Source organism: Schistocerca americana, chromosome X, assembly GCF_021461395.2.
Source record: "Schistocerca americana isolate TAMUIC-IGC-003095 chromosome X, iqSchAmer2.1, whole genome shotgun sequence".
NCBI classification, from domain to species: Eukaryota; Metazoa; Arthropoda; class Insecta; order Orthoptera; family Acrididae; genus Schistocerca; species Schistocerca americana.
Genome location: NC_060130.1, coordinates 985,409,347 through 985,481,435, shown reverse-complemented (window position 1 = coordinate 985,481,435; position 72,089 = coordinate 985,409,347). Strand labels below are relative to the sequence as shown.

At 41.6% G+C, this 72,089-nt stretch overlaps 1 pseudogene; it reads left to right on the top strand.

The window, feature by feature from the left end:
* The first annotated feature begins 51,365 nt into the window (after positions 1-51,365).
* LOC124557558 lies at positions 51,366-51,483 on the top strand (annotated as a pseudogene).
* The last annotated feature ends 20,606 nt before the right edge of the window (positions 51,484-72,089 follow it).

Here is a 72,089-nt window from a genome sequence, read left to right as displayed (position 1 = left end):
GGAAACGTTGCCCAATGGGACAACGGCCAAACCTTCCACCACCGGAAACCAACGCAATCAAAAGCCAAAAACAAAAACAGGTCCTCTTCAGGGCCAACCCTGACGATCGTCAGCCTAAACGTCGAGGGAATCACCAAGAATAAGGAGGATGTAATATCGCAACTATGCCGATCAGACAAGTGGGACGTACTGTGCCTGCAGGAAACGCATAGAGATGAAACAGCAAACAGACCCAATATCAAAGGAATGCGCTTGGCAGTAGAAGCACCTCACAGAAGGTATGGGAGCGCAATATTTACCAGACCCGAGATGCTGCTCTCTTCCACGAGTAAGACAACCACCAACAACATTGATGTGTTAGCGATAGAGAGTGGATCATTTACAATATGCTCCGTATATAAACCCCCCGGCCAGAACTTACAGACTTCAACGCCAGAAAGCTTCAACAACCAAAGGACACACTTCGTTGTGGGCGACTTTAACAGCCACAGCACCACCTGGGGCTACGATGAGACAGACGCGAATGGTCAGCTGCTAGAACAATGGGCTGAGGCTAATAACCTCTCACTTCTCCACGACCCGAAGCTCCCCTGCACCTTCAGCAGCAAAATTTGGAAGCGAGGTTACAATCCCGATATTTGCTTCGTCAGCCGGAACATCTACGACACCTGCTGCAAAAGAGCATATGATGCAATCCCAAAGACACAACATCGACCTATTGGAATCCAAGTCTACTCAACAATCAAAACAACCAAAATACCTTTCCGTAGGAGATTCAACTTTAAAAAGGCTAGGTGGTCAGAATATTCCCAAGCGCTGGATGAGGAATTAGCCAGTCTGATCCCAACACCAAATAATTACCTTACCTTTGTTGAGACTCTGCGAAAGGTATCTAGACAATATATTCCTAGGGGTTGCAGACAACACTACATCCCAGGGCTCTCAAATGCCTCAAAGGACATCCTGGAGAAGTATCAAGTATTGTTCGCGGAAGACCCATTCAGCGACGAAACCACCGCCTGTGGCACAGCTTGAATGTCAGCCCTCAGCGAGGCACGCGAGAAGAAGTGGATAGCAACCCTAGGAAGAATGGATATGTCCCACAGTAGCAAAATAGCCTGGAACCTGATTAAGAAACTGGATGGTGACCCAAGGCTAAGCAAGGCCCCGGCCAACGTAACTCCAAACCAGGTGGCCAACCAACTCCTTCTAAACGGCAAGTTCAACTCCAAACGTCAGAAAACTAAAATCACACGCCTACTGCCAACGGAAAACACCAACTTCCAGAAACCATTTAGCATGAGAGAGTTGAACAATGGCATAAATACCATGAAGAATGGGAAAGCCGCTAGGTTTGATGATATTTGCGTGGAACAGATTAAAAACTTCGGCCTTGGCGCCAGGGACTGGATACTTGGACTTTTTAACGTGTGCCGTGAAACCTTTCAAATCCCGAAACTGTGGAGGAAGTCAAAAGTGGTGGCTCTGCTTAAACCTGGGAAGGACCCAGAGTCTCCGAACAGCTATCGACCCATAACCTTTCTCTGCCATCTGTTTAAGCTCTATGAAAGATTGATCCTCAACAGAATAGAGAAGATCGTTGACTCGCAGATAATTCCACACCAATCAGGCTTTAGACCTGGAAAGTCCTGTACCAGTCAAATTCTAGCATTGACGGAACATATCGAGGATGGGTTTGAGAATAAACTAATCACCGGGCTGGCACTAGTCGACCTAAGTTCCGCCTATGATACTGTACATCACCGGACACTACTGCATAAAATCTACGAGACCCTGAAAGACTACCACCTAGACAAGATAATCGAATCCCTGCTCCAAAATAGACAGTTCTTCGTAATGCTTGAGGGGAAAAAAAGTCGATGGCGGAATCAGAAAAATGGGCTCGCCCAAGGGAGCGTGTTGGCGCCAATCCCATTCAACATATATACAAATGACCAACCAACTCCAGACAAAACCAAAACTTTTGTATATGCAGACGACCTGGCAATAACAGTTCAGGGCAACAGGTTTGAAGCCATCGAGGAGAAACTAGAAACCGCCCTTTCTATAATGTCAACCTACTACAAAAAGAATTCTCTAAAACCCAACCCCTCCAAAACTCAAGTGAGTGCATTCCATCTGAACTCGAGGCAGGCAAAGTACATGCTCAATGTTACCTGGGATGGGACATTACTAGAACACACAGATACTCCCACCTACCTTGGTGTCGTGCTGGACAGAACATTGACATACAAATATCATTGCGAAAAAACACGCAAAAAAGTAGAAGCACGAAATTCCCTAATAAGAAAGCTGTCTAACAGCAAATGGGGTGCCAAACCTACCGTGGTCAGAACTTCAGCCCAAGCTTTGTGCTTCTCAACTGCCGAATATGCCTGCCCGGTATGGTGCAGATCCGCCCACGCAAAAAAGGTAGATATTAGCCTGAATGAAACATGCAGGATAGTGACAGGCTGCATGATACCTACCCCCATAGAAAATCTTTACAGGGCCGCAGGTTTCACAAACCCTGACTCACGTAGGAAAGCCCATGAGCATACCGAGAAGCTAAAACAAACCTTTGATGCTCGTCACTCAATATTTGGCCTAGAGTGTGGCCCCACCAGACTCAAATCCAGACGCCGTTTCATAAGTTGCGCCTTAGAAGAGCCCCCCATCTACTATCCACTAAGAGAGGACCCACCAAGCGGCGTTTCTGGTGACTGGAAAACCTGGAGAATGCTTAATCGCATCAGAACTGGGGTGGCTCCTGTGAAATCTAATCTGATCAAATGGGGTTTGTTGGACGAAAACGACGACAAATGCGACTGCGGCACTCGACAGGACATGGAACATCTCCTACAATGCCCAGCCTGCCCGCACAGATGCACCCTCGACGATCTATGGCTGGCTAAAGAAGAAGCATTGGACATTGCCCAATATTGGGCAAACAAATTGTAGTTTCCGGACACGAAAAAGTAAATTAAGGTGTACCTAATGTACTACCAAAATGACAACATGGAATATTACTATGACATTTCAGTGTCTTGGCTACACTGATTAATACTTCAGGGAAAAGAACTTCAGATTGTCTCACTTGGTGTTGTGCTTCTGTAGAAAGATATGGACTTTCAGCGCAGCTGCGCGCAACCTAATGTGCTACAACCATGATGCAATCCTTCCCTTTCCTATCCTAGTTCTTGTAAAATAGTGCGTGTGCACTTTATGTCATTTGTTAATATGATTTGTGCTCATTCCGTATACATTTTGTGATTTCATGATATGTTCTGTACTACAGTGCGTGTGCACTTTAGTCATTTGTTAACATGTTTTGTACTCATTGCGTATACATTTTGTCACTGCTTGATATGTTCTGTACTCAGTGCATGTGCACTATATTTTATTTCATGTTCTGCACTTATATGTGATTGTAAACTTAGTTAAGTAAGAAAAATTTGTGGCTCATGGCAAGTCCAATTGACTCACCATCGCTGCCAAATTTCTGGCCCCCCAGAGGAGGGTTATGTAAGAGGTATGCGCTGTCTGCAACAGGCAAGACTTAGGAGAGTCTCTGACCAGACAGCAGTATGTAGTTAGTTGTTGCTTGTCGCTAGTCGGCATTAGTCTTCAGTTGTAAGTAGTAGTCTTGAGTAGTCTGCGTGAGTCGGCAGTAGTCGGCAGTAGTCTGCGCTTGTCTGCGCGTGTCGGCAGTGTGCTCTGGTCGGGACTCTGGAGGATGAGTATTATTGTAGAAGGTACAGAAGCAGCCTTGCGCATATCTAGTAATGTATGTTAACTCTCATCCAATTTCTTTTAAAAAATGCCCCAATAATAATTTTTATAATATAAAGTAATTTTTTTTTTAAAAAAAGCATTCATTTCAATTTAAAGAAAATAGTCAATGCATGATCATTCCTTTCACGAATCACAAAGCATAGGCCAGCATTGCACGGAGCTGTGCCGAAAATTTTTTTAGGTAAGAGCAGATATATTTGCAGTTTTTATTGAGGTAAGAGTTTTTGCTTTTTTTTTATTCAGAATACAAGGCCGTGGCGCAGCGCTGCTGTCGTCATAAAATTTACCAGGATATTGAATTTTTTAATTATTTTTTGGTTTAGGAATTTTTCTGTTTCTGTTTCGAACTTAACATTAAATGAGAAAAGAATTTTGTGGGTACATTAAATGTGAGTGCATTTGTGCACGGAGATAATAAATGGGAACCAATTTTGTTCAGAGGTTACAATATTTAAAATTCATTTAATTATTATTTCCGCGGGAGGTTACATTTGGTTCATGGTTCAATTAATATTACTGTGGGGAGGTTACAAGCGTTACTTACTTTTCCGTACTAAACAAAGTAGCTTTTAAAAAAAATTGCTCTGAGCACTATGGGACTTAACTTTGGAGGTCATCAGTCCCCGGGAACTTAGAACTACTTAAATCTAACTAACCTAAGAACATCACCTACATCCATGCCCGAGGCAGGATTCGAACATGCGACCGTAGCGGTCGCGCGGTTCAAGACTGAAGCGCCTAGAACCGCTCGGCCTCTCCTAACTTTTAAAGCTGAACTATACTAGCAAAAGCGGTCCGAACGTAGTCTAATGCGATATTCGTTTTGTCGATATCTATTAACAGGGACAGTAAAACACATACAATAATGAGTACCACCACCTTTGTCTGTGGTGACTGATACCACTAGGCAGCAGCGCTGCTGAGTCGCTGCTGGTGTACTGGTGTTTGTTCAACACATGTCGATAAAACAAATACCAACTAGATTAATATTGGACCGCACTATCGACTGGACACATAAAATTCCGCTTGAAAAATCATTTCCTTTCTAATAGGAACAAACCGACAGTTTCCGAGTCGCCTCTTCGGAGTGACACTATATCTACTACATACATGAGCATGATAAATATCAGTAGAAAATCATCCAGGAGCATCTCTGAAGATTTTATGAAGGTTTTGCCTGAATACTAAAAAGAGCAAAATTTTAAACTCTTAAAAAATTTTTGTGGGTAATTCCCTATTGTTACTTTACATTTATTGTCCTTACTGCTCATTTCTTATGTTAAATGCTCAGAGCATTACACCATACCGTGATCGCTTATGCACGGTAGTGTAGTAAGCACATAGTACTGCTTAATTGTAGCAGTAGTTCCTAAGCATTATTAAGACATAATACTACTGATCCAACTGTTCGTTCAGCAGTTTCAGCTGAAATTATAATCTGAACGAACTTCTAAAGCTTTTCCGTAAGGTGTTTCTCACTGCTACACTCCTCTAATTCTAGGAATGAATTGCTGCTGGTTTTTGTTTTTGCGTCTCTGAAGCTCATCCACACGTCTTTCTTCTCCTTTAGCACCACGAAATAAAATGGCTAAACAGTGTAATGGCACCTCCTACATATCCGACTACTGGTGGAATTACAATTCAGGATAGCCAATGCATAATTGTTTCGGGACGTCCTCTCAGCCATCCAGCTGGCGGATTGTCATCTGTATGTTGTTCTTCAGTAGCAGTAACAGAGTAGCACGCCGGCGGATGCATCAGTCAAACACCACAACTAAAGGCCGTTTATAAATTTATTAACAAAACCGGAAGAAGTAACCTCTCTGCTAGGTTGTTACCAAAGGTTGGCCGCACTTCATCCCGGCAGCGTGGTCTGGGATCGAAGCAGTGGCCGTCGCAGGTGAGGCATCGGTAGCGAGACCTGACATTGTCATCCTCACTGGCTCGAGCTTGCCCATAGTGAAAGATATCGATACAGCGGGAACATCTATGTTTATCAGAAATAATTTTTATTACATTCACATTATACTGTCAATTTATCAGCAATATTTGTGCAGTTCCTATGAGCATCAGCGAATACAGAATTACGACATTGAAGGGATGTAATCAGTGTTTTCACACATCTTGTGAAATAAACTTAAGTAAAAGAAGACTCCTTAACTTTCTCTAGTTCAGCACTGCTACATGCAACTTCATAATGAAGTTTGCAGAAATTGCTAATTTCTAAAACTAGTTTTCAAAGCGTCGGTGATCATTCGCGGCAAGATAAAAACTAGAAGAATTCTTGAAAAAGGAACTTGAAAATTCGTACTAGAATTGATGCCATGCGGAATTTCATATTTTAAGTGACAGAATAGTTTCCTGTTGTCCAAACATTTTCAGCAGCATTTCTCCTTCTAAGCCTGTGTGAGTGCTGTGCTAAGTTATATATAGGTGGAGGTTGCTGAAAGAAGTCAAGAATGAAACACATGTAGAGGATTTCACAAGAGAATTATCTTAAGGAACCTATGGCAGAGCTGGTGTGTTCTTCAAAATTAAGCCCGGTCAGCAGATTGATAGATGGGCTTTTGACGTATTACGACAGGGGGTTTAAGGACAAACACCTGATACGTGTCCGTCCTCTGCCTGTGTAAAAGGAATCAAGTTTATTGAAACGATAGTGTCTTATTAGTATTCAAACTGGTAGTGGATTAAATGAAATTTGATGAATGACTCAGAATTATATTTTATTCATAAAGTGACACAATTTTTCAGTATGTAACGTTGTGGTTTTCTTGGCCACCAGTCCGATGACTGGTTGGATGCACCTTTATACGATACCCTACACTGTGCAAACCTGTTCATCTCGGAATAACTACTGCAGCCTACAACCTTTTGCTGCTGCTTATTGTGTTCATCTCCCTATTCCTGTCTACAAGTTTCAATCTCCCATATTTTCCTCCAGTACTAAGTTGGTAATCCCTTGATGTCTGAAAATGTGTCCTACCAGCAGATTCCTTCTTTTCGTCAAGTTATGGCACAAATTTCTTTTCTTCCCAATTCTATGAGGGCATAATGTAAAGTAATGCCTCGAAATCTTGTATGTGAAACCTCTTAAGGCTTTTTAAATAAAACAAAGATTCCACATCTTTATTATTCATGTCTACACGTTTATTTCTCAACGGGGTCTCCTTGGCGACTAACACATTTCTTCCAACGACAGATCAGTTTATTGATACGACAAATGTAGAATCTTTGCCTTTGTTGGCGGAGCCACTACCTCGTGTCTGCTTGTACCGCTTCATGACTATCAAATGGAATTCCTCCAAGGAGTTGTTTAAGTTTTGAAAACCGATGCATATCGGATAGGACCAAGTCGGGACTGTATAGAGGTGATATATGGCAATGACCCCGAGGCGTCAGGTTCTTGCAGACGTCGCAGCACTCGTGTGTGGTCTGGCATTATCATGCTGAAGGAGAGGGTGCTTCATATGGCACGAAATCTTCGAATTCGAAACTCGATTTCAGCACGTTGTGTCTCACCCACCGACATAGTTACGCTACACACCACCATGTTACACACAGCATATCGTTTCCCTCTAGTGGCAGAGGGCTTCAATATGTAGGCTTGAAGAATAAAGGTGTACAACATTAATAATATTTGCTTTATTTAAAAAGCTTTAAGAGTTTTCACATAAAAATTCGGAAGCATTACTTTGCAACATGTCCTCGCATTCAGTATCACCTCTTTGGTTAGACGATCTATCCATCTAATGCTCAACATTCATCTGTAGTACCACATTTCTAAGGATTTTATTCTCTTCTTTCCTGAACTCCTTGTTGTCTACGTTTCACTTCCATACGAGGCTAAAATACAAATACTTTCAGAAAAGACTTCGTGACGCTTAAATCTACAGTCGATGTTAATAAGTATCTCCTTTTCGGGAAGTCATTTCTTGCCATTGCCACTTTACATTTTACATGCTCTCTAAGTTGGCCATCATCAGTTGTTTTACTGCCCAAACAGAAAAACTCATGTACTATTTGTAGTGCCTTGTTTCATAATTTAATTCTTTCCGCATCGCCTGATTTAATTCGACTAAATTCCATTTCCCTTATTTTGCTATCGTTGATCTTCATCCTCCTTACAAGACACTTTCCGATCCTTTTCAACTACTCTGCCACGTCCTTTGCTCTCTCTGACGGAGTTACAATGTTACCGGCATACCTCCAAATTCTTATACTTTCTCCCGAACTTCAATTCATTGGCCAATATTTGTTTTGTTTCCTTTACCGCATGCTCAATGTACAGATTGAATAACATTGGGGATAGGCTACAACTTTGTCTCACTCCCTAATCAATCACTGCTTGCCTTGCATGCACCTCGACTCGTGTAACTGCCATCTGATTTCTGCACAAGTTTTATATAATCTTTGGCTACCAGCTGCTACCTTCAGCATTTCAAAGAGTGTGTTTACATACTTCTTCAAATCTGAGGATATTTCGCCAGTCTCATATTTCTTACACACCGCATCGAAGAGTTTTGTTATATGTGGCTCTCCTTTTAAACTTAAGACTTTTAGCGCTGTGTCAAATTGACGTCTTCAGACCGGGTTCAGATCCCGTGACCATTTCGTGTTTACAATCAAGCACTTTTGGAAGGGCATACCACAGAACTGCTTAAGGGCCTAAACAAGTCTGAATTAGCAGTGAGAATGATGTCAGATGTAGGGGATATAAGTATAAAAGAAACTTGCATACTTTCCTTACATTCATTCTATTATGTCATACGGTATCATATTCTGGGGTAACTCATCTAATTTAGCAGAAGTTCGTAGCGTGCAAAAGCGTGTAATAAGAATCTTTTGGTGTAAATTCTAGAACATCATGTAGAAACCTGTTCAAGGAACTTTGTATTCTAACCACTGCTTCTAAATATGTTTATTCCTTAATGAAATATGTTGCGTGTATCTCTTTTTCCTATCATAGCTCAATGCAATTAATACTGGGAATAAGAACAATCTACATGATGACATAAAATCACTTACCTTGGCCCAAAAAGGGGCCCAATATTCGGGAACACACGTTTTCAATAAATTGCCAGCAACCATTAAAAACTTGGTTTCAGATAAAACACAGTGTTTGAAAGACTTTTTGATAGGCAACTCTTTCTGCTCTATAGGTGAATATCTTAACAGGGACTGTTCGACCAGCTTAAGTAAAAATGTATGTTAGATTTCAGTTTCGATATCACTTGGTCACAGCAGTCAGGATTAGGTATTTTGTGTATGATAAATTTATTAAAAGTGCGTAACTATGTTTTATTCAGACAGAGTATTAATTCTGTAATAATTAGCAGTTCCAGTTTACTGTAATGTATTCCCCTATTTTGACACTCTTCTCATATATGATCAGGCTAGTAACTATTATATTCAAATGTTTTATCTTTTTTTATGTTATGCTTTGTGAGATGTTCCACACCCACGAGATTTATCTCATTTTTTGGCTCTATGGAACGAAAACTGAATCTAATCTACAATTTTTTAACTGCTATACAACCAGGCCTAACGCTCTTCGGTAATAATTTTAGAAACAGCTTCAAAATTGTTAATATTGATTAGTTCTGTAAATTATTTGTAGTTGAGAAATAGTATTCCTCTCTTACATATTTATTATGAAATGAGCTTAGCGTAGTGAAAACTTTTAAGCTTTTTTTTGTTTTAAGAGCGATGATATGTTAAAATCTGTACCTATAAAAAAGAAATAAATTTCTTTACCAAATTTGTTTATGGAGTAAAATGACAGACATTAGTGCAACAATAAAATTACAAGCAATTACTGTCTCACAAGTAACTACTTTTTAAAAATGACAGTAATGTTTTGATATGTATAAAATACGGTAAGTCAGAGATATCCATATGCCCATTTGCTGCCTCTAATATACCGTCACCATCGATATCACACGGATACCCATCGGAAAGGCGATACGTCGACACCTCTGAAAATTTCTACTTGGAGAGCACCGAGTTTACATGAACAGCGATAACAAAATGCCGACTAGTTGTTACGTTAGCGTAGCGACACGCAAGAGGTTACAGTGTAGCCTCTTTCACGCGTATTGGAATGCTGTTCCTCTCTAATGGGAGTCCACTACATGAACCAATAAGCCACCTCACACACCGCATGACATAATTTGTAACACCAATATCGATTGGAAGTAGATTTATACTATATAAATGTGTATCTATAATTATGAAATATTTGTTCTTTGTTAGTTAAGGGCATTGATTTGTGACAGGAAATTTTAAAGTATGTAATGTATGTATGGTAAAAGTTAAATGGTGTTTAAAATAATGGAACTTTATAATTTATGTATGTTCCAAAGAAAAATTTGTATATTGGAAGCTGGTTCACGCTTAGGGAACTTGTATTGTGAAATACAAAAGCTGTAGGGAAGTCCCTCCGCAACGGCTGTGGCTTGGCGCGAGGTAAAGCGTAGTTTTGGCGGTCGATCTGTGCGATTCCTTGATGGGAACAGTACGCATTCAGTGGCTAGCCATTGCGTGGTAAACATCAAGGGTGCCAAGGGAGTCATTTGGAAGCCGCTTTGCACGGAAATTTGCCTCGGATATGGATTTGGCTATTTCATGGTGCTCTTGCCAATAAGGAATGACTCAAATACGATATAAATCCGTCGCCAAGAAGAAATTATAAGGAGCATTCAACATCAAGAGCCGTTTGCCACCACTATTTCGCCCGCCAACTTCAGGCACACACATATGTATTATAGCATGGACCACATAATTTGTGTGAGTGTTTCCAATAATAATCCAAGTGCTATAAACCTGTGTTTTGACCCCTAACATTATCCCAATCATGAACCGATGCAGGGTCCCCTCCTAAGTGTGCAAAAAACCGAGTATCCTGTTTCTAACGAAATAGTGATTTGTTTCTCCGTATTAAATGTGAAAAAAATCTGTGCCAAAGTGTGTATATTTTACTGTATAAAATACCTGCTTCACAGGTGATGAAAAAGGCATATCAATTAAACTTATTTGAAAAGTAATTTAGCCCTTATTCCTATCATGAGCAATTAATTTTTTAGATTAATCGAGCTCAGTGTTGAGTAATTTGCTTTAAAAGATGAAAACATTATTCCAAGTGGGACTAAGCATTAATTCAGGTTGAATTGAGCTTTGCTTCTGAAAGAATCATAGAGTTTGACTAGTGAGACAGTATCAGTTTATGGGTCCCCATCATATTCCTGTCATATTAGAAAGTTATTTGAAATATCATCACTACTAAAGAAATCTGATGCATTTCCATAAATGAGAATATTAAGTGTAATTGTAATGTTCTTTAATTTTATCTGTGGTATTCGTATGTCAATTAAGTCAGAAATCTTTTCATACCCAACTTTAGTTCAGTGTTTACTGCACTAACATCTCAGTACTGAATCAAGTGATGATAGTGATTGTAACTGTTAATATTATAAGTGGAGTACTATTTTCTTTCTATAATTACTGGTTTGTCCATTAATTGTAAATACTGCAACCCACAACTTACGTCGTCCTGTATTCGTCTGTATCCAATGTGCTATTTAAAGGGAGTTTTCATGAAAGTCACTATGACAACTAATATTCAATTTCCTTAAACATAATGTTTCAAATTAATCTGCCTAATTAATCTGGCGACCGTTTGTTGTTTCATTATCCCCATCTAAACCCTGGTCTAGTTTTTCTATTAATTGCATTATATATCGAAATTACTGTCTGAGACCTTTTTTTCTTTTCCTTTGACAAACACATGGTCAAATACAAAATTCCTCCCAAAGAGTAACACTAGTTTGTGCTAGTGTTATTAATGTCGCATCCAAAAAAACTATTAACATGTCCCTACGTAAATTTTTCTGACAAATTATATGTTTACTGATGTGTAGTGAAATGGGTCCATTAGCCATCAAACCATGAACACGAACAGTACACTCATAATTTATGTCTTGACAAAGATGATAGGCGATCCGCAAAATCTGATTGTTCAACACAGCGATGTTGCCGTTATGATTCACGGTAGATGTGCTGTCAAACAACTCTTGAAGCTCTGCTACTTGTTAGTATGGCGCAATGCTCACACAATTGTACAAAAACAAATCTGTACCTCTTCAGGACACAACAACACTATTTGCTGTTATTGTGCACGTCAGAGCGAAGGAATTAATTTATTGCTCCTATGGTGGCCACACTACTGTATTCTAACGTAATTAAGTCCAGATATAAATTAAAAACAGGTTTTTAGTCACAATGTTTGGTCTGCAACAACCACAAGGAAACTTCAGTCATTACGTTCCACCTAACTTCAGTGAAATAACTATCAGTCGATACAAAATCTTTCCATTTTTCTTCTTAAAAAAAAGTCTTAATTCAAACAACAATTGATACATGATTAACCCATTACCTAACTACATTAGTGGGTCCTAAGTTTACATTACCTTACTAGTACTGCAGCGACGTACGTTATTTACTACAGGTTGTGTTTGTATTTCCATTTCTATTCCACTATGGACATCTATAGGCTTAGCTACCATTTTTAGATATTTAAGTTAATTTCTGTCGAAGGGACTTCAGAAAAGCAGCGCGTTAGAAAAGGGCGCAGCTGCGGCTTTCCACGCCAACGCGGTGTCGCAGACCAGCTGCAGGTTAGCTGCAGGTGCCAATTACATCATTGCAAAAACACAATACTTAACTTTAAACGTCGGTTAATAATAGTTTATGAAGTAATACTACAACAAAACCTGAGACCACAAATTATAGCCTTTGAGGCATACTTTAATTTGATATCAGCTTCAGTACTATGTACATTTACACATAGCTTCCAGAGGCCAAAGATTATACTTACTTGTTGTAACCAATATGGCTCACAGCTTAAACATCACTATACAAATAAGCAACAGCGTGTAACAGGCTTAAAATACGTGTAGAATAACGTATTCAGATGCTGACATTTTACAATGATTTAAGTATATAATGTACCTCTGCAAACTTGCTGTTGTAATGAAAACAAAGGCCCATGAACGCAAAACTGGCTGTGCCAGCAGTCAAAAACTGCGTAAACTGGAGCATAATTAGTCATTGTGTTGTTACTGCACCTTTGATTATCCTCCATAATTTAGCAAATTTATAATTAACGACTTCTGAGAGTAGTTTTAATGATAAGAGTCTGATTACATCCAAACATACTACTAAAATGTCCCAAGGTAAATTTTTCTGACTACTTATCTATGTTCTAATATGCAGACAGTGAAATGGGTCCATTAGCCATCAAACCATGTACAAGTTACAATGTGAACCTTGTATCTGTTCTGTCTCAGCGTTACCAAGGCTTGAGTCCCATAGTGCTCAGAGCCATTCGTTACCAAGGCAAAACTGGTGACGCCACAACTACAGCAGCACGTTCTTTTCAAAGAAAAACGCCCGTCTCGAAGAAACATGAGCATAACTCTTCTATGCCGTTTCCTACTCGAGACTTCCTTAAAAATACTAATACTTCTTCAAATGTATTTGGCGTAGGAAACGTTGAGAGTGTTAAGTGACTGGCGGTGGTTCTGGATAGCCTACAACTAACTAATTGTACAGGCTGAAAAGGACGGATAAAATAAGATTACTCGGCACTCAAGACACTTTTATCAAATAAGATACAAATGAGAACTGATAAAGGGCACACAATACCTGGAACAATTCTATCAGTCAGCTGAAGGTAGCAAGAAGTAGACGATCTAAAGAACACAGGAAATAGATTACACGATGGACGAGGTAGACAAGTTTATCAAATTCAGGACACTGTGTCAACACATTAGACATACGTAAAGTTAAATGTTAAACATACGTGGACAATAATAGCAGAACAGACCGCGAGGTGCTAATTCATACAGAATGTTCCACAACTGAAACAATGCAAACAAACTGAACTAGTTTTTGCAATGGTCCCGCTGTTAGGAGAATAGTAAACAGGAAAGTACTGAACCATGTGACCTCCAGAGCACAAACTTGGCTGGTAGCTGCCTGTGTATCGCCAGGTGACGTCTGCTCACCCGAAATAGAAGGCAACGTCTGCGGACTAGATAACAAGTAGCCGCTAGGCGGTAGCTCAGACCCGAAACCTTCCAGGTCGCCCCACTGCTGTCCAAGCAAACGTGCAGCTCCAAAAATGTTCAAATCTGTGTGAAATCTTGTGGGACTTAACTGCTGAGGTCATCAGTCCATAAGCTTACACACTACTTAACCTAAATTATCCTAAGGACAACCACACACACCCATGCCCGAGGGAGGACTCGAACCTCCGCCGGGATCAGCCACACAGTCCATGACTGCAGCGCCGAGACCGCTCGGCTAATCCCGCGCGGCTTGCAGCTCCACACGTCTCAGTTGGTTCCTTGTTGTTCTTCCCCGTTGGCTCTCAACAGACTGCCACTGGCTCCCTCCTATAATCATCTCCAAGTTAACAGTGGTCGCCCCGTTCTATATAAAAAGGTGCTGCTACTACAACTGCTTGCCAGCAACAAAGATCGGTTGTCAGCTTCCTGATTGCAGTTCGTCTTCTCAGGCTGATACCAAACTAGGCGATTTTCTCCGCTGAAGGTTGCAAACGGTAGGTGCTACAGTGGGCTGTAATTGTTGCTCCGTTAAGTTTCCGCGCGCGACTGTCGCTGTCGAATAGGCACGGGCCTATTTTTGGCGCTGCAATAATCGTCGGCATCCCTGCCACCCTGGACTGTTATTATCGCCAGTTGCGCAGCAGCCACAAGGATACTGCACTCAGTTCTGTTTCGTCTACGTACGGCAACGTCCAAAAACTCTGTAATTGTCGTTCCAATGGATCATTTGGACAGTGAACTGATAATAATTGAAGTGGAGAAATATCCCTGTCTGCCGGCCGAAGTGGCCGCGCGGTTCTGGCGCTGCAGTCTGGAACCGCGAGACCGCTACGGTCGCAGGTTCGAATCCTGCCTCGGGCATGGATGTGTGTGATGTCCTTAGGTTAGTTAGGTTTAACTAGTTCTAAGTTCTAGGGGACTAATGACCTCAGCAGTTGAGTCCCATAGTGCTCAGAGCCAAATATCCCTGTCTCTACAACATAAAATCGCAAGATTATAAAGATCGTCTGCTGAAGTCAGAAGCATGAAAGAAAGTGTGTGCAGATGTTGTTCGGGCTGAGAAGTGGAACTCGTTTTCACTGGATGCACAAAATGCAATAGGTAAGATGATATACATACATACTTGTATATAGGTACATGCAAAGTCTCATGAATGAAAATCGGCGTAACTTCCGCCTAGGCAACTACTGAAACAGTAATTTAATTTTTATTTTTCCTTCTTTCTGTAATAGTTTGACATGCATACAAACCTGTTGCTCCAAAGCAATTTAATTAATTGTGTTCAAACTTTGCATGATTTAATATAAGGTTTTTAGAGGTATTTTCAGACTATTTTCAATATCTTTAAAAAGTCAGAAAAATAAATACTCTGAATTTGTAGGAATTTTTTTACTACTATCTTAATCCAATATTACCTAAGGTAAAAAAAAACAGTTATGGGGATACCGACTCATACACATTTGCACAGTACAAAGTGGCATGTGGGTTTTTCCAAAACGTTTCTTTTAATTTCAGGGCCTCGGGAGATATGAATGATACCTCTATTCTTGAGGATGATGAAGTGGAAAAGCACCATGAAGGCAGTGCACCGCCGCCTAACACTTCTGCTAAGCCTTCTATTGCTAAAGCAAATGAAAGGAAACTTCAGGACCCATTTGAAAGAGAGTTGATAATAGTTTCGACACATAGTTTAGGTCCAGGCGGCTCCCCCCGTCGGAGGTTCGAATGCTCCCTTGGGCATGAATTTGTGTGTTGTCCTTAGCTTAAGTTAGTCTAAGTTAGATCAAACAGTAAGCTTAGGAACCGATCACCTTAGTTGTTTGGTCCCATAAGACCTTACCACAAAATGCCAAGTTTACACATAGTTTAACGTGTGCTGTACCACAAGAGGATCCTGATGAGTTGTTTTTGACATTTCTTTTGCATTATTTAAAGGAAATGACTACCGACGATAAACTAGGCTTCTAAATAAAAACATTACAATTAATAAAAGCTTACAGCCGAAAGACTGTAGGGAGCAGCACTACAACTGACTCCTTCGTAAATACTGCGCCGTCAGGTACGTCGACATCGACAAGCACACAAAGCCCTACACCTTAGAGTCCAGTCACCTATTTTTAACCAGTTACTGGACTGCTGGATGAAGACTCGATCTTGCCATTTGAAGAATATTACAAGTGATTAGGCAGCTGACATGAACTTGTAATGTAAACTCTTTCATTGTAACCTAGTTTATGTTAACATTATGTTAAGTGTGTGTGTGTTCATGTTCATAAATTACTTACTCTATTTAACTAAAAAATGTACTCAATGTTACTGCTAGTTTTTCTTCCGCACCAACACAGTCACATAACTTGGTGTCCTTCTTTTGTACTTAAGTTTCTATATTCGAGAGCAGTAAGTCGAAAGATGCTACGGACATGTGGTAATAATCAAAGAATTTCTCCGGATAACTGCTAAGTTACAACACAAACTTTCCTTCACTTGGACGATTCATACTAATTGGATGAATCCACCATTTTAGTTAGCGGTTACGCCTTCTGCGACGTTAAGATACATATAACACTACTGCAGCTAAATATTTCAGTTTTGAATGACAGGTCATCATGCATGGTGTGCCTGGTGGCTGGTTGCAAAACAACTGTAGGAGCGACCGATTTTTGTCACTAGTGCGCCACCCAGTTTCGTCGGCGCGACTTCATCGGCCGCGATTATAATCGTTTGAAGTGTGGCACCCTAGGTGACTATTTCAGACACGAAAACATCACCAAACCTGGCGTCAACTGCCAACTTGCCATGTGCAGCTAAATCACGGCACACGTTTAAATAGCTAGAATAGTTTATCAGCTATTATAACTGTAGCACTTTAAAAATAATTAACTTATATTTGCATAGTGGGACGAAACTAATTTGTTGTTTAATTTAATTTCATATCTTAGACATCAAATAGGGTACCAAATTACGTAAGGTAATAAAGTGAACAATTTATGTGCTCCTATTAAGTCAGCAGATAATCATAAACAAACAGTAAAATAAGCAATTACATATTTAAATGTGCATATTAATTAAATGATAATTACGTATGATTTTTTCAACTTAGTATTCACGTTTAACTGTATTTGGCGTTTCAGAATGAATTTTCACTCTGCAGCAATGTACATCCCGATCTGAAACTTCATAGCAGATTTAAGACAGTGTCGGACCGGGTCTCAAACCTGGGACCTTTGTCTTTCGCGCACAAGTGCTGTACCTATACAGCTGGTTCGAATCTTAGTCCGCCACACAGTTTTAATCTGCCAGCAGGTTTCGTATTTGTGATCGTTTGCACTGCTCAGATTATTGTTAAACAGGCCTAAAAGCGGTTTTTGAAAATATACAAAATGCCATTATAACAGAACTAAAATTTTCTGGTGTGCCACATCTCGTTCGAAAACTGTCCTTTGAACTGTGTTATTTGCGAGATTGTTACAATACGATATACAACATATAACGCTATGTAGAGGGAGAATTTTGTAAACATAAATTATTAGCACGATAATTACGTAACCGTAGTTGTAACTGCCGAAGAAATGTGCAGTCCTTCGTACCATTTCGTTCATACATCTCAGGAGAATAGCACTCATTTTCTGTTGCAGACACACATAATCGATACGCCATCATCCTGTTGAAGTGCTTTTAAATTTTAACTAGTGGTAATGTTATCCGAAATACTTTCTCACCTATGCACCGAGATGATATTTAAATCATCATTCAATTTCCTACGCTGAAAAAAAAAGTTTTTATACTAACTTCTCTTCTTTGTGACAACGTTTGTTATTGTTACGCATACTTACTTTATTGCTTTCAAGATACAACAGTAAAATGTGAGAAAACAGGTGATGGGCCGCCATAACAGGCAAAGAGGTGTTGATAACACCTGTAATAAGGCACTTTATTCCGTAACAGAACTCATTATGAATGCACTAATCAGCTCCAAAGTCTTATCAAAAGAGATTGTAACGGCATGTTTGGTCACAGTGGAACATAATTACGAAGATTCATTTTTAGCCCCACAGCTACGCTTGGATACTGCAAAGCGTGAATTAAGCTGTTTTATCTGATTCAAATGACATATGCACGCTATTTGATGTGTCTTGTATTATCACAGTTGTGATTAGCGTGTAAGATAACAGCCAGAAATTCAGGGCGAGGGTCCGGAGAGGCCGCATTTTTTCTACCAGATGGAATACTAATTGGTCGCTTAAGGTACTCTGAGTTGGAAATCGTGTTTGGCGCGCCATGACACGGCACCGTTATCCTATACTCCGAAATTATGGAGAGCGTGTCAGAAAGGTATCATAAAATGCTAGTCTGTTCTAATAACATTTTTCATGAAAGTCAATGTGCATGCAGCAAAGCGTTTGCCCACATTTTAATGTCATGTAATGAAGGACTTACTTTTTTGGGTAATAATAAAATGTACGACACGTTAACAACGGTTTTTCGCTATACGGTAAGCAACGCAATGAACATGTGAATTGCATTAATGTGCGTATTTCTAAGGAACAGTACAATCAATAACGCGTATCTTACATTACTCAATTAAGTGTAAAAATAGTCAGATTTGTGATAGTGCCTTTAAGAGAAACCTCTGGCAATAAGAGTAGCTACCTGGCTGTGCCGCAAAACTGTCAACAAGAGTAGAAAACACACGACCTCTTACATCTACATCCAGCCACTTTATGGTTTTTATGGCAGTAACTCGCGAAAGGGCTGTACCAGTGAGAAAATAAGTACTATATCTGTTACTATCGATGTCTTCAGCTTGTTACAAAGGTATAAAAACTTGCATTTTGTCCTACATATTCCAAAATTTATTTGTAAATTAGCTAAAAATTTGCAAAATTTAATGTCTTATTAAATTATTCACTAGGCATTTTCAGAATACAGGGTGTTCTCAATTAATATTCCAGTTTCAGTATGTTGTAGAAAGAGAACCACTGCTGAGAATGACGTAAAATTTGTGCAGTATGATATTGGCGCATGGGGAAGCTTTATGAAACAAAAAATAGTTAATGAAAATCTGACCATAGATGGCGTTTTAAGCGTCAGAAGATGCACACCAACAGACGCGCGTCGCCGGTTGTCGCTCACTGAGACGCTGAGCGTGACAGTCTCCATGAACAATGGCACGGTGCTGGTAAGCACGGCGACAGTGGGCCAGCAGCTCTGTAGAAGTTCCGGATACTCACGGGTATGGAAAGAGCAATTTTTCCGATGTCTGCTCAGGATCTACAGAAAATTATTACAAAATTTGGAAAGACAGGTTCTTTTGAGTGCAGTGTGGCAGAGGAAGTAAAGCATATGATGCGACATCTGTTGAAGATGCGGCCACAGCGCTACAGGGTGGGTCTAACGCTGATGTACGAACAAGCAGTGCGCGAAAGACGCCTGCGAGCACAGTGCACAAAATCTACTATACATCCAGCATCGCTATCCATACAAAATCACCCATGTTCAGGAGTTGCTTCCTGCTGATATGATAGCAAGATAAACATTCGCCCTGTAATGTCTTGCTCACAGGGACGTGGACAATGAGTGGCAATGGTACATTCTGCGGAGGGACTGAGCCCTTTTACATTCCAAGGACACGTCAATACGCAGAATATGAACAACGGAAAACCTGCATGTACATCAACAGGTACCACTTAATTCTTCAAAGGTGACTCTAGTGGTGCGGGTTGACAGCATCATTTATGGTAAGGCCGAATTTTATTGAGGAGATAAGTCCCGCGCGACATGTTACCTGTACCATCACTGGTAAACGATATTAAACTATTTTGCGCACCAATGCCATTTTATCCCTTCAGCAGCGTGGATGTGTGGGTAGGATCATTTTTATGATAGACTAGCTTAGCGCCCTCTGCTTCTCTCGTGTACACTGTGTGACCTGCAGAGATTTTCGTTTTTATTTAATGGAATTTTCATGTTGTTCAGAGATTGCAGTACTTTTAAGCTTTTCACGCTAACTAAGGCCATATAAGTCTTTTCAATATGTACTGCTACCCAAAAAGCAATTCTAGTAGCTGGAGTCCTAAGTTTTTGCTAATTATGCCTTTTGCGTTCTTACAGAGCTATACCCATAGCAATGTTCACCCTCTAACAAATAGTTCATTATATCGAGCCGAGAAGTGAAATACCAAGTTTCATAAATTTATAATTAAAATTTTTTGCAATGTAACGAAATATTTTCTTCAAAAATTTCATCCCCTATTGTATTCCCTTAAGAATGAAGCTTCCAGAAACAGTGAAACACGTAGTTCTTCCATTTCTAACCGGGAAGTGAAATATCAGTTGTCATAGATTTAGCCTTAAAATCCTTTAGTGGTTCTTTAGTAATTACCTATTTTCAAATAAACTTTCACCCATTATTTGACACTCTTAGTGGACGAATTTCCAAGAACGCTGAAAACAGTATTTTTCATTTTCTGACTGAGAAACCAAATACCAGTTTTTGTACTTCTAGCTTTATAATTCCCTTAATAGTGATTTACTTTCAGAAAACCTTCGTTCCCGTATTTCACCCCTTGAGGAGTGGAATTTCGAACTATCCCTTCTTAAACGATGCCTACGGTATAAGATATGTACCACCTCCAAACTTCAAGTTTCTGTTCTTAACGGTTTGGGCTGGGCGATGATGAGTTAGAGAATCAGTCTGAGACAATTTCACCTCCGTAGGGATTGAATTTCTGAAAACAATGAAACACGTATTTTTTTCATCTCTAACCGAGGAGCCAAACACCAGCCTTCAAAGATTTAACTTTAAAAATGTTTTCGCAATGAAATATTTTCATAAAAAGTTTCACCCCCATTTCACCCCCTTAGGGATTAATTTCTAAAAACAGTGACATGCATATGTTTTATTTCTAACAGTGAAGCCAAATACAAACTATCATAGATTTAGGTTCAGAAATGCTTGCACAGTGGAATATTTCCACAAACACTTTCATCCTTTGTTGTACCCCCAATGGGGTCGAATTTCCAGAATCAGATAAACACGTATGAAACTTCTTGGGAGATTAAAACTGTGTGCCGGACCGAGACTCCAACTCGGGACCTTTGCCTTTCGCGGGCAAGTGCTCTACCAACTTTTTTTTTTTAAATTGTTCTCAGTTTGTTCAATTGAGTTTGTTGCATTTGTTCGGTGCGGATGTCACATGCACCCGTTCAAAGTCAGTGTTGAGCCGTTGACTCATTTTTTTTATTTTTTTCTATTACAGAGAGCAGCTAACCCTCCGACCGAATACGCTGAGCTACCGTGCCGGCTCCAAATGAGCTACCTAAGCATGACTCACGACCCGTCCTCACAGCTTTACTCCTGCCAGTACCTCGTCTCCTACCTTCCAAACCTCACAGAAGCTCTCCTGCGAACCTTGCAGAACTAGCACTCCTCCAAGAATGGTCCCGAGTTCGAGTCTCGGTCTGGCACACAATTTTAATCTGCCAGGAAGTTTCATATCAGCGCACACCCCGCTGCAGAGTGAAAATCTCATTCTGGAAACATCCCCCAGGCTGTGGCTAAGCCAAGTCTCGGCAATATCCTTTCTTCCAGGAGTGCTAGTTCTGTAAGTTTCGCAGGAGAGCTTCTGTGAAGTTTGGAAGGTAGAAGACGAGGTACTGGCAGAACTGAAGCTGTGAGGAGGTGTCGTGAGTTGTGCTTGGGGAGCTCAGTTGGTAGAGCACTTGCCTGTGAAAGTCAGAGGTCCCGAGTTCGAGTCTCGGTCCGGAACACAGTTTTAATCTACCAGGAAGTTTCAGAGAAACACGTACTTTCTTTATGTCTAACTGATAAGCCAAATTTAAATTTTCGTACATTTACCATTAACAATGCTTTCATAGTAAAATATTTTCATAAAAAAAGTCTCATCCCCTATTTCACTCCCTTAAGGCTTCACTTTCCAAAACCACTGAAACACGTATGTTTTTATTTGTAATGGAATAGTCAAATACCATTGTTCATTGATAATAGATATCGCTTTAAAAATAATTTTCTTGAATAATGACGTATTTTCAAAGGGTTCAGTTTTCACAAATGCTGAAAGAAGTATTTCTTTGTTTCTGACCGAGAAACCGAATACAGATTTTCGTAGGTCTAACTTCAAAATTGCCTTAATATCAACATTTTTTTAAAAATCTTTCAGCTCCTATTTCACCCCCTGAGGTTACGAATTTCGAAAAATCCCTTCTTAAACTGCGCCTATAATATAAGATTCACATCTCCAAATTTCAAATTTCTGTCATTAGCGGTTTGGGCTGAACGATGATCAGTGAGTCAATCAGTCTGGACATTGCCTTTGACATATAGAGATGGTGCTCCTCCGCACAGCACAGCACAGCCAGTAACGTGGCTGTTTCAGACGCATTTCTGAACCCCCCCCCCCCCCCTCTTATGAAACACGGACTTTGGCGCTGGTGGGGAGGCTTGCGTGCCTCAGCGATAGGTGCAACCACAACGGAGAGGTATCTGTTGAGAGGCCAGACAAACGTGTGGTTCCTGAAGAGGGGCAGCAGCCTTTTCAGTAGTTGCAGGGGCAACAGTCTGGATGATTGACTGATCTGGCCTTGTAACATTAACCAAAACGGCCTGGCTGAAAGCAAGGGGAAACTACAGCCGTAATTTTTCCCGAGGGCATGCAGCTTTACTGTATGATTAAATGATGATGGCGTCCTCTTGGGTAAAATATTCCGGAGGTAAAATAGTCCCCCATTCGGATCTCCGGGCGTGGACTACTCAGGAGGACGTCGTTATCAGGAGAAAGAAAACTGGCGTTCTACGGATCGGAGCGTGGAACGTCAGATCCCTTAATCGGGCAAGTAGGTTAGAAAATTTAAAAAGGGAAATGGATAGGTTAAAGTTAAATATAGAGGGACTTAGTGAAGTTCGGTGGTAGGAGAAACAAGACTTCTGGTCAGGTGAATACAGGGTTATAAATACAAAATCAAATAGGGGTAATGCAGGAGTACGTTTAATAATGAATAGGAAAACAGGAATGCGGGTAAGCTACTACAAACAGCATAGTGAACGCAGTATTGTGGCCAAGATAGACACTAAGCCCACGCCTACCACAGCAGTACAAGTTTATAAGCCAACTAGCTCCGCAGATGACGAAGATATTGATGAAATGTATGATGAGGAAAATAAATTATTCAGATAGTGAAGGGAGGCGATAATTTAATAGTCATGGGTGACTGGAATTCGATAGTAGGAAAAGGGAGAGAAGGAAATGCAGTAGGTGAACATGGATTGGGGGGAAGGAATGAGACAGGAAGCCGCCTGGTAGAATTTTGCACAGAGCGTAACTTAATCATAGCTAACACTTTGTTCATGAATCATAAAAGAAGGCTGCTTACATGGAAGAAGCCTGGAGATACTGACAGGTTTCAGATAGATTATATAATTTTCCAGGGGCAGATGTGGACTCTGGCCACAATCTACTGGTTATGAACTGTAGATTGAAACTGAATAAAGTGCAAAAAGGTGGCAATTTGAGGAGATGGGACTTGGATAAACTGAAAGAACCAGCGGTTGTAGAGAGCTTCAGGGAGAGCATTAGGAAACGATTTACAAGAATGGGGGAAAGAAATACAGTAGAAGAAGAATGGATAGCTTTGACAGACGAAATTGTGAAGGCAGCAGAGGATCAAGTAGGTAAAAAGACGAGGGCTAATAGAAATCCTTGGGTAACAGGAGAGATATTCAATTTCAATGATGAAAGGAGAAAATACAAAAATGCCGTGAATGAAGCAGGAAGAAAGGAATACAAAATTCTCAAAAATGAGATCAACAGGAAGTGCAAAATGGCTAAGCAGGGATGGCTAGAGGACAAATGTGAGGATGTAGAGGCTTATCTCACTAGGGGTAAGATAGATACTGCCTACAGGAAAATTAAAGAGACCTTTGGAGAAAAGAGAACGATTTGCATGATTATCAAGAGCTCAGATGGAATCCCAGTTCTAAGCAAATAAGGGAAAGCAGAAAGGTGGAAGAAGTATATAGAGGGTCTATACAAGGGTGATGTTCTTGAGGACAATATTACAGAAATGGAAGAGAATGTAGATGAAGATGAAATGGGAGATATGATATTGCGTGAATAGTTTGACAGAGCACTGAAAGACCCAAGTCGAAAACATGCCCCGGGAGTAGACAACATTCCATTAGAACTACTGACAGCCTTGGGAGAACCAGGCCTAACAAAACTCTACCAATTGGTGAGCAAGATGTACAAGATAGGCGAATTACCCTCAGACTTCAAGAAGAATATAATAATTCCAATCCCAAAGAAAGCAGGTGTTTACAAGTGTGAAAATTACCGAACTATCAGTTTAATAAGTCACAGCTGCAAAATACTAACGCGAATTCTTTACAGACGAATGGAAAAACTGGTAGAAGCCGACCTCGTGGAAGATCAGTTAGGATTCCGTAGAAATGTTGGAACACGTGAGGCAATACTGACCCTACGACTTATCTTAGAAAATAGAGTAAGGAAAGGCAAACCTACGTTTCTAGCATTTGTAGACTTAGAGAAAGCTTTTGACAATGATGACTGGAATACTCTCTTTCAAATTCTGAAGGTGGCAGGGTTAAAATACAAGGAGCGAAAGGCTATTTACAATTTGTACAGAAACCAGATGGCAGTTATAAGAGTCGAGGGACATGAAAGGGGGAGCAGTGGTTGGGAAGGGTGTGAGACAGCGTTGTAGCCTCTCCCCGATGTTATTCAATCTGTATATTGAGCAAGCAGTAAAGGAAACAAAAGAAAAATTTGGAGAAGGAATTGAAATACATGGGGAAGAAATAAAAACGTTGACGTTCGCCGATGACATTGTAATTCTGTCAGAGACAGCAAAGTACCTGGAAGAGCAGCTGAGCGGCCTGGACATGGTCTTGAAAGGAGGATATAAGATGAACGTCAACAAAAGCAAAACGAGGATAGTGGAATGTAGTCGAATTAAATCGGGTGATTAGGAAATGAGACGCTTAAAGTAGTAAATGAGTATTGCTATTTGGAGAACAAAATAACTGATGGTGGTCGAAGTAGAGAGGATATAAAATGTAGACTGGCAATGGCAAGGAAAGCATTTCTGAAGAAGAGAAATTTGTTAATATCGAGTATAGATTTAAGTGTCAGTAAGTCGTTTCTGAAAGTTTTGTATGAAGTGTTGCCATGTACGGAAGTGAAATATGGACGATAAATAGTTTAGACAAGAGCAGAATAGAAGTTTTCGAAATGTGGTGCTACAGAAGAATGCTGAATATTAGATGGGTAGATCACATAACTAATGAGGAGGTATTGAACAGAGTTGGAGAGAAGAGAAATTTGTGGCACAACTTGAGTAGAAGAAGGGATCGGTTGGTAGGACATATTCTGAGGCATCAAGGGATCACCAATTTAGTATTGGAGGGCGGCGTGGAGGACAAAATTCGCAGAGGGAGACCAAGAGATGAATACACTGAACAGATTCAGAAGGATGTAGGCTGCAGTAGGTACAGGGAGATGAAGAACCTTGCACAGGATAGTGCAGCATGGGGAGTTACATCAAACCAGTCTCTGGACTGAAGACCACAACAACAACAACAGAATTATCAGCAGTCATTTTCAAAAAAGTGGTTCAAATGGCTCTGAGCACTATGGGACTTAACATCTGTGGTCATCAGTCCCCTAGAACTTAGAACTACTTAAACCTAACTAACCTAAGGACATCACACACATCCATTCCAGAGGCAGGATTGGAACCTACGACCGTAGCGGTCACGCGGTTACGGCCTGAAGCGCCTAGAACCGCACGGCCACAAAGGCCGTCTAGTCACTTTCACACAGCCTAGCCGTCCAGATCACGTGGTGTTATTTCGTGTGACTTCTGACTGTGGGGTTATCTGAAAGATGTTGTGTTCAGTGTTCCAGTTACAACGTAGCTAAACTGAAGGCACGGATTGCAGAACGAATTCTGAACGTAAGCCCCGTCAGGTGGCTTGCGGATTATGGATGTAGATGTAGATGTAGATGTAGAAACGTCGATCAGTTGTGGAACATACTGTATCTCGGCAGAAAACGGTGGACAGCATACTTAAAAGTCTTGCATCAGTCTCACGACAGTTAGAAACCGATGTCATTTTGCTTTTTATGCTGTTTTTCGTTTCAGGACAATTAAAAACTGAAGTCAACCCACTTTTATTGGTTTTTTTTTCTCCAGAACAGTTAGAAATCGATTTTTCCCATTCGATGTGGTGCGACCTTGCCGTGGTGGGTGGGATTTCCTGACTAACAGTGCCAAAATCGTTGAGTACCGAACTTGTGCAGTCATGCACATTGAACAGTACGGATTTTCTAATGTGCAACTCAAAAAAAAGCCGTCGTATTGCAATTCATCTGTCATTTGTACCCAACCACATTTGCGTTAACACGCTTAAGGCGCCATCTGTTGGCAAAATTTTCGTTTTTTTGTTCTATGACGTTTCCCCCTGGATCGATATTATGTTTCTCAAATTTGACCTCATTCTGAGGATGGATACGCTGTAAATATTAGGAGGTGATGAAAACTAATGACTCCGAGGTTTTTATGTGGAAACTCATAAGTCTTTATAAATAAAAAGAACGTTATGAACATAATATATCTTTAGTGTTCATTTCTTCATATTCATAGCCCTCTACCGTTAGAGGGCTCTAAATGGTTGTGTGTAACATGGCGATGTATAAAGTATCTATGTCAGAGCCTGGGAAATAGCATGCTGTAATCAAGTTTCAAATTCGAAGAGTTCGTTCAAACACGGCGCACCCTCTCCTTCAGCAAGATACTATCTAACCACACACGAGCGCTGAGACATCTGCAGTTATCCAACGCCTTCGGTACACTCTCATCGGTCATTCCCTATGCAGTCCTACATGGCGTCATCCTACTTTCATCCGTATCCAAAAATTAAACAAAACTTAAAGAACACCTTCAAGGAATTCAGGTTGACAGTGATTAAGCGGCGGAAGCTAAGGTGAGGTTGTGCCTCCGTTAACAAAGTCAAACGTCGTACCCTGACAGTACCAGCAAACTAGTCTCTCGTTGGGAGAAATGTGTACATCGCCTGGGAGACTATGTTGAGGAATTAATATGTAGACCTTTGCAGACAGCTGGGCACAAAATTTCAAACGGTCCTCCAGAGACCGAGCGTGTCCTATGTTTGGTTTCCTAAAGCCAAACAAGGGAGCGATACACAAACTGGGTATGGCACGGTAGTAAAGATCGAACCGGAACTAAAAGCTTTGCAGCCTGGTGTGCTGTCAGCTATACTATGAGAACCACTGACACTATATGTACGTGGGAGGCCGCTTCAATTTTCGAACAGCATTTGGACATGGGAATAGCATGGCTTTCTGTGGTTTTTCTCGTCGACAAGTGCACTTACAGCTGTGAGTTAGTTTAGCTGTACTGCCCACGGGTGTTTTTCAGTGCCAGAGAACGAGTTTGTTTGTATTTTCTTTTATCTCTTCTCCTTCAACCTTTATTCCTTCTCCAAATTCTTCTGTGGGTTGCTCTACCGCTTGCTCAGTGAACAGATTGTTTCACTCCCACATCAAACGGTGCTTCCTTTTCGTGCCCCTCGACTCTTACTGCTGCGTCTGGTTACTATAAAAGTTGTAAATAACCTTTCTTTCCTTGTATTTTATCCCTGATACCATTAGAAAGTCAAAGAGTGTATACCAGTTAACCTTATAAACAGCTTTCTCCAAGTCGACGGATGATGAAAACGTAATTTTGCCTTTCCACAACCAGTCTTCTAAGAGAAGCCCTAGGGTCAGTATTGACCCACATAACCCTACGTTTCTCGGGAATTCAAACTGGTCTCTCTTAAGTTGGACTTCTACGAGCTTTTCCATTCTTTTGTAGATAATTCGTGTCAGTATTTTGCATCTATGACTTTTTGAACTCATAGCTTTTCAGTGCTCTTTTAGTGCTCTGTCAAATTCTTCTGGAAATATCATATCTCCTATGTCATCTTTGTCTACGTCCGTTTCCCTTTCTATCGTAATGCCTTCAGATTCATTTTCCTTGTACAACTCCTTCTTGATATTCATCTAGCTGCTTCTTCTTTCTCTGAAGGACTCTTTAATTTTCCTATGTACAGTATTTACGTTTCCCCTGATTTTATGTGCTTCTATAGCTTTATATTTGTCATCTAGTCATTCCTGCTTAGCTACTTTGCACTTCCTATCAGTCTCAATTTTTAGACGTCTATCTTCTCTTTTGCCTGCTTATTTTTTTGCATTTTTGTATTTTCTCCTTTCATAAATGAAATTCAGTATCTTCTGTGATACCCTAGGATTTCGTCTAAGCTTTGTTTTTGTACTTATTTAATCCTATGGTGCCTTCACTATTTCATCTGTCAAAGCTACCCTTTAGTCTTCTACTGTATTTCATTCCCCTGTCGTTACAGAATGCTGCCTCTGAAATTCACAACAACTTTTGGTTCTTTCAACTTACGTCGGTCCCATTTCCTTAATTCCCTACGTTTTTGCAATTTCTTCAATTTTAATCTACTGTTCTTCACCAATAAATTGTGGTCAGAGCCCACATATGATTCTAGAAATACCTTATAGCTTAAAACTTGGTCGCGAAATCTCTCTCTTACACTTTTATAATCAGTCTGGAACATTACGTTGTATTCATGTCTCTTCGACGTATACAGCCTTCTCTAATGATTCTGGAAGCAACTGTCAGTGAGGGTTAAGTTATGCTCTGTGCTAAATTCTCCCAAGCGAATTCCTCTTCCGTTAGTTTCCCGCAGCCCATATCCTCCTATTGCTTTTCCTTCTCTTCCTTCCCGTACTATCTTTCTTCAGTTCTCCATCACAATTAAATTTCCGTCTCCCTTAACTATCTGAACAAGTTCATTTGTCTCATCTTTCAATCTCTTCTACATCTGTGGAGGTAGTTGGTATTTAAGCTTTTACTACGTTCGTTAGTGTTGGTTTCCTGTCTGTCTTGGATGCAATGATGCGTTCACTATAGTGTTCATAGTAGCTTATCGGCATTTCTATAATTTTTTCATTATTGGCCGTACTCGTCCATTACCCCTGTTTATTTTGTATTTATGCCATGCACTCACCTGACCAGAAGTCTTGTTCTTCTAGCCAGCGTCCTTTCACTAATTTCCTCTACATCTAACTTCAATCTATATATTTCCCTTTTGAAATGTCCTAACCTGCCTGTGTAAGTTAAGGTTCTAACATTCCAAACTCCGATCCGTGGAACGCCAGTTTAGTTTTTCCTGATGATGACAGCTTCCTAGGTAGTCTCCGCCTGGAGATCCAGATGGGGGAGTGTTCTAACTCCGGAACATATTACCCAAGAGGGAGCCATCATCATTTAACCTCACAGTATAGTGTGATGGCCTCGAGAAAAATGACAACTTTGATTTCCCCTTGCTTTCAGACGGTCATAGTACGAATACAACAAAGCCTTGTTGGAGATGTTAAAAAGCCAGATAAGTTAGTCTTCCACATCGTATCCACTGCAGCTACCGGAAAGACTGCTGCCCCTCTTCAGGAACTGCATGTCTGTATAGCATCTCAATGGATACCACTACGTGGTACGGTACGGCTATCTATGTCGTTGAGGCACGCAAGCCACCCCATCATGATCAGGTCCATGGTTCATCGGTTTCGCAGCTATTCTGGTCAAATTTCTCTCATTCCTTCTCTATTCTACTTCTACTACTGCTTCTTTTTCCCTATTTGCGTAGATTCACTCACTGTCAATTTCATAACTTTATGCTGCCTACATTACTTCTGGTTATTCACGATGTTTTTACTGTCTGCACGTGGTATATATTTCAGTTTCAATATAAAATTATAGTATAATTTTTTCTCATTATCTCTGTACATGCCAATAACAGTCATTGAACCAGGTATTTATTATATGTGTGATGATATAATGAAATCATTAGTATCAGTTCCATTGCTGTTCATGTCTATCTGTGTGTATTTTTTAACTGAGAAATAAGTTATGGACCTTAAAACCATTAAATCCTATGAATTTTTCTAAATTTGTCAAATATTGTTAATGGTAAGCGTTACAACCATGACAGATCGGTCATATATACGGTGAAGCGCCTGACGTCTTCACTACAGATTGAAGGCCTTTGTAATCTGCTTTGACGCAGGAATCAATTTTTTGAATGGGACTGTGCTCTTTTTAGTCTCCAGACTGGAATATCTCGATGTGACAAATGCAGGTGATATGACATTTTTGTACATGTAACACAAAATGGCTCTGAGCACTATGGTATTTAACTGCTGAGGTCATCAGTCCCCTAGAACGTAGAACTACTTAAACCTAACTAACCTAAGGACATCACACACATCTATGCCCGAGGCAGGATTCGAACCTGCGACCGTAGTGGTAGCGCGGTTCCAGACTGTAGCGCCTAGAACCGCTCGACCAAACCGACTGGCATGTAACAACACATCACGGAGTAAAACTATATATAATATAGGTGTTCGGTGGCGTTTTTGCGGCCGTTGAATGGGTAGCCAACCGGATATTTATGCCACTCTCTAAGGAAACTTGCAATTGCGGTTTAAAACTCAATATCATGCTTGTGCTTTTGACTTTGCAGAAGTTTATACACATTTTTTACCAAATAAGATGTTAAATCGTTGGAAAGTTATTCAACCAGCATCTGAATAAGAGAAATAACTGCTTTTTGTCTCTCATTATACGCAAATGGTCGGATACCCATGGGAACATATGATGCTCGAAAAGGAATGTTTATTAGTGATAAAATCATCACAATATGATCCTTAAAATGTACTGCTTTAAACGGAAGGCAAGTTCTTTCCTTCTCTTTTTTGCATAATCTGTGTCTTTTCTGCGTTAAAATAATATGTCAGTAAATGCTGTCAGTGACTGTGAACCGAAACAATAAGACTTTACTATGGCCCGTCACATTTCTGTCGCTGAATTTTTTGAAGAGCATGTTCAAAGTGAGAACCATCTCCATCACTGCAGTTTCGTGCGCGGTGTATTACTGATGAACTCTGTGCTGTCAGCAAATGTGCGGTAATCTATTTACACGCAGCAGATGTACAGAGATATGGAACGTGTGATATTCATACCTTTGAAGAGTACGCAAAACCCTTCTCTGGCTGATACCAGCCTGTGTTTGTATTTGACGAGAACTGGCATGCACTTTCGTTGTAGCAGGTGCAAGATCGGCTGCCTCAGAAAGTCCGTTGTTAGCAGTCTTCTCTCGTATACATTTTTTTGGGCAAAACTTAGAGTCTTGAAAAGTCTTTTTAACAAAAGTGTTCTTGAACTGGGGATTGCTTGAATGACGTACGTTCTTATTATCTATGTGCTACATCGGCTGGCGGCTCTGGTTATTTACTAAAACTGCTGGCAATTGACAGTCGGGTCCATCTCTTACTTACTGGCATGGGGGCTTCGTTCCTGAATATGACTGCAGATGGGATAACTGCACAGCAGAAAATAAGGGAGCACCAGGGTAGCGGGTTCAACAAACCAACATAATGAGAAGCCGCACATGTAGAGAACAACACGGCTATATTGTTTAATAAACGATGAGACAGGAAATCGTTAACAGCAGTACTGTTCACTGTACTAAACAGTTACTGCCTCTTAATGAACCCTAACAATTGTTACAGATATTTTAATGAACGATTTAAAATAGTGTCTGTCCCTATCGCAAACAGGGTAGTGAGCACAACAATCTTTCTTTCAGACTGTAGCCTACAACTTACATGAAGAAGACATGCAAAACTAGTGCTGAAGTACAGCTCAATGGTTAGAAAGGGCAAGTACCAAGGGTAAGTAAGCATAGCAAGGATGAGAAGTCTTTTGGAGAAATGAGCCCCCAATAGAAGCCCTTTACACGCATTGGCTGTGAGTTCTGGAGAGGTGGTGGCCTCTAGTGTAGCTGCAGCTGCGACGGCTGTGAAGGTAATAACATCGCGTCGTAGTTAATGAAACTAATATTCTGTGGAACATGGCTTAATGCGAAGAAGAATTCTTGACTTCCTCCGCTAGCCAGCACTTGCTAACTATGTCTTTATCGGAAAGCAGACCAAGATGGAGGATGTATACTAAACGGCTGTTGTACTAAAGGCCCATCTTCTTTGAGCTATGCAAAACGACTCGCCTCTACAAAGTAAGAATGAAGCGTGGAGTACTCGCTGTTTTATGAGCTCAGAATGATTACCAACCTTCTAGCGACGATAGCGCCAGCGCTTGTAGTCATACCATGAATTCCGGAGAAACTGTTTAATGGCATTTAGTTCGCACCTACTGCGCGTGGTGGAGAGGAACTTATAGCTAAATAGTCGTCTTTCATTCGTGAAAAGGCCGTTTCTCATCAGCAGCCAGCTAGTAGGTTTAAATTAAGCAGTTAACTAATAATAATAACAAGCTGATAATGTGGAAACAGTGACAACGGTATCTGGGGAAGTTATTTTTAGTTCCCAGTAATAACACTTATAAAATTCGACTGTAAAATTTTAAAGAGACTAACTAAATAGTACATTAAAATAAAAATACATGACTGCATTTTATTATTGCTATTAGATGACACAATTTTTATTGGAAGTTGTCGTTATTTTAGGTACTACAGGACGAGTTGGATAGCGTCTACCTGGGAACCATTCTGCATACACTTACCTTGTTCATTATGCGTTTTGCTGAGATACCCAATAAATTGCCACCATTTAGACCAATTATTAATTAGTAAACCTCATTGTATTTCTGAAAATGCGTTACTAACTATTCGATAAGTAGAGGTTTCACATGGAGCAAGCTATAAATGAATTAATAATAATTAATTGAAACTCTCAGCTGCCGACAGGTGTTGTTGATATACCTTGATGGGGACAGCTGAAAATGTGTGCCTCGCCCGGGACTCGAACCCGGGATCTCTTGCTTAATTGGGAGACGCTCTATCCATCTGTGCCACTACGACACAGATAAATAGCACGACTGCAGGGACTTATCCCTTGCACGCTTCCCTTGAGACCCACCATTGATTCTTAAACCAAGTGTCTACATACGTAATGTACCAGTTAGCAAACGGTCGGCGTTGAGGTGTGCGCTGCACCGTCTATACTTCCGCATGGTAAGGCTTGCGCTTGCTGCAGCTTAAAACTCTGTTTATAGAATACTTCGAGAAGTAATGAATAGTATGCAGTGATGGCCCAACCAAGTCGAAAAGATACACTGAAACATACTTTTGATCCTCGATATGCTCGACCGAAGTCGTTTGAAGTAGAGAATTGGTTAGAAGAAGATGTGAAGCTCTCCTTTAATGATATAATAGGGATCCAGCTGTCGATTTTAGCCTGTGTTGTGTTTGTAAAATTGCGTAGTGCAGAGTTGAGCGAGAAAATAAATGAGTCTTCCGGAGGTGTCATGAAATTTAAGCATTCTGATGGAAATCTTGGTGAAGTCACCGTTGCACATGCTGGTTTCGGCATTCGCACAGTTAGAATTTTCGAGTTGCTTTTTGAGATTACAACAGAACAAATTAATGCCGTAATTTCACTCTTCGGGAAAGTGCTCGGAAACTTTGCCGAGAAAGGGTCAAGCGCGCATAAATTTCCAGTAGTAAACGGAGTGCGGCAGCTTCGAGTGGAGTTACAAAGGCACATCCCGTCGTACATCAAGGTCTTCGGGTATAGAAGGATTGTAATTTATGACGATCAACCGCGAACCTGTGCCGCCTGTAACAAGCCTGGGCACGTTCGCGCAGAATGTATACAGCGGCGCGTTGCACAGCTGCCGGCCGGCGAGGCCGCCAGGCCACCGGCGATAACAACACTGCCTGGAACATACGCAGCCGTGGAACGTGCACGGCCGACTGTTTCCTCAGCTCCTGAATCATGTGAAAATACAAGTATTCCAGACACTGAAATTCCGATATACGTCAGTGCCATCATAACTGACGACCTGCAAGTGTCCCGCCAGTCTACAAAAACAGTCGAAGTTCCACCGAAACAGGCACCTGCAACTGTAAAGGAAGCAGATCAGCCGGAAGTTGAAGACCGACACACCTTGCAGGAAAGCGAAAGTAACATGGATACTGAAGAAACTCCGTCGGTAAGGAATTCTCCCAGGAAAAATAAGAAACGCCGGCTGGCGCGCAAAGGTGCAGAGAAGACAGCTCCCATATTGCGACAAAAAGCGAAGGAAATTAGGTAGTAGCTTAAGCCAACAGATCTATAGCAACACGAAAGCGACACCAGTTTCTGAGGAGCGTTCCTCTTCTACACTGGAAAAAGGAGACGTCCAAGGAAAGCTACCAAAGAAAGTATCCACAACACCCCCAAGAAACGAGCCACTCTCCTGAAGATTCACTAGTACTCCACACGACGAAATGGTTCAAATTGCTCTGAGCACTGTGGGACTCATCTGCTGAGGTCATTAGTCCCCTAAAACTTAGAACTAGTTAAACCTAACTAACCTAAGGACATCACAAACATCCATGCCCGAGGCAAGATTCGAACCTGCGACCGTAGCGGCCTTGCGGTTCCAGACTGCAGCGCCTTTAACCGCACGGCCACTTCGGCCGGCACCACACGACGACAATGTCAACCAGCTGGGCAGACGAAAGCGACCATAACAATGCGGATGAAGAAATGGCAGGAGTTTCAGAAACTAAAACAGACGGTATGTCAGCCCCAAAGGTGGCTGATTTCTTCAACGAAGACGTCTCGGTGAACGAACTTTCTATAGAACAAGGACACACCACTCAAACGTTTGCTATCGGTGAATATTATTAAAATGCCTTTTAAAGATGACGCTTGGGAGATAAAACGGCAAAATGTTTTTCCAAGTTTGATCAAGTAGAACGAACAATGTCTACATACAAGCATACAAGATCGCTACAGTAAACCTTAATAAGATTCATAGTTTATTTAAATTAAAAAACTGAAAAGATTTTATATATACCTCTGACAGTGACATTATCCTTTTACAAGAAGTGACAGACATTGAGCTTGGTAATGTACCTGGCTTACAAACCTAGGGCATGGAACGGAAATGGGCACAGCTCTGCTCACAAAGGACGGCATAGTAGTCCTCGATGTGGTAAAAATACCAAATAGTAAAGGCATAGCGGTCACAATAAACGAAATACGACTCATTAACGTGTATGCCCCTCGAGGGTCGAGCAAAAGGTACCGCAGAGCGGAGTTCTTTAAAGAAGAATTTGTCCCTATATTTGGAACTCGATATGAATACCTTATCCTGGGAGGAGATTTTTACTGTGTTTTGCATGCCAAAGACCAACCTCCCAATTTCAACAAGTGTACTGGACTGGAGCGTATAGTTAATGACTGAAGACTATTAGACCCATAGGAGCATATGCACGGTACAGCCCCTGGCTTCACCCACACCACAAGTCACTCGGCGAGCCGTCTAGACAGGATATACGTAACGCACGATTTGAAACACCTCATTTTCAAGTAGGAAGTATGGCCTACCGTTTTTTCGGATCATGGGGCGTACATACGCGCAATCAATCTGATAAAACAAGGGACCTACCGAGGTAGAGGCACATGGCAGCTCAACGTGTCACATCTGGAAGACCATGGTTGTCAGGGGGCATTTTACAAAGTATGAAGAGAATGCGAAAGAAAATTTAGCTCGTACAACCCTGGCACAGACTGGTGGCTGAAATATGTCAAACCTAAAATACAGAGATTTTTCATATATTACTCAAAACACAAAAACCTTTGGTACAAATCAACTATAGAATTCTACTTTCAGTGTCTAAGGGATTTGTACAAGTCCGATGCAACAGCTGTGGACAACTACGAAAGAATTAACAAAATTAAAGTAAAAATTTTGGCACTTCGGCGTAAACAACTGGAAGGCTACCAAATAAGGTCGCGTGCCCAACATATAGCACAGCATGAGGTCACTTCCATTTCTCATGTCATTTGTGAAAGCAAAAGGGCGTCTAGCAAGATATTATCTGAAATAAAAACTGATGATGGAAGTAAGCTGACGAAGCAAAGAGAGATTAAAGAGGCAATCGTACAGCATTTTGAATCCGTAATGTCTCGTCAACCAGTTGACAAACAGCTTCAGGACGAGTTAATGATCAACCTCCAAGGCAAAGTATGCCATGTGAAAGCACAAACTCTCATCTCGGAAGCGACTGAAGAAGATGTCGAAGAAGCTATATATGGAAGCATGAAAAATAAGGCTCCAGGGGAAGACGGAATTCCGGCAGAATTTTATCGCCAATTCAGTGGCCTCGTAAAAGCCAAGTTTACTGTCATCTGTATCGAGCTACTAAACCCTGAAAATGACATCCCGAAAGAATTTCGTGAGGGACTCGTAGTGTTAGTGCCAAAAACTACCAACACGAAAACTGTAAGCGGTCTGAGGCCAATTACGCTTTTAAACAGCGATTACAAAATCTTTGGTCGCATCCTCACTCGCAGGCTGAAAACCACAATGACCAGCGTCACCAACCCTTATCAAACAAGTATGGGTAAAGACAGGAAAATTCTGCAGACCCTCGGTGATTACAGGGACCTAATCTCAACGGCCGACGTCTGCAAAATAAAATGTGCACTCATCTCACTCGACTTTGATAAAGCCTTCGATAGGATTAATCATCGTTTTCACCTTCGGAACATGGGCGCAATGGGCTCCCCACCTAGATTCATTGCAGTAGTAAGATATACATTAACAAACAACTCAGCCAGATTTGTTATCAATGAACACATTAGCCGCCCGACTGACGTCACCAGTTCCATTAGGCAAGAGTGTCCAATTTCAACTGCACTCTTCGCCATTGCCATTGAACCCCTGCTTGCCTCCCTTACGAAACATCTACAACAACTACAAATACATGGAGAAAAGATCGTGTGCAAGGCGTATGCTGATGTTGTTGGCTTCCTAGTCGTGAATGGCACTGAAGTAGAGAGCGCACTACAAACAGTAACAAAATATGAACAAGCATCTGGTGCAAAACTTAACAGAACAAAGTCGGAGATTTTCAACATCGGCCGTGGAATTCGGACGCAAACGCTGGGTCTGTTACGAGAGCATGTAACCATGAAATGTGGCGGCGTAGATTTACGAAACTTGATGAACTTCAGAAAGTTACAGTGGCAGATGTATACATCACTTGCAAAATTAACTACGTAGCACAAGTTCTGCTACCACCTGCGACTATGTCTAAAAGCATCGCATCTGCACTAGGACACTTTGTGAGCCGTGGACGTATTTTCGAAGTCAAATATGACAGTCTGATGCTCCCTACTGTAATGGTACTTGAATTACGTAACCATTATGGTACCTCACCTGAACCTCTCGATACCAGCAATATTTCACTGTGTTTCTGTAAAGTAGTTGACATATTTCTGAGACAACATTCAGATTTGATTTCATTTGTGATACATCGATGTGTCTATATCGCAATGATATTATTCTTATGTGTATTCTTTCATTTGTCCCTATGATCTTTGACGTACTTGTAACTCTTGATTTTTGGGTGCGTAAGCGATTATTAGTTAGTTAGGAAGTCGGACCTTGTGAAAGTCAAGTCTTGGGGGACGTCATGATGGAAAGACGCATATTGTAGCCAGTTTATAAAATGTGAACTTTAACAGTGAGGAAGATGTTTTCAAGCATGTTTTGTATTGTGAAGTGATGTTTTCCGTGTTACGTACTATCGAAACAAAAGCAAAAAAAAAGAAGTGTAACTTAAATTCGGAGTGCTGATTATTTTTTTTACATCACCATTGTGCTAACTTTAAAAAGGATTAATCTTCAAGAATGGTTTGTGAAGCGCATCTACAAAACTTTTGAATATAGCAGAATAAAACCTAGGCCTTTTTGCATCCGAGCTTGGAATCATCACCACCTAGATTTTCGACGATTGAGCCATGATTTTACAACGAGACCAGCGTGGGAAACACGAAAAGATGAGTGCCTAGTTTATTCATTATTACATGAAATGACTTTATTAACTGTGCTCTAACGACACCTGCCACATAACAACTATGTTGTTGCGCGAAAATGCAGTATTTAGCAGCGTGAGCAACAGCACAATCGTAATTAAATTATCACCTTTGTTCTACATCTATATCTACATTTATACTCCGCAAGCCACCCAACGGTGTGTGGCGGAGGGCACTTTACGTGCCACTGTCTGTACCTCCCTTTTCTGTTCCAGTCGCGTATGGTTCGCGGGAAGAACGACTGTCTGAAAGCCTCCGTGCGCGCTCGAATCTCTCTAATTTTACATTCGTGATCTCCTCTGGAGGTATAAGTAGGGGGAAGCAATATATTCGACACCTCATCCAGAAACGCACCCTCTCGAAACCTGGCGAGCAAGCTACACCGCGATGCAGAGCGCCTCTCTCGCAGAGTCTGCCACTTGAGTTTGCTAAAGATCTCCGTAACGCTATCACGGTTACCAAGTAACCCTGTGACGAAACGCGCCGCTCTTCTTTGGATCTACTCTATCTCCTCCGTCAACCCGATCTGGTACGGATCCCACACTGATGAGCAATACTCAAGCATAGGTCGAACGAGTGTTTTGTAAGCCACCTCCTTTGTTGATGGACTACATTTTCTAAGGACTCTCCCAATGAATCTCAACCTGGTACCCGCCTTACCAACAATTAATTTTATATGATCATTCCACTTCAAACCGTTCCGCACGCATACTCCCAGATATTTTACAGAAGTAACTGCTACCAGTGTTTGTTCCGCTATCATATAATCATACAATAAAGGATCCTTCTTTCTATGTATTTGCAATACATTATATTTGTCAATGTTAAGGTCAGTTGCCACTCCCTGCACCAAGTGCCTATCCGCTGCAAATCTTCCTGCATTTCGCTACAATTTTCTAATGCTGCAACTCCTCTGTATACTACAGCATCATCCGCGAAAAGCCGCATGGAACTTCCGACACTATCTACTAGGTCATTTATATATATTGTGAAAAGCAATGGCCCATAACACTCCCCTGTGGCACGCCATAGGTTACTTTAACGTCTGTAGACGTCTCTCCATTGATAACAACATGCTGTGTTCTGTTTGCAAAAAATTCTTCCATCCAGCCACACAGCTGGTCTGATAATCCGTAGGCTCTTACTTTGTTTATTAGGCGACAGTGCGGAACTGTATCGAACGTCTTCCGGAAGTCAAGGAAAATAGCATCTACCTGGGAGTCTGTATCTAATATTTTCTGGGTCTCATGAACAAATAAAGCGAGTTGGGACTCACACGATCGCTGTTTCCGGAATCCATGTTGATTCCTACAGAGTAGATTCTGGGTTTCCAAAAACGACATGATACTCCAGCAAAGAACATGTCCTAAAATTCTACAACAGATCGACGTCAGAGATAATAGGTCTATAGTTTTGCGCATCTGCTCGACGACCCTTCTTGAAGACTGGGACTACCTGTGCTCTTTTCCAATCATTTGGAACCTTCCGTTCCTCTAGAGACTTGCGGTACACGGCTGTTAGAAGGGGGGCAAGTTCTTTCGCGTACTCTGTGTAGAATCGAATTGGTATCCCGTCAGGTCCAGTGGACATTCCTCTGTTGAGTGATTCCAGTTGCTTTTCTATTCCTTGGACACTTATTTCTACGTCAGCCATTTTTTCGTTTGTGCGAGGATTTAGAGAAGGAACTGCAGTGCGGTCTTCCTCTGTGAAACAGCTTTTGGAAAAGGTGTTTAGTATTTCAGCTTTACGCGTGTCATCCTCTGTTTCAATGGCATCATCATCCCAGAGTGTCTGGATATGCCGTTTCGAGCCTCTTACTGATTTAACGTTAGACCAGAACTTCCTAGGATTTTCTGTCAAGTCGGTACATAGAATTTTACTTTCGAATTCACTGAAAGCTTCACGCATAGCCCTCCTTACGCTAACTTTGACATCGTTTAGCTTTTGTGTGTCTGAGAGGTTTTGGCTGCGTTTAAACTTGGAGTGAAGCTCTCTTTGCTTTCACAGTAGTTTCCTAACTTTGTTGTTGAACCACGGTGGGTTTTTCCCGTCCCTCACAGTTTTACTCGGCAGGTACCTGTCTAAAACGCATTTAACGATTGCCTTAAACTTTTTCCATAAACACTCAAAATTGTCAGTGTCGGAACAGAAATTTTCGTTTTGATCTGTTAGGTAGTCTGAAATATGTCTTCTATTACTCTTGCTAAACAGATAAACCTTCCTCCCTTCTTTTATATTCCTATTAACTTCCATATTCAGGGATGCTGCAACGGCCTTATGATCACTGATTCCCTGTTCTGCACTTACAGAGTCGAAAAGTTCGGGTCTGTTTGTTATCAGTAGGTCCAAGATGTTATCTCCACGAGCCGGTTCTCTGTTTAATTGCTCGAGGTCATTTTCGGATAGTGCACTCAGTATAATGTCACTCGATGCTCTGTCCCTACCACCCGTCCTAAACATCTGAGTGTCCCAATCTATATCTGGTAAATTGAAACCTCCACCTAAGACTATAATATGCTGAGAAAATTTATGTGAAATGAATTCAAAATTTTCTCTCAGTTGTTCTGCCACTAATGCTGCTGAGTCGTGAGGTCGGTAGGGTTGTTAGACTACGAAATGTAGTGGGTTAAATCTCACCGATGTCAGCAAAAAAGCGCAGGCCTTATGCCTTTCTACCACATACAAACAATGGAAGGAACCAAGTGGTACCCTTGCTGCACATTTGTTAAATGAAATAGCTCCTGCTGACTACAGTGCACCTATAAATGTCCAACACATACCCAACGGACTATACGACTTGAAATACTTTTTAGTGGAATACAGCTACATACAGGCAAGGATCCCTGAAAAAGACATCATGAAAGTGAAAGAATTTTACAATAACGTGATGAAAGACAAACCCAGAAACGATGTAGAACAAAAGTATCCTTGTTGTAACTGGTAAACAATATGGGAAAATATTCACTGCCGGAACCTGCCAACGTATGTCAAATCGACCTGGTACTCAGCTGTCAACAGGAAAATTACGACGAGCTCTAAACTTCACGAGTCACAGATGTGTACATTATGTGGTATAGCAGATACATAAGAGCATAGATTGTTGTGTGACAAGGTAAAAAGACATATGGCTCTACATAAGACAAAAGATAGCAAGCGTCAGAAGAACCACGCCCAACGCCGTTACGCCTGCTGAATTTTTAAACCCTGACAGTAGGCTATAGCTTACCCAAAAAGGAAACGAAACGCAATCAACTGATTGACAGGCTAAACGGTGCATTACATCCTAACAAAAGAATCAAGCAATAAGGAGGACTTCTGGATATACCTTACAACTGAGCACCACAAGTTGATGTGTACTAAAAAATACAAAGAAAATTACGCAATTTTTTTAAATAAAACAATACGGTAAACAATAGAAGTGAGTAATCTGCATTATACAACCAAACTTTTCGTATATTAGAAGAATGATTTTTGGTTAAAGTTTCTACTTCACGTAACAGGAGGAGGTTTTCCAACAGCAGGTAAACAGAGAAGATCATCAGTGTAGACCAGTTAAGCCTATGTGTAAATATTAGTTTGTTTTGAGGGAAGCGTACAACACAGAGATGAAACTGGCAAATACCCTTTATTTAGTATATTTCTTTCTTTCCTTTTCTTTTCACAAGAAGACAAGAAACCCGATGAAAAGAAAAAAGAAAAAAAATAGATATTTGCCCATCCACTCATTACTTGCCCATACTAGGGTGACGATTCCCGTAAGAGTTCGGGCAACCTGTGCGCATTCCCGTAGACAAAGGTCAATGGCTGGCTATCCTTTAACTATATATATCTCTCTGAAGATAGCAACTGCTCTCGAAAGAACAGATACCATTGATGACCGTGCAGCGTCTCTAGAATAAATGAAAATTAATTGAAACCCTCAGCTGCCGACAGGTGTTGTTGATATACCTCGATGGGGACAGCTGAAATTGTGTTCCCCGATCGGGACTCAAATCCGGGATCTCCTGCTTCCCGTGACAGACGCTCTATTCATCTGAGCCTCCGAGGACACAGATGAATAGAGCGACTGCCGGGAGTTATCCCTTGCACGCTTCCCGTGAGACCCACATTCCCAACTGTCCACAGTCTACATACGTAATGTACCTAAAAGTATTTGCCCATCCACTCATTTCAGGGTTTCAGTTAATTATCATTTATTCTAGAGGAGCAGCACGGACATCAATGGTATCTGTTCTTTCGAGAACAGTTACTATCTTCATATATATATATATATATATATATATATATATATATATATATATATATATATATATATATATATATTGCAGCATTTCTCCCAACAAACCTGATGTATACTTTCACTACGCTTTAGTTAACTCATCGGAAGGGTAAAACATAACTGGCAAAGTATCTCCTGTACGAGACGGGTTTCCGCCAACATAGACATGGCGTTATTGTCTCGGCAGCGGAGAGTAGCATAACCTGTTGGGTGGCGCACTTTGGAACGGTCATAACAGCAGCACAGAAATCCCTGTAGTGTATTCACTGTAGTTCTACTTCGCGATTTGTTACTCAAATCTACAAAACAGGTATAATATTGAGTTTGTCTCGTCAAGATACACTATTCTGGAGGCAAAAATTAACATAGCTTCATTTAAAAGAACAACGTTTATGCCCGTATGTTATATTTTATTAAAGTTGAGAGAATACATTACTGTTTGTTTAATGGGCCCCTGGTCACCCTTCGTCTCGGTGAAAACGGTTTGTAAATGTCTTTAACGGGTAGAAAGTAATTTCAGGTGAAAAAAGTAGACATCTCTCCATATATACAGGGTGTTCCAGGAGGAATGGTCAAAATTTAGGTGTGTGGTGGAACGATCATTCGTTTCGAAAAAGTCCAATAAACATCGGCTCTAAAACATATACCTTAAGAGCTTTGAGAACTTGTAGCTATACGCTGCTGTAAAAAACATGCTACTACACAAGGTCTCTTAGCTCTTAAGGAATACATTTTGGAGCCTAAGTATGCTCGACATTTTTGCCTGGAATGATTGTCCCTGTCATATCCCTCAATAATGACCATCACTCTTGCGACAACATCTGCACTGATCAGCCAGAACATGTATGTCCACCTTTGGCACGAATAACAGCGACGACGCGTCGTGACATGGAAGAGATCAGGCCTTGCTAGTTCGCTGGAGGGAGTTTGCACCACATCTGCACACACAAGTCATAAAATTCCCGTAAATTCCGGGAAGGGGGGCCATGAGCACTGACGCCATGTTCAGTTACATCTCAGAAGTGTTCGATCAGATTCAGATTTAGTGAGTCGGGAGGCCAGCACATCAGTTAGAAGTCGCCACTGTGTTCCTCGAACCAGTCCATCACTCTCCTTGCCTTGTGACATGGCGAATTACCTTGCTGAGAAATACCACTGCCGTCGGGAAACATGATCGTCATGAAGGTGCGTACGTGGTCGGCGACCAGTGTACGATGCTATTTGGCCGTCATGGTGCGTTGCACGAGCTCTACTGGACCCCTAGATAATCGCGTGAATGTTCCCCAGAGCATGATGGAGCCGCCGCCAGCTTGTCTGCGTCCCAAGACGCTATTCATCCGGAAGACGACTGATTCGCCCACTCTCATCGGCATGGTGAAGAAGGTATTGTGATTCATCAGAACATGCAACGCTCTGCCATTACGCGTAAGTCCAGTGCCGATGGGCACGTGACCATTTCAGTCGTACGTGCAGATATCGTGGAGTTAATATTGGTATGTGCATAGGATCGTCGGCTGCGGAGGCCCATCGTTAGGCGTGTTTGTTGCAGTGTGTGTTCAGACACACTTGTACTCTGCCCATCATTAAAGACTGGTGTCAGATCCGGCACAATTTTCCAGCTCTCCTGTTTTACCAGTTTGCCCAGCCTGTGACGTCCGACATCTGTAATGAGGGGTGACCACCTCTGCACGTCGTTTCACCTTTGTTCCGCCACTTGTTGAAGACACTCACCACAGCACTCCTCGGACTCCCGATAAGTCGTGCAGTTTCCGAAATACTCGTGCTGAGCCTCCGGGCCATCACACTTTGACCGCGGTCAGACTCAGATAGATCGCGCGCCTGCCCCATTTACACACGGACAGCGAGGTCACTGTTACTACATGCACTGTGCGTGTATCCGACTAGTAGCCATTACTCGTCAGGTGACGTTGCTATCTCCTGGCCGGTTTTATATCGTTAGTAGGTCGGTGGTCAGAACGTTCTGGCTCATCTCTGTATATGTTCGCAACTCGTGTATTAAATCTGTAAATGTTCTGAGTTGACCTGCATTTACAAAAACTGGTCACAGCGTTTCAGAACAAATCATAAAATTAACCCTTTCTTGGTTAATATATATCTTACATGCATTTGAAAATCAGAAGATCAGTGATTATCTTCCTTTATAGTCCAAAATACTCTTTCACTAGTAAATAAATATATTTCAGTTGTAGAAAGCAGTACAGCTGCGTCAAAATGATTTATTATTCACGACTAGTTTCGTGATATTATAATCAGATCTTACGTAACAAAGTTTGATCTAAAGGGGATACAAGAACCGTAATTAGAGATTCCTTAAAGCAAAACACCGAGCTGATAAAATTCTGACTGACATATGAGATATAAGTAATGCCTTTAAAACTCCAAAAGGATAAATGATAGATCTCCCAACATGAAATTGGTGTCAGAAAGTACGCCATCGTCATGAATAAAATAACCAGAAAAAGACACTGGCCTAGAAATAAGAATAACTGACTGAATACCGGCATCCTAAGTGCGGAAATACCCCTTCCTCCCAAACCAAAAACGATCTTGTCGGACATACGGTGGAGGTCTTCTCAGGCAGCGGTCAGCTACATTAGTTTTATATATCCACATGCAGAATAACTTACGTGTAAAAGATTTTGGATATGTCTATTTTTGCCTTTTTCTCGCCATCTTGCTAATCATTTCCTTTAGGACACATCCAGATTTTTGATAATTATTTTCTTACCTTTCCATCTGTTGTTAATTCCAGTTAGTTGTGTGTGTATCATAGTACACTGTCCTTGTTCCAAGACCGTTTCCGTTTCTAACAGCAACAATTCGGCACTGATGTCCGAGCGTCACCTGAATGTTGGATCTGTTAGATCAGTATCTCTGAGCTTTCAGAAATTACCCTTATGGTTTCATGTTACACCTTATGATCGTCTGCTGAGTCTGAATGCAATGTACGGAGGACAACATTGCTAGAGCCTCTGAGCTGATGGTATGCTGTAGAGGATGAGAAGCAGAGTGAAGACGGGTATCTCAGCCAAGACCATGCCAGTGTCAGCAGCGAAGCCATCACTGGCACACACCTTGAAGCACATTCCTCAGCCTAAACGGAAAATTGTACGAACATTCTGTGTGCCGAACTCAAGCACGTTGCTCACAAGCGTGTACATGTCTTAGGTGGGTACCGTATTCTTACTTCTCAAGTCTGCCACTAATTATGTCATTTAAGTTATAAAACTTGTGTGTTCCTACAGCCTTTCTTTGTTACGGCTTTGAATCTCGGAACTGCATCTTTGGGTCTCTTGCGACTCGCGCTTTCTGTAGCCACCTGCTTCCTAGTTTAGAGTCTCTTTTTAGAGTGCTAATATGACTGAATATTTGCAACATTTTATTTTAGTTTCTGTATCAAACATTTTACAAAGCTATACCAGAATCTCGAAAGGTACGGCACTTGCGACAAACCTCATTCCGATTATTTTACAAATTCAGCGGCTAAGGCGTTTTTTCATCAGTCCTTTACATTTCAGTGGGAAAAACTCTGACGTGTTGTGACTCCATGTATATTTATTGGTAAATAGTTACTAATGTAAGTACGGACTGTGTACGAAATGTTCGTCCGTACAACACTGGACAATAAATCAGTACTTATCTAGAAACTCCCAAATGAATAATTATAGCAAAAGTTTTGATGAGTATTTATACAAGATAGTACAGGAACGTACTTATTACGTTTATGATAAACAATGTGGTTTTTTCTGTTTGGAAGTGTTCGATGGGCAATGAAACGCCGCATCAAATTGATAATTATGTGCTAATCTTAATAAACAAAACAGATAACTATCTGAAGCGTAATCCAGTCAGATACAGTCGAAAATTAATTTTTAATCCATACGCTTAATTTATGGAATTATATTGACATTTTACGCTTGACTCTATACACACTGTGTTAACTATTTCATCCCGTCGATGGCCTCTTCCTGCCTTAAGTAACAGGGCCGGTCTGCCTCGGTAGCTAAGCGGCCAGCGCTGTGGATTGCTAGCCTAAGGGACCCGAGAGTGATTCCCGGCCGAGTCATTATTGTCCCGCTCGGGGACTGGGTTTTCTGTAGTCCTCACGTCTGTACCGTCGTAACTGACGTTCCTCTGTTGAGGTGGCTGTATGAACACGTCCCAAAAGGCAGTAAATTGTAAGAAAAGGAAGTAACAGGACTTGTTTATTTACTCTTCATTTTGAACCAAAAACAGTGTGTATTAAGAGTTATATCTGTATTTGCTCTTTTGATATGGTACACTTACACAACTATGTAAGAAAATAATACTACGAATACGAAATCTGATTTTATTTCTTTAACTTTTCAGTAGTCTTTCTCTTTCGTCTGTCAATATTCCCATCTAGACTCCTGTTTCAGTTACGTTGGCGTGGTTGCGTGATGTTGGACAACATTTTCTTTAATGGACTGCAGTCTGCCTAGACACTGTCTCCCGTCCTTACCCTCTTCAAAGAAACGCAGGAAGTTACTGCTGTAAATAAACTTAATAAGCGAAGATCGACAATGAGTTTCACACTCAGATACACAAACGGTAGCATCCCAAATTAAGAATTAACTCTCCACGTGCCTTTAGTTTTGCAGAATCCTGAATTCTAAATGTTTGTCACATCCACACTTATGCAATGACGGACGAGTATTCTACCAGTACATCTATGTTCCGCAAGTGTGAGGCTGTAGCTATTTCTGGCACCAATATCCAGTCCTCTCTTTCCTGCTTGATTCACGAATTGTTTATATAACGAATGAATATTGGTAAACCTACGTATGCACATAATGTCTCAGATTTTCTTATCGCGGTCATTTCGTAAGACGTATAAGAGAGGAAAAAAATGGTTCAAATGGCTCTGAGCACTATGGGACTCAACGTCCATGGTCATCAGTCCCCTAGAACTTAGAACTACTTAAACCTAACTAACCTAAGGACATCACACAACTCCCAGTCATCACGAGGTAGATAAAATCCCTCACCCCGCCGGGAATTGAACCCGGGAGTGGGAAGCGAGAACGCTACCACACGACCACGAGCTGTGGACTGTAAGAGAGGAAGTAATATATTACCCGACTGTTCCTGGGACGTACAATTTCGAAACTTCATCAATAAAACTCTTGTGATACATGCTGCTTTCTTTGTAGCGCCTAACACTGGATTGCTTGAGCCTCTCAGTAACGCCCTCGCTTCCAATGAACGATCCCGTGGCGAAACGCACCGCTCTTAGTTGACTTTTCTCAGTCTCCTCTAGTACTCCTCTAGTAATCCTACATGTAAGGCTATACTTCGTGTCATAAGCCTGTATTTTGTGTTGGGAGTTGCCACCATCTGTAGAGATGAATGTAACTCCGTCTTCTGATGGAGTATGGGAGTACGGCTGTCCAATGATCAATAAAAACACTGCCAATCACCGTTGTATAGGTTAATTTCTAGGCAACCGGTTTCGACGTTACACTACGTCATTTTCAGGCCCAAACTGTGGAGAATATAACAGAACAGTAATTACATATTGCATATTGAAATACAGAGCAAATTGTCCTTACGTAATGAGAATTATTCAGTGAATGTTACATCAGAGCAATAAAACATACTGAAATACGGAGCGCATTGCTTAAAAGCTACAAGTGTTACATGTAAATAACCTTAATAAAAGAACTCAGTCTTAATAAAACTCTATAATACACCGTAATATACACTATCGAAACTAATTAGCTGTTCATACATACTGAAAACCTTCAGTATCGTCATAGAAGTATTAATAAAACAGACGTTTTATAGTAATGTAACCATCAGAACAGCATATTTCTTGTCTTCAAAACGTATGACTATACGAGGCAGAAGCCTGGTTTAGTCAAAAGGTAAAAGACGGGTAAGAGGAAACGGCAAATCATATGTAAAACAGTACCATGATCACATGTCAGGCGAAGTAAAGAAGGTGGTGGTGGGGGTTCACTGTAAGGAGTGGGACTACTTAAAATAAGTATATACAAAGGAAAAACCAATAAAAGGCATTGCAACTATTGAACCGCTACAATTGTAGTCAACGGTTGTAGATAATATTCTACATGGAGGAACCACAGAAATACACTATCATGACAACAGTAAGAGGTAAAAATCAAAATACGCATGGTAAGAAGTATCCTTGCGTCTGTACAACAGATAGACCTTAGATACCACAATCTAAATTGGATATTACATACGTTACACTTATTTAATATTTTTATAACCTTTTTAAAACACCTTTACCAACAACTTCGTACCACTATATTACTGGGGAGTATCTATGGAATGAAGAAATCAACAGTAGTTCCTTTACAGGAATTAATGCAAATACCATTATTATATTACAATATTATGGATATTAAGTATCCAAATATTAAGTATCCAATAGTGCTCAACTAAACCAGGATACTGACTGTGCCCTATAGATCGCAGGTATGTCAGGTAAAGGGAGAGTAAAAGCAGCCGACGAATCATATGTAGAACAGTACCAAGTAAAGTAAGAAAGGGGGGTGGGGTGCTATGCGGACTGGGGCTGTTTAAAGTAAGTACATTGAACTGCCATAGTTGTACTCAATGGTTGTAGTTAATATTCTACATGGAGGAACCACAGGAATCCTCTACGCTGATGACAGTAAGAGGTAAAAATCAAAATACGCAAGATAAAACGTATCCTTTTGTCACGTAAGAGATAGGTCTTAGATACCATACCGCAAATTAGATATTGTGTACGTTAATTTTTTTAAGTTTTATTAAAACCACTTTTTCCAACAAATTCGTACCACTGTATTACTGGGGAGTATCTATGGAATGAAGAAATCAGCATTAGTCCCATTACAGGAAGTCGCGCAAATACCATTATTAGACTGCATCACTATGGATATTAAGTATCCAATAGTGGACAACAAACCAGGACGCTGACTGTACCATATAGATCGTAAGGGAACGCACAAAAAGAGGTGGTCTCAACCTCATCCACAAAAAAAAAAAGTCAAATGCGAATCCACATTGGGTCTAGATTAACAAAACACAGGATACTATGATAATATATATTCCAACATATCATATCTGAATATCTCACTACCTAATAATGTAATCGTAGAAAAACAATCACCACTACACAGAACGTCGTTACACATTAAAATGAAAATTATATTGATATGACAGTTACAAACATCATTGAGGTAAAGTAAAACCAAACATACAGAACAACTACGTAATTAAACCCGAAGTACTCATATCCTGATGGTCTAATTATATAGAACATGTCATGTAAACCCACAATCTTTGTTACGTCGGGCCTACATTTACCCATACTTGAACCAAAAGACACAAATAAATTCGAGAGGAGTCTACTCACCTGCTCCTATCCAGTTCGTGTTATAAATATAGCAGTGCCTTTAACTGGTCTCGTAATGGCTATTCTGAAGAGAGAGGACAAAATGAGTGAAGAAGTGACGAAATATAACACCAACCAGGTCCATGAACTTCAAAACATACTAACACGGGAATATGTGCTCGCTGGACAACAGTCAGCAACTGTCACACCATACATTCAAACCCGAGGGCCAAAGATGACCTCACAACATGTTCCATATCCCTGTAAGGTCCTACTACGACGAGTCGATACATCGCATTTTGCATAAGAAGTCTATACAACGCCGATTGGTATTGTTTTTATTGAGGATCCGTAGAGATGTCTACACCTGGTACCACACCCGCAGGTCTGCGGTATCAGCAGCCAACGTCACCTGTCCGGCTGTTCGTCAAGCTCGACTGTTACAGTGCGTGCGAGGTGCTGGGGTGCAGAGGTGCGATTTTCACCTGATTACATATAAATATTTGTCTGAAAGGCAAGACACTCTATCCCATTTCCCCCCTTTACCTGCCACTTTTACTATCACGTAATGCACAATAATTAACACTACAACAGTTTATCTGGGCCCCAAATTGGACTGTTAGAGAGTTGACACCTGCGTCATAATTTATTAATTTAGTATTAATTAGATTATTTGATGTTTCCCAAAAGTATATGGCATAGGGGCATGGTATTAAGCGTGATACCTTAATTATTCAAATGATAATCTGTGTATCATCTTGAGATCTATTATCTAAGAACACAGAGATAATTCAATACACATCATAATGATTCTGCAATATAATCGACAAAAAACAAGGAATCCGAGAAGGAGCTGTTAGCTGTTGGCAAAGTCAAGTGGGGATCTACGATGTAACTACAGTTCCCTACGCTCTCTTGCGAGCAGGATGACATTTCAGTGACTTTGGGACAGTGACGGGGAATGTTTATTTGCCTACAGATTCACACATGCAAATAATCCCTGATGTAGCCACAATGCGTTGGTGCACGTTGATGAGAGCGTCATCACGAATAAACAAGTCCCTACTTTGACGGTACTGCGAGTGCTTCACCATATTGTGAAAGTGAATCGTCGGTAGACAGCTATCAGCGCTGGGTTGCTCTGCAAGCTACAAACAGGATTGCCGACCTCCGTTATGAGCTGCGACAGCGGATAATTTCCCGACAAGTCATTCATTCGGAGGGTAAATTACTCCCATTGACGATTTAGAATGGAATCTCCTAAACTCTGTCCGGGTTATCGTAACAGCAATCACTCCTTTGTCAACCAAAGACCTGGTCTTCTACTTCACGACGAAACTCTATCCCTGGCGATCCATAAGAGACGCCACAACCTCACTCTCTGGCGACGCAAATGAGACTCTACGGAAAACGCTGCTCTAAACACTAGCTCTAGAAAGTTAGCGGGCCTCGGCCCCTCGACGCTCCTTAAAAATAAAAATAAAAAAAATGGAAGGGAACAAGCCAACAAGGGGTCGGCGTCTTTCATACGGTGCAGTGAGTAACTGTCTGTTTGTTTGCATTTTTTTTTTCTTTTATCTCTGTGGTAATGTTTGGTGTTAGGGATGCACAAAGCAATTCTAAGGTTACTTTTTGTTAAAGTACAGGATCCTGCGGATGTCTCCCAGTATCGTAGCAGTCGTAGAGACTTTAGCAAACGAATATTTGTGCCACTAACTGTGCAGTTTTATGTTTATTCTCTACCGTTTTCGATTGTTGCCAACGGCCTTGCCGCAGTGGCAACACCGGTTCCCGTCAGATGGCCGAAGTTAAGCACTGTTGGGCTGTGCTAGCACTTGGATGGGTGACCATCCGGTCTGCCGAGCGCTGTTGGCAAGCGGGGTGCACTCAGCCCTTGTGAGGCAAACTGGGGAGGTACTTGATTGAGAATTAGCGGCTCCCGTCTCGTAAACTGGCATACGGCCGGGAGAGCGGTGTGCTGACCACATGCCACTCCTTATCCGCAGCCAGTGACGCCTGTGGGCTGAAGATGACACGGCGGCCGGTCGGTTCCTTTGGGCATTCCAATGCCTGTTCGGACGGAGTTAGTTTGTAGTTTTCGATTGTTATAATTATCTTCAGGGACACACCTGTAAAAAAGAAATATACAATTGTACAGCTGATGGCACATATATGCTTTTTCCAAATTATTTAACAACTGTCGACTATCACCTATGAAAAGTTCTAGTTGTATGGAACTCTACCTGCAGCCATTGAAGTGTCAGTTTTGTAATTTGTGTCGACATGAGTTGCCATGTATTAAGACCGTACCTGATACGTGTGATACTTTTAGAAAGTCTTGCCATGAGGCACTGCAACGCACAGAAACCCATTGGGTCATGATGCGGCCCAAGAATCAATATAGTAGTTTCATATTTTCGCCTTTTGGGAACAGTTTTCTCATTTTCTCTAGTATGACGGCAGATGGAGGATGCACAAATACCATAAACACTGCGGCGACTTTGCACGAAACTTCATACTCTGAAAAGGCAGAGAGCTGCGTTGTTAGGAACTAATACTGAACAGAGGAGACTAACGATACATTGCAAGGGAAAGTAGAAGCACTGCAAGCCGAAAGTGGGCTTGTGGCCGACGAGCAACACACAAGAATAGATCTAGCTAGCGTTTTCCAAACCATTCATTCGTGGATGAAATACACGTTTATAATATTCTCCCACTGAATCTCAGCATGACATCTGCTTTGTTTTGAGTGATCATACCACTTTATGTCGCTCCATGTGGTTATCCTTACGCATTTTACGGTAGTTACTGTTTTCAGTGTTTTGTCTCCAATACTGTAATCGTACAGTAGCGGATTTCTTCGCCTGTTTATGCGCGGTATGTTGTATTTATTTACCTTTCAGGGCCAGGTCCCTGCCCATGCTCCACTCATTAACCCTATGTAGATCTTCCTAAAGTTTTTTACTTTCTTGTGGCACTGCATCATTCAAATAGAAAACAGTGTCATCTACAAACGGTTTAACGGAGCTTCCAACGTTATACGCTATCATTGATATATCAGGGCGTTCAATAAGTAATGTAAAAAAAAAATTTCTTGGTCAATTTCGGTTGAAAAAATGCGGAATTTGTTGTGGGACATCGTGGAATATTTGCGCTTCAGCCGCTATAGTTTCATGAAGTTCCTATTTCTGGAAGCGCTATACGTAGCCTTCAAAATGGCGTCTGTAACGGAGTTGCGTTCCAAGCAGAGAGTTGTCATTGGGTTTCTTTTGGTGGAAAACAAGGGCATCGCAGATATTGATAAGTGCTTGCAGAATGTCTACGGAGAGATGAAAGTGAACAAAAGGACGGTGAGTCGTTCGGCTAGTGGTCTGTCATCATTGCAACACGGTCTCGCGAGCCTGTCCCATCTCCCGCGTGTTAGCTGGACGCACACAGCTGTGACTCCTGTAATGGTGGAAACGACATCAGTGTGTTCGTCACCACAAAAATGCAACCAAACTTCTCTTTCTCCATGAGAACGCCAGGCCTCACAGTAGTCTGCGCACCTAAGAGGAACGCACAATACTTCATTGGACTGTTCTTCGTCATCCGGGATCTCTCACGTTTCGACTTCCATATGTTTGGCTCAATGAAGGACGCACTCCATGGCAGCAGTACGTGGAGGTTACTGATGCAGCAAGACTTTGCCTCCGACGTCGACTACTAGAGTGCTACCATGTGGGCATATAGGCCTTCCCATTAAGGTACCGTAGCTTAAGGCCGTCGCACTGAACAGAGATTATGTTGCAAAGCAGGGTGCGGAATTGTATGGTGCATACGAATTCTGAATCAAAGCAACCTGCTATCAGAACAAAAATATATTGTATTACTTATTGAACGCCCCTCGTATACCGCAGACAGGATAGCACTCTTGCTAGTAGTTTCCAAATTGTAAACTATTACGGTTGGAAATATCACAATTAATACATTATTATGGACTATTGTGCCATGGTCGGATGGATTTCATACTGACGTTTCCTCCCCATCTGCGGAGGACGTTTTCAAGGGGGATCGTAGCTTTCCTCAGTGTCCGATTCACACCCTGGCTCGCTAATGACTGCAGGGAAATTCCACACACGCGTGCTCCCCCGGAGTCTCGTGGCATTACGTGTTTTGAATACCCGGATGCAATTGGCTGTTGTCAGCTGTGTTGTCCGCTGATTGCTATCACTCCATCGTGGAAGACTTGTACACGCTCACTTCAGCGCCGGCCTCCAGATGTCATTAAGTTCCACGCCCTCCTCCTTCCAATTAGAATTCCTGGGGTGTTTAACAATCTCTACGGCCTCTCTTTATAGCTTTTCATTGTATCCGCTCGTGGCTGCCAGTACTTGAATCCCTTCAAAATGAATGTGATGGTCTGCTGGCTGCATAGCATGTTCGACAACAGCTGATGTGCCAGTCTCTTCACTTCTACAGTTGTCTTTGTGTTCTTCAAGTCTTTTTTGTGTTCTTCTTGTAGTATCCGCGCACACCTCCTCAGAACTAAACGGAATCATGTAAATTCTGCTTTTTCCAGCTGTCTGCGAGCATCCTTCTCTAACCTCAGGTGATCCTGCACCTTCTGGGTGGGTCTGCAGATTACACGTTGTACCGTTTTGTCAAGATTTTTTTCAGTGCGATCCGTAATGCCCTTAAAGAAAGACAGAAAAGTTTCTGATTTCACAAGCGCTTGTGCATCGCTACGATATTGCGCGGCGGTTTTAAGGCTCTTTTTAATTCAGGGGACGAACAACCAGTTTTGACCAACGCCGTGGTGAGGTATTTTAATTTCGCATCAGGCAACTCTGGTTCGCAAATGTTCCTTGCTGTGTTCGTCAACGTTTTTATGATGTGTAGCAATTGTTGTGGATTGTGATTCGAATCTCAGGGAAGGTAACGGTCTGTGTGAATGGGCTTTTGGTAACCTGTATGGCCTTCTTCCGTGTAAACCAGAAATTCAAGAATATTTAATCTTCCATCTGCCTCTCCCTCCATGGTAAACTAAATCATGTGATTAATCCCGTGAAGACACTTGTGATAACGACCTAGTTCCTCTCTGCAATGTCTCCACAAAACAAACGTATCATCTGTGTAACGGACCCAGATATTCGTTTTTATGTAGCCAGTTTCCAATGCCTGCTCCTCGAATTTTTTCATAAGGAAATTCGATATAACTACGCTTAAGGGGTTCCGCAAATCCACGCCATCCATCTGTTCATAAAACTCATAGTTACATTTGCAATACGTGTTCGTGAGGCAATATTGAAACAGTTCTGCAATATCGGGAGAAAAATTCGGATTCAGATTTTGCAGCGCCTCATTGAGCGGAACTCTCGTAAATAGCGGTTTCACATTAAAACTAGTTAATATGTCCTTCGGCTGGACCACTATACTGTTTAATTTACTGATAAAATGTGCCGAATTCTTGATGTAGGAATCCGATAGGCCTACATACGGTCGAAACGATGTTGGCAAGCGAATGGGTGGGCGAACAATGGCACTCACTATAGGTCCGAGAGGAACATGTTATTTATGTACATTCTGCGACTTAAAGGACAACTGAATTGAACAGACTTTTGTGAACGATCTGCACGATAGAGGACTTCTTTTCAACCGCGTAACAATTCTAAGAACTTTACCACTTGGATCTTTACTCAGTTTCCTATTTGTCAGCGGATCTAAGAAATCTTAGTCTTACTGTGACAGTATGTGGCATTCAAAACCACCGCCGCATTTCCGTTGTCGGCGGGGAGAATGAACATACTATGGTCCTCATTCATCCATTTCACGGCATTCCTCTCACAAACGGTAAAATACTTTTGGAGGTTTTGCGCGAGCCAATACGTTTACAGCTACTATACGGACTTCTTCAGCTTTAATCGTGTCAAAATTAGGAATGCCTGCTGCTACACTGGCTATTATTTCCTCCGTGGGCACAGATCGCGGACTAATGGTAAATTGTCACTCCTGCAAGCAGCTATCTCTTATCGTCAGGCAACGAATGTCCGAATACATTGATAACCTTGCGGGAAGGTTAGATTAGATTGCAAATTATCAAATTTCTTCTTCTGTTCACTAGATGTCAACATACGCTTCCTAACAGTATCGGGCAATAGTTTGTGAATTCGATCCCAGTCACCATACATAATTTCGCTCGCGCGAAATTCAGCTTGCACTTTTCTTAAATGATATAGTGAGTATTATGGACGGAGGGAAACAGGCAGAGTCCATATTTCTAGATTTCCGAAAATCATTTGACTCGATGCTCCATTGCAGACTGCTAACGAAGGTACGAGCATATGAAAAAGGTTCCCAGATATGGCCGTAGAAGGATACAAGATGACTTAGACAAATTTATAGTTGGTGTGAAAGATGTAAGCTGATGCGGATGAGCGCCTTTTTCATAAAATCACGTCGTTAAAAATCTGCAAAGAGATATGAAATGGAACGCGAGTGTGAGGTCCATGGTAGGTAAGGCGACTGGTCGACTTCGATTTATTGGGATAAGTTTGAGAAAGTATCGTTGCGCTTTAAAGGAGACCGCATGTAGGCCGCCAGTGCCACCTATTTTTGAGTACTGCTCGAGTGTTTGGGAAACGCAACACCAATTAAGAGGCGTGCGGTGAGGCTTGTTGCCACTAGGCTCGAACTGTGAGCAAGTATTACGGAGATGTTACCGAAACTCAGATGAGAATCCTTGTGGGGAATGCGACGTTCGTTTTGAGGAACGCTACTGAGAAAATTTGGAGAATCAGCATTTGGATCTGACTGCAGATCAATTCTGCTACCGCCAACGTATATTTCGCGTAAGGACCACCACGAAGATACAGTGAGATACGAGATATTAGGGGTCATATAAATTGTCGCTTTTTCCTCGCTCTGTTTGAGGGTGGAATATTAAAGGGACTGACTAGTAGTGGTATGCATGTGTGTATGTAGATGTAGATGTAGATCTACCTGTCTGCTTAACGTCGGTAGCAATGGAGGTGTTTAAGTATAAAACAGATCGGACCATTGATAATTTTGACGCTTGGTGTAATGCAAACTCTCTGTATGAAACATAATAAAGGAAAACACTTAAATATTATCTTCGTTCATTACACAAATTTAAATTTAGAATTAATTCATGCTAGCCGGTCACTGTGGCCGAGCGGTTCTAGGCGCTTCAGCTCGGAACCGCGCTGCTGCTACGGTCGCAGTTTCAAATCCTGCCTCGTCATGGATGTGTTTGATGTCCTTCAGTTAATTAGGTTCACGTAGTTCTAAGTCTATGGGACTGATGATCTCAGATATTAATTCCCATAGTGCTTAGAGCCATTTGAACCATTTTAAGTGATGTTAATTTAATTTGGATAACAACAGATTCGAAACTGATGAGACAATGACATAAAATGTGGTATATAAAATTAGCAAAGGTATTTAGGCCCTGAGGAAACTATGACACTGTGTTAGTATTCGAGTGCTGAATATTAACAATTATGAATTTATATGTAGTCATGTATCATATGGTACTACTCAGTAAGGCCACTAAAAGAATGCAACCTAAGTATTTAAATTACAAAAGAAGTAAGTTAAGATAATATACAATAAGGAACCGAGTTGAATGTAAATAAGAAAACTAAACAAGATGACCCTGTCACGATTATATATTTTGTATTTGCGAAGGATCCCCGGCTTTCCTTTATCGGACTTCCTTAGTTTTTTTATGTGTGGTTACTTAAGACATAGATCCATCGCTTCAGCCATTGGAACTTTGTTTTTTTTTCTCTCTCTAATCGTGTTAAAGTCTCAGTGACGAACCACCGAGAACTCTGTCAGTTTCCGTAAAAGGTTTTTTTCTTTACTTCGATTGTTTTGACACAATTTAGAATTCGTTAGGGTTTACTACTGGCGACGCTACCTATCGCTCGACCTTCCTATTGCGCCCACTCTAACGTAGCGGCAGTAACATGCCATTAATCATTTTCTGTGGTGTCAATAATAGGTAGGCTATCAAATATCACATTAGTCTCTACCTACAGCAAGTATCATAAATCCTTCTGGCAGTCACAACGCTCCCCCTGTGTTCAGGTTCAAATGGCTCTGAGCACCATGGGACTTAACATCTGTGGTCATCAGTCCCATAGAACCTAGAACTACTTAAACCTAACTAACCTAAGGGCATCACACATCCATGCCCGAGGCAGGATTTGGACCTGCGACCGTAGCGGTCGCACGGTTCCAGACTGTAGCGCCTAGAACCGCTCGGTCACTCCGGCCGGCCCCAGTCACTGCAATATATTTGTTTAACTGATTCCATTTAACACTGCAAAAGGGAAAAAAATTACACGAGCTACGCTTTAGACCTCAATGGGTAGGTACCAAGATACTAAGGAAACGAAAATTGGAACACAGCTTCCTGGGATCACTTCCAACCCTGCATCAACCGAGATAACAATAATAACAATTGCCTTGATAGCGCTATAAGAAGTTGTGCTAGGCTGTCATGCAAAGGATTTAGTAATTGCTTGTCTAATGAGCTCATACCCATTGATTCACTGAGATGAAACTGCAAGACGCCACTGGGGTTAAGGTTCTACTCAATCTAATTTGCCATTGACATGCACTAAGTATCCCCGCTCAAGGTAACAGCCCCCCTACAGGGCAGATGTGTGTAGTTGAATTACGCGCCAGGAAACAGGAGGAGGAGTTGATCCTAACAAGTGGACTCTAACTATGTGCCCGGGTAAAAATTTATAAGTAGTATGTAGTGATGGGGACTATCAGTTACTGTAATGAAACAAGGATTACAAATTACGTACATTTACTGATTGCAAATTCAAATGACAGTGCTCAGGACAAACATTCAGTCAAATGACTCCTAACGAGAGAATTAGTGCAGCTGTGCATATCAGTTCGTGATGATCACGGATCATCAGGAGGGAAGGGGTGTTCTAACAGAAGGAACCAAATAGATAAGAAACGTGTCCACCCTTGTTAAATGACTAATAATAATGAAGTTAAATTGCATTGAGAAGTTTGTGACTAAAAGAAGGAAAAAGCCAAGGGGCACAATCATGGCCGAGAAGTCACTTTAAAAGTGACTGGTCAACCAATATGAAACAACACGCCTTTCATCCTGTACGATTTTCATACAACTATTCCCTGCGAAACTAATATCAACTGTGTGAGATGAAGCATAGCGGGGCTGTAGGCCGAGATTTAGTTTGACATGGTGTGGCCCATCTACTCTCCAGGAGACTACTAACTGTCCTCCGAATTGCTAAAGCCGAATTTACTGCTCCTCTACAGATGCAGAAGACTGCCTATGCTGAACTCCGAATATCGAATACTAGTGTAAACTTCAGCTCCATGCTCCTTCGCGATGTGAGCCAACCAAAACTGTGGTTTCAGCCGTTGCGAGACCACGTACCTTGCTCTCCGAATGAGGAAACTTCTAAGAATTTTATTCACAAAGACTCACTTCTTTGGAAGATTGCGAGCACTGACCTACGACAACTCCTCGTACCAAAATACAGCTAGCGCAGACCTGTGGCCAATCGCCGCTCCCAGAGTTGCGAGAGCCGACGAACCAAAGGGTGTTCCACCAAAACCTTTCAGATATTTCCTTTCGCAGTATTTAAATTCGCGGTGCTGGTGGCCCAGTAGTACGAGGCTAGACCCGCCTATGAAGGCATCCTGTGGCTCCTACTCAACAGTGAGATTTTATCATTCCGAGACATGCAGCATTCTGCAGGTGGTTGAGTTCCTTTCAGAGAAAGTTCCGTATTCATATTCATCACTGAGGCGAGGACTGAGGGCTGAACCAACAGTACGCAAACCCTGCAAGCATTGTTAATCTGCTCAAAGGCTCACACCACCCTCAAACGCAGATAACAGAACGCAGCATGTCATTCTCAATGGAGAGAAGTCTTCCGAAGTAAGAGTGATTTTCAGGTGTGCCGCAGGGGAGTGTCGTAGGACCGTTGCTATTCACAATATACTTAAATGACCTTTTGGATGACATCGGAAGTTCACTGAGCCTTTTTGCAGATGATGCTGTGGTATATCGAGAGGTTGTAACAATGGAAAATTGTACTGAAATGCAGGAGGATCTGTAGCGAATTGACGCATGGTGCAGGGAATGGCAATTGAATCTCAATGTAGACAAGTGTAATGTGCTGCGAATACATAGAAAGGAAGATGCCTTATCATTTAGCTACAATATATCTGGTCAGCAACTGGAAGCAGTTAATTCCATAAATTATCTGGGAGTACGCATTAGGAGTGATTTAAAATGGAATGATAATATAAAGTTGATCGTTGGTAAAGCAGATGCCAGACTGAGATTCATTGGAAGAATCCTAAGGAAATGCAATCCGAAAACAAAGGAAGTAGGTTACAGTACGCTTGTTCGCCCACTGCTTGAATACTGCTCATCAGTGTGGGACCCGTACCAGATAGGGATGATAGAAGAGATAGAGAAGATACAACGGAGAGCAGCCCGCTTCGTTACAGGATCATTTAGTAATCGCAAAAGCGTTACGGAGATGATAGATAAACTCCAGTGGAAGACTCTCCAGGAGAGACGCTCGGTAGCTCGGTACGGACTTTTGTTAAAGTTTTGAGAACATACCTTCACCGAGGAGTCAAGCAGTATATTGCTCTCTCCTACATATATTTCGCGAAGAGACCATGAGGATAAAATCAGAGAGATTAGAGCCCACACAGAGACATACCGACAATCCTTCTTTCCACGAACAATACGAGACTGGAATAGAAGGGACAACCGATAGGGGTACTCAAGGTACCCTCCGCCACACACCGTCAGGTGGCTTGCGGAGTATGGATGTAGATGTAGATGTAGATGTAGAATGGGCAGAGGGAGTGCTCCGAGAGGGTTCAGGCAAGGCTGTGTTCACCCCTCTCCTCCTTCTCCCCACTGTCGTGTGTCCAGTGACTCCCCTCACCTGCTGAGGCTGGCAGAAACCGCTGGACCCCTAGTTCCATTGCCTGGTAACCGCCAGACAAACGGACTCGTCATGTATTTTTAAATTAAAAGATAAAAAAATTAAATCGTCTACAATCATCACACACACCGATGTATAATAGAGCTCTGTTTCATATACATTAGAAATTACGGATGAAACTGTCTCATCATATCGAGGAATACAGTTTGATGGGCGAAAAGAATCTGAAACTTCCCCTTTTGAAAATTAAGAACGACAGTGCTGGAAAAACTCTTACGTTATTTGATTTTCAAACAGCTCAGAAAAACTGAACCTATGGCTCTGAGCACTATGGGACCTAACATCTGAGGTCATCAGTCCCCTAGAACTTAGAACTACTTAAACCTAACTAACCTAGAGACATCACACACATCCTGCCCGAGGCAGGATTTGAACCTGCGACCGTAGCTATCACGCGGTTCCAGACTGAAGCTCCTAGAACCGGTCAGCCACACCGGCCGGCAAAACTGAACGTGCTCAAACTGATCTCTCTTTACTTATTCTGATCATCACTTAACTGACACACAATATTTTTAGCGCAACGCAATCTGACTTTCAATATTCCCTACAAAAGAATAGCCCTGACTATCAATAACCTATACCTTTCATGAATCACTTACCTTACACATATCTTCGTTACTCGAACTACTGCAATACAGTGAGCGCCAATTCTGCCAGCTAAATAAAAGATTCTAACTACTGAAGGCGCCGGCCGGTGTGGCCGTGCGGTTCTAGGCAATGCAGTCCGGAGCCGAGCGACCGCTGCGGTCGCAGGTTCGAATCCTGCCTCGGGCATGGATGTGTGTGATGTCCTTAGGTTAGTTAGGTTTAATTAGTTCTAAGTTCTAGGCGACTGATGACTTCAGAAGTTAAGTCGCATAGTGCTCAGAGCCATTTGAACCTACTGAAGGCACTAACTACTGATACGCATAGTTAGCAAATGAAATATTTTGATAGGGAACAAACAATGTATTTACCTTAATAGTGTTCAAAAGTCATTATATATATATATATATATATATATATATATATATATATATATATATATATATATGTATATATATCAGTTCATGACATCCAGTCTTACAAATTTCCTTTTTCTGACGCTCACACGTCCAGATCGTCCTCTCTCAAAACTCTGCCATCTCTTTGCCTTCATCCACCACTGCTGGCGGCTCACTTGTAACTGCACAACGCTACGCTACACTAGCGAATATTGCAACAATGAGTCCAACCAGCCACAGACTGCACACATCGCAGTCAGCGATTTTCATACAGAGCTCTACGTGGCATTACCAACATAAAAACCTAAACAGCCTACTTACAAAATTAAAGACAAGGCTAGCTACAGCCTGACGCATTTTAAAATCAACTTGGAAAACGCGAAACAGAATGGCGAACAATTAATGTGATAATGAATAATTCTAATATCACCAGGAGGACCCTAACATGTGACAGTGCCTGATCACTCATACACCCTTAGCATTTATGATTGATAATGATGGTTACGCGTTTAAAGTCCCTGGACCAACAGTATGCAAACGCCGCCTTCTACAAGCATTGCTGATATGCTCGAATGCTCACACCAGCCTGAAACGCAGAGGGTGAAGAACATGTAAAAAGGTAAAAAGCGAAAATTTGGAGACTTGGTTGCTCCCACTATATAAGCAAGTCAAAGAGTTTGAAAAAGGGCGTGACAACATTTGTAACACGACAGGTAAAAGAAAATGGAGTCAGCCCAGACAGCATCTTGCACAATAGGATCTAAAGGGACAGCAAGACGAGTGGAGAAGAAAGTAACCGGCGGTCGCATATGGGGTACCCGCGACCCCCCGGAACCCCGCGGAACCCGGAGGTTCTCCCCCCCCCCCCCCCACCACCACCACCACCCCCTCCATCACCACAAATGGAATTGTACAAATATTATAGTTTAGCGTTAAATCTGCTCTCCATCAGGAAATGCAATGCTTTGTTAATGGTTGCATCCTCATCCACAAGCACCTGAGATATTGACGTAGGTAAGCTCAGAGCGTGCCGCCAATTGGCGAGTAGGGCGCACTCAACAAGAACATGCGCTATCGTCAGTAGGCTATCGCAGCTACCGTGAGGAGAATCTTCCCATTGCAGAAGGAAGTCGTGGATGAGTCTCGTGCGGCCGATGCGTAGTTGGCACAACAGAACGGCATCTTTCCGAGAGACCTCGGAAGATGTATGCCACACATTAGTGGACCCTTTACTCTCTCTGAACTTGTTCTGCGTCGTAGCAGCCTGCTATTCCAATTCCCAGAGCCTCTAAATATTGCGTCGAAGTTGCAATCGTAAGTCAGTGTGCGGTATTCCGACGTCAACTTGATCTTCTGTAGCTGGCCGGCCGCTGTAGCCGAGCGGTTCTAGGCGCTTCATTCTGGAACCGCGCGACCGCTACGGTCGCAGCTTCGAATCCTGCCTCGGGCATGGATGTGCGTGATGTCGTTAGGTTAGGTAGGTTTAAGAAGTTCTAAGTTCTAGGGGACTGATGACCTCAGATGTTAAGTCCCATAGTGCTCAGACCCACTTTTGGGAGTTCCTTTCCTAGAATGCCTATGTGGTTCGGTCTGCAGACGAAGGTTACTGTCTTTCCAGAGTTGTAGAGGTCAACCAGGAGATCCTGGACGTTGATGACCAAAAGATTTTTGGGATAGCACAGAGATATGCCTTTTAAGCAACTCTTGGAACCGCTACAGATCAGAAAATTCGTCGTTGCCAAGGATCTGATATAGGCCCACCACACAGCTGACATATGGCAACCAACTCTGCAGTGTACAAACTGCAGGTACTCAGCAGAGAGTGCTTCTCGTGTCCCCCTGCATGTGCAAAAACATAACCAACCGTGTTCTCGACTTTCGATCCGTGTAGATACATACCGAATATGAGTAATCGTGGAGGATTGATCGAAACAGGTGTCGGAGAAGAGTAGGATCAGCATCCTTCTTGGCACCACAAAAGAAGTCCGTCCGTATCACAGGACAGGGTCCTGGAGACGGGGGTAGTCTAGGGGGAGCTCTAGGAACACAGGCTAAAGTAGGCTGTTGAAGGTGCTTCAGGAATAGTAACGTGTCGGATCCCAGCTGGTCTAGACAGTTTTGGGCGATGTGCAAACATTCTGAACTGTTGGTTGTGGAACAAAGTTCAGTGACATGGCTGAAGAGGCATCTGACAGATTATGACTGCTTAATTTGCCAGAAGCTACTGTTGCCACCCGCAACGGTGGATCACCGGCTTTCGCCAGGAGTCTCTCAACAGGACTCGTACGGAAGGCCCCCTTGCCAACTGCACGCCAATGTGATGAATATGGTCAAGCAAGCTCAATACTGACGGTGTTGTGGACCTATAGACAACACATCAATAGTCCAAGCGATATAGACTCAGCGCTTTGTAAAATCGCAGAAGACTACGCGCTCCGGGCCCCACAAGGAGTTACTAAGAAAACTGAGAGCGTTTAGCTTCTTCATGCAAGTTGCCTTGAGCTGACGGACACGTGGCATTCAAGTTACGTTGTTGTCAAATAAAATATCTAAGAATTGAGAAGTTTCAACGAATTCATGTAACTGATCATCAAGATAAAATTCTGGCTGAGGAGTCGTGATTTTGAAGGACAAAATTAATAGCCGTGATTCAGGTCCCAGTCATGTGCTCTCCAGACAGCCCTCTGAAGTTGGCGCTGAGTGGTGCGCAGTGATGCAGAGGCATAATATAGGCGAAGTTTATCCGCATACAGTGACGGAGAGACTGTGGGGCCCACTGCATTTACAGAACCATTGATGAGGATGGCGAACATCGTTATACTCAGACCAGATCCCCAGCTCACTGCAGTACCCTATACATATTGGTTGCTGAGAACTTTTCTGAGTAAAATCGACCACCAATACAACGCAGCACTTACAGAACCAGTATCCAAAATCATTGTCCGTAGTGATGCCTCCAGCAGAGATGTGGCGTCCCAGCGTCCGGTGACGTGTGCAGAGGTGCCAGAAGTGCCTCGCCGAAAAGCTTGCAAAAAAAGAAAAAAAACTAGAAATACTGTCTCTCTCTCAATTCCTGGCATTCCTCCCGAGGTACAAGGGAGAGCATAAAAATTATTACCAGCCAGTCAAAGATTTTAGCTGGTTTTCAACTTATCAAACGATAGGAAATTGCCGTTACGGACCTTACTGTCTTCTGCCATACCCAAGATTACAGTGTGCCAAAGTAGCCATCGGCCAACTAATGGTCATCTTATGAAACGTGAGCAGACTATAGTTCCGAATTCCTACTTTCCAGTGGAAGTTACAAATAGCCAACCAGGTTAATGAAAACAAAAAGCGCTCTTTATACATTTGAAACGTCCAACGGCAATGCTTGAGGCCATGTTATTGCCGAGCTACGGCGTGGGAGCGCACCTGACGCAAGCAGTGTTAAGTTAGGGTACCGTACAATCGCGCGTAATTCGGTGTGTGTCTGTCCCACTTCAGAGTCGCTTTTGTCCAGAAATTTTTACCTATTGGGCGCTACACCGCGCCATTGTCAGTCAGTGGCGTGCGTCAGAGGTGGCAGTCCAGCGTCCTTAATCTCCAGAAGACTTCGAAAGTGACAGATAAAGAAATGACACTCAAGCCCCATAGTTCCTACGTGGGGTGTAACTTTCCTTATGTTAGTGAAACCAGTATTCGTTCTACATTGTCATATTAAGAGGTATAATATACACAGAAAAAGGTGGTATACGGGTACTAATTAGCAATTATTTCTGATACAACTGATTCAGTCTTCTTCTTACATCCAGCTCTTGGCTGAATTAATCTTAAATAGTGTCAAAAATTGGAGAAGGAGGAGCTTAGTGTTTAACGTCCCGTCGACAACGAGGTCATTAGAGACGGAGCGCAAGCTCGGGTGAGGGAAGGATGGGGAAGGAAATCGGCCGTGCCCTTTCAAAGGAACCATCCCGGCATTTGCCTGAAGTGATTTAGGGAAATCACGGAAAACCTAAATCAGGATGGCCGGAGACAGGATTGAACCGTCGTCCTCCCGAATGCGAGTCCAGTGTGCTAACCACTGCGCCACCACGCTCGGTGTGTCTAAAATTGGTCTTCATGAAAGACGAAGCCATACAGTTGGTGCATGCGTTTCAAGATCAGCGCATAAAGACAGTGAAATTTACTGATGAGACTACAGTATTTCGCATATATATATATATATATATATATATATATATATATATATATATATATATATATTGTCCATATGTGTGTAAGTGTGTGGGTGTGGGTGTGTCTGTGTGTGTCTGTGCGCTTTTGAAATTTTTGGTAAGTAACAGAATACACTTGAATATGGCGCCACTTCATGTGAGGAAGGAAAATTTCAGATATTTTGGAAAATGGCAGTCTATACATACTATTTGGCCAAATAAAATGCGCTGTCATTGGCTATTCCATTTTATTTGATGGCAAAAAGTTTTCCAGCCCGCGCCATCTTGCATTCTGAAGCCCTGTGAGTAGCTGTTTTGCTTTCAATAGCTGCTAAAAGAATTTCACGACAGCGGATGCTTACATATTTTTAAATTTTCCGTCATTCCCATCTTGCAATTTTTTACATTTCCTCCCAGCTACCGTATTGCAATATTTAGATTTCCTGCCAACGTGATGTCCCTGAGTAAGACTCTTGCCTTGTGACATCAAGATTATGTCATAGATTAGGGGGAGTGAGTGTGCCATCATGGGTGGCGTACGTGACGCACACATGTGATGAGTTCAGCCGAAGGCTGAAGGTCAAAATGGATCAGATAGTGAGTTGGTATACTAATAGTGGCCGATATTAGTTGGTGAACCGCAAGTCTTTGCATTTACTGTCTATTCTCCAGTACGTTAACATTGTCACGTTAAACTGCTGACAGCTTTACGGCTGGATCTTCCCTATGCAGCCGAGATCATACGTCCGACTTATCTCGAAATCCTAGCTGTTGGAGTCTCTTAAACCGGCAACTGATGTATGGCCGACGATGGCAGGAAGGGATGGAGAGCAGGTCCATGTTGTCGGATTCCGAGAAGCGTAGTGGCCACTGCTGATATGTCCACAACTGCGCCAGATTCCTCGCCTCATTTTGTGCTACCGTCTCAGGCAACTTTCCTCTTGCGTCTCCTAATTAGCGACGGCCCATTGTGTCCTTTTCTCCATACTTTCTCCCACTAAAGGACGCTCCTATTGGTCGGTTTTCGGCCTCCTTGTCATCTTAATTTTTTATCGATTGTGGTTAATGCCTCCAATTTTCCTCCTTTTCAGGCTTAAATGGAACACTATCCATTTCTCCATCAATGAAAGGCTTATTATTCATTGCCGGGACGCTCGCTCCTCCTTCACTTATTTCACGATGTAAAAGCTCTTAAAGCGTCCATCTGCGTACCCTCGACGTCTTATTGCACAACATTAGCCACTTTAAAAAAAAATTCCTGTGGCAATAGAAATGTTCAAATGTGTGTGAAATCTTATGGGACTTAACTGCTAAAGTCATTAGTCCCTAAGCTTACACACTACTTCACCTAAATTATCCTAAAGACAAACACACACACCCATTCCCGAGGGAGGACTCGAACCTCCTGTAGCAATAGATCATAACGGCTACATAGTGTGTAAGGCACATCAAAGAGAAAAATTGTATGTATCAGCAGTACACGATGTGCCATAAGTACAAAAATCAAAAGTGACACCGTATCATTCCACTGTCACTATAAAAAGACCAGAAGTGCTTTGTACACGAATCACTTATACTCTTCAGTGTTATACCTCATTGTATCAAGTATCTAACACATCGATAGTCCAAAAAATTTTAAGCATTTCTATTAAGAGACCATGAAAATGGCGTAATTGCAACATATTTACTATGTATGTAATTTTGAAATTTGAATGTGATGCGTAAGTGAACAGTTAAGTACAGCAGACTTCATTTTACATGCTGTAAATGTTTTGTAAATAGATTGACGGATAAAATTGCATTACTATATAAAACGTAATGTAGACTAATGAAATTCTGGGTTTACATTTGTGTGGAAAACATATGTAAGTGATTAACTGTGCAAGATAACAGGTTAATGTAAGCACGAAATAATCAATTGCCAATGTAAAATGCTGGTACATTAATAACCGTTGTAACCGCCAGAATATTGAATGCAGTCATGCAAACGCACGTGCTTTGCGTTGTACAGGTGTCAGATGTCAGTTTTTGGGACGGAGTTCCATGACTGTTGCACTTGGTCGGGAAATAAACGAACGGTTAATGCTGTTTATGAATCATGGTGGAGTTGTGGTCCGATGATTCTCCATAAGTGCTCGATTAGACACAGATCAGGAGATCGGACAGGCCAAGGCAACATGTCGATACTTTGTAGAGCGTGTTAGGTTACAACAACCGTATGTGGGAGAGTGCAGTCCTGTTGGAAAACACCCTCTGAATTCTGTTCATTAATGGCAAAACAAGTCGAATCACCCTACTGACATAGGAGTTTGCAGTCAGGATGCATAGGATAAACCCGAGAGTTCTCCTGATGTCATGCGAAGTCTCACCCCTCACTGTAACTCCAGTTGTCAGTCCACTGTATCTAGCACACAGAGCCGGCCGCTGTGGTTCTAGCTGCTTCAGTCCGGAGCCACGCGTCTGCTACGGTCGCAGGTTCGAATCCTGCCTCGGGCATGGATGTGTGTGATGTCCTTAGGTTAGTTAGCTTTAAGTAGTTCTAAGTCTAGGGGACTGATGACCTCAGATGTTAAGTCCCATAGTGCTTAGAGCCGTTTCAACCATCTAGCACACAGACACGTTATTTGAAGGCATTCAACTGACCTCCATCTAACGAACTCACGGTCATGACTGGCATCGAGGCAAAACCAGCTCTCATCAAAAACATAACTTACAACACTACCGGCTACTATTAAAATAGTAGTATGCCGATAGTATTAACCCTGCCAAAGAATTTTAATTTTGTGACTGTGTCGTTGTGTAGTGGTAAGATATTAGACTAATTTTGTTCCCCTAAAGATTTCTATTGAAAGAAACAGTAGCAAGGTAAACGGTAATCGAACCAAGGTTCTATTAGTAATGTAGTAACCTGTAATTACGTGAAAAGAAACGATCGCCAGCATAATTACTCAAAATTGTACCCAGTAATATCAAAGTTGACAAAGAAAGTTAACTATTGGCGTTGAATTTATATGGTATGATAAGATACAAGACAGTAGCATAATTTAGCAAGTAATGTACCAATGATTTGACTTAAATTATACCAGAATAATATTAATGAGTTTAGGCAACCACTGGCTCTCAATAACACTTATTACGTGTGCATTACAGTAGGAAGATATTGATAATTGTATGTAAAATGCATACTAGTGGTGGAGCACTACCGACTTGGGCAAGAGGTTGTTAGTTAAATTATAGGAAATTATTACTACTGAAATAGTTATGAAGTAATTGTATCTCTTGTTTATATCCTAGTACAGTTTGAATATTTGTAGCCAGTTGCTTATTCTTGATTGCTTTTATTGTAATGTGCCATTTAAATCTGGCTCACCTCCTATTAGCATGTGGACCCAGAAACTAATTTATCTGTAAATTCAGATCGTCACAGCACAATATGGTAAATACTGTTAACTACATAACACATGAAACTGTAAACACTATTATTTCAATAAGAAAATCTTTGGAGTGAACGCTTTAACTATCCATTTACGAAAACTACTTGGAGTATTTCAAATCTTATGTTCACTAGATTAATATGTACTTTACAACTCCACAAAGATTATTAACTTTTGTTAAGGACTGTTATTGCTTTTCAGTTCAGTAAAACAGGATACTCGGATTCATCGTAGCACTTGGGATAGGGCCCTGTCTAGATAAATGACTAAGGATAAATAGGTGGTGGCAGAATCGGTTTCCAGTGCTATTCCAAAAAAAGGTAGCAAAAGTATCTATCACTCGTAAAAAGCTCTGAAATTCTCCTCTTAGTGTCAGATTTTCATAGTACAGAGCTAACCAAAGTATGCCATGAATAATATGCCGCATTACTTCCGCATCCGAGGCTATATTATATAATTTTGCAGTTCTTCTTGCCTCTTTCAGTTCACAACATGCGCACTCGTTGCCCGATAGCCACCTACTAAGTCATGCCGCTCAGGAACCTTTCAGTTCGACCGCCGGGTTCACCTTTTCTGTTCCCGCATAGCCAGTTCCGTTTAGGAGGGACTTGCCTCCATGATTACAAACGTAATTTCCCCATGAATGAACGAGTATTACAATTAAATTTTTAGCTTTTTACAGCACATTTCTTTTGACATTACATCCATACATTAATTGTAATTACATGAATTATCGTAAATTATGAATAAAACGCTTACTTGGATGTTACAACAAAGAGCATAGTTGTATATAAATTACATTAAATGAAAACAGACAAGAAGTTAGATAAGATAATTATAGGTAATATTGATAATTGTGTTACGCATGCCCCATGTTTCAGTGATGTTTCCTGTTAGGGATACATGTAAAAATTCCGCAGCACCTGAAACAGTTTTGAGTGAGAAAAAACATATTTTCAAACACATCACAACAGCATTCACGTTACATAAATAACAATACAAAAATAAATAACATCGTTTCAACTCATTCCCACAACAACATTAGTTACATGTACGTAACATTTCACCATGGAGAAGATATTTTGTGTTACACAGAGCACTGGATAACAACATGTACGCCCATATTAAAATGACACATAAATAACAGAACGCTTATACACAAACTCAAGGGAGAAAATATGAAACAAACTTTTATATGAACATTATTTACATTTTTTTCAATATGTACAGCTGCTTGCTAGAAACTTCAAGCAGTCCGTTTAGTTTGCTTTCAAGGTACTATGGGTAGCTACTGTTCAAATTTTTATCGTGTTGTTGGCTGCGTTATTTTTGATCCAGTTCAGCAAAATAATACAGCGCTATTCATAAAAAGCATAGACTTTCTCACTGGCCCTCCATAACTTCAAACGGTCCACACCAACACCATTATTTGCAAATCTTGTTTACCACTTGGCTGCCCATCGAGATTGTTGGCATCAATTTGAAACACCCTGTCCTGGTTCATTCACTTATCAAGAAATTATGCTGCCCATTTCATACGCTGCCAGTCCATTTTATTAAGCTACAGCTCATTATGCGGTGTAGCCTTCTGGTATGTCGTTTTCCTTTTTGGGAATGATCATTTGATTCAATACTCAGTTACATTGTCAAGAGTCTGAAATTTACAAACATATTTCAGCAAAACTATAACAGTAGTTCTTCACAACATTACAACATGTATAACAAAACACTTTTTGTAAAAAAAATAAACATACTATAATACTGAACATATTATTTATGAAATATTTTCAAACAGTGCTCCTTTTTATTCTGTTCTCTGCATATAAGGTTTCAAGTCCACTATGTTACGAACACCTAAGGATTTCTTCGATTTTCGGTATACCACATAATATGCGTTAATGCGAGGAGTTCCTTGCACTTCAAACGGGTCATTCTAAATACATTCAAATTTTGGAACAAACCTGCCCCACACATTCTAAAGAAGTTAGCAGTACGTGCTATGTACACGGTATAATTTCATTTTTCTGGACTTACTGTAACAAGTCTTACAGAAATCAAATTTTATCCCAAGGGATGTTGTCTACAAATCCTTTTACTACACTCCTGGAAATGGAAAAAAGAACACATTGACACCGGTGTGTCAGACCCACCATACTTGCTCCGGACACTGCGAGAGGACTGTACAAGCAATGATCACACGCACGGCACAGCGGACACACCAGGAACCGCGGTGTTGGCCGTCGAATGGCGCTAGCTGCGCAGCATTTGTGCACCGCCGCCGTCAGTGTCAGCCAGTTTGCCGTGGCATACGGAGCTCCATCGCAGTCTTTAACACTGGTAGCATGCCGCGACAGCGTGGACGTGAACCGTATGTGCAGTTGACGGACTTTGAGCGAGGGCGTATAGTGGGCATGCGGGAGGCCGGGTGGACGTACCGCCGAATTGCTCAACACGTGGGGCGTGAGGTCTCCACAGTACATCGATGTTGTCGCCAGTGGTCGGCGGAAGGTGCACGTGCCCGTCGACCTGGGACCGGACCGCAGCGACGCACGGATGCACGACAAGACCGTAGGATCCTACACAGTGCCGTAGGGGACCGCACCGCCACTTCCCAGCAAATTAGGGACACTGTTGCTCCTGGGGTATCGGCGAGGACCATTCGCAACCGTCTCCATGATGCTGGGCTACGGTCCCGCACACCGTTAGGCCGTCTTCCGCTCACACCCCAACATCGTGCAGCCCGCCTCCAGTGGTGTCGCGACAGGCGTGAATGGAGGGACGAATGGAGACGTGTTGTCTTCAGCGATGAGAGTCGCTTCTGCCTTGGTGCCAATG